Source organism: Carya illinoinensis, chromosome 6 (assembly GCF_018687715.1).
Source record: "Carya illinoinensis cultivar Pawnee chromosome 6, C.illinoinensisPawnee_v1, whole genome shotgun sequence".
Classification (NCBI taxonomy): domain Eukaryota; kingdom Viridiplantae; phylum Streptophyta; class Magnoliopsida; order Fagales; family Juglandaceae; genus Carya; species Carya illinoinensis.
The window spans coordinates 14,942,183-15,014,271 of NC_056757.1; the positions used below are offsets into that span (position 1 = coordinate 14,942,183).

The following is a 72,089-nucleotide window of genomic DNA, read 5'->3' on the forward strand; positions in this document are numbered from 1 at the left end:
GTACACTTAATTAAAATTCTAAAACAACAAAGCATTGAAGCCAAAAGGAAAAACAAAAACTCCGAACACAAGAAAGACTCAATTATTTAAAGAACATAACAAAGCACAAAGTTGTTCTTGTAAGTTCTCCCCCCTCTCTTTCCTTCGGATTGCACCCCTTTTATAGCCGAACAACTCCACTAGTTGCCTCTCACATTCACACTTCAATCTTGCATTCACACTTCACTTTTGCATTCACACTTCAATCTTGCATTCAAACTTCACTTTTGCATTCACACTTCAATCTTGCATTCACACTTCACTTTTGCATTCACACTTCACTTTAAGAATAATTCCAGCCGACTCTTGCTTTATACAAGTCAAGCATGGCTCTCTTTCCTCTAATCATGCATCGACTTTGCTCTTCACTCCTTTTTCTCAATTAATTCCAGCACAACACTCACATGCACCAAATTTGCTTTCTTTCTTTTTTAATTTTTCAGTTTCAGCACAACACATTAAGTACCCACCGACTTCTCTCAATTAATTCCAGCACATCACTCACATGCACCGAATTTGCTTTCTTTCCTTTTTTTATTTTTCAGTTTCAGCACAACACTCACCCACCGACTGCACATGTTTTCTCTATTCTCTTCTCATTGCCGTAAACATTTACCAAGCTTGCATGTGTCTTTCTTTTTCATGCTTTCCATGTGATGCTTTGTTCTTTTAAAATTCAAAGCAATACGTACAACCATGATGCCATGCTTCCACTGTGTCCCTCCATGTGCTGAAACCGAATTAATCAATTTATTTTCCAGCTATCTTTCTTCTCCAACAGCTCTTGTCCAATTCGGTGGAAAGGCAACAGCCTTTGATGACTTTTTGCAATGTCAAATTTGGTGGAGACAATTCGGTGGACAGCAGCCTACTTCTTCAATATATAATTTCGGTGGAAAGCAACCTACTTCTTCAATATATAATTTTGGTGGACAGCAGCTCAAATAGACCATATTTTTCTTCATTTAATAACCGGACCACTTTCTAGCTTTTCACATGTTTATGTAGCTCAAATGCACCGGTTCTCTTCACTTTAATGGGATCATGTTTCAGCCAACAACTTCCCTTTAATCGTGCCGATTTCTCAGCTTCCAACCTTGCACATGTTTCAGCCAATTCATATGCACCAACTTCCTCTTCACTTGGATCACCATGCACATCACAATCGGAGCACTTCCTTCCTTTTCTTCTGTGGGATCCAGCTTGCCATGTGAATGGATTAAATCCATGTGATATGTAGCCACTTGGAAGACAATTTCTTTCCAAAAGAGGTGCTTTTTTTTATGGGCCATTGGAAGGGAATCGGTGGATTTATTTGAGTGGAGTAAGTGGGAGTGTGAATGGAAGAGGTGGTGGGTGAAATGCATATGACACTCTTCAATCTAGAGGTGGTCAACAATTCAATATATCTTTCCATGCCATGTGTATAGGACCTAGAAGCCAAAATTCATTGTTTTGAGTCATGCATGCGTTAATGACTTCCAATCTATTCAAAAAGTGTAAAATATGGATCACATACAAAATTTATCTCATACCAAGCTTTCTAAATAAGATAAAATATGCATATGAATAAACATTATCCAATTAAATCTCAAGTTATTAAATTAAGCATAAACTCATGCTATTAATCAATTTAAATCACAAGTTGCATTTATTCTTATTAACCATTTTTCCATTTAAAACCAATAATAATGTCATGATGAATTTAAAATACATTGGTTTTAAATAGCTAAAATATGCAATATTTCAGCTCAATCAGGGTTCAAAGGATTCTCTTCCCACTGGTTCATATCATTTGGTATTCAGAGCAAGGTTTCTATTCTGGTCTAATTATATATTTTGTTTATTGTATCTCTAATTCTAGAGCTTCATTGTTCTACGGTTCAAAACAAAAGTGTAGAAATTCATTTTTCCTAGGGCTGCAAAAATTTGCACTATTTAGGGTTGAAATTTCTATGGTTTCATTGATTCCCATATATTTCCTTATCAATTTTTATGTGTTTGAATTCAATAGTTTGATTATCCCAATTGAATATTTCTGTTTGTGGCTGAATTGTTGAGAAAAGAAAAGAAAAGGAAAGAAAAGAAAGGAAAGGAAAGGAAAAGAAAAGAAAAGAAAAGAAAGGAAAAGAAAAGAAAAGAAAAGAAAAGAAAAGAAAAGAAAGGAAAAGAAAAAAAAAATCGTCCAAAAAAAAAGTGTAGAAAAATCCAAAAAAATTTTCTTGAGCCTTTCATCATAGGGGTTGTGCATCCTTCATTATATTTGGTATCTTGTGTTACAGTCACTCTTTCATTCGTATAATTTCTGTGATTCTCATGTCGTTTCTTTCCTTCTGTGTTTCTCTTGTTCTTATTTCTTGGATCTAATTGCTAGTTGGAATTAAACAAGGTTGCTTTGTCTTGATTGATTTCAATTAGTTCTGAAAGAACTTGAGTAGGAAAACTCGAGGTAAAAGGCAAGAGAGTGTGAGATTATTATTGGAAAAAAAAAGCCAATTCCGAGTGAAACACGAGTGGAGTGCCATCATTTGAGTGTAAACACGTAAGGGAGCGTGTGAGGTCCTTTCTTTTTCTGCACATTACAATGTCTCACCGCAATGGCTCATCACCCAAGGGGATAGCAGATAACTCATTTGTGTTGCAAGCCATGCAACAACAGTTTGAGCGGATGAACATGCTATTGGGACAAATGGAGGATAGGATAAATCAACAACAAGCAGAGATTAGAAATTTGCAAGGTCGGAGAAATCAAAGGCAACGTGAGCCTAGGGTTGAAAATGCATATGAGAATGAAGGAGATGATGAGGATGAGGAAGACCTAACATCTGAAATTGGGTTGGGTAGACATAGAGGAGTTAGGCGTGAAAGAGGATTTGAGGGGAACCTAAGGGGTCGGGATGGTGTCGATAGAGACTTGGGGAGCATCAAAATGACAATACCATCTTTCCAAGGTAGAACTAACCCAGAGGTTTATCTAGAGTGGGAGAAAAAAATAGATTTGGTATTATTTGGTAGGATCAATTAGTGACCACTAGGAGGAGGAATCGTGAGAGGCCTATAGAGACATGGGGAGAGTTGAAAGCTCTCATAAGGTAGAGATTTTTACCTAGTCACTACCATAGGGACCTTTATCAAAAGCTCCAAAATCTTACACAGGGGTTTAGGAGTGTGGAGGATTACCATAAGGAGATGGAGGTGGCTATGATTTGAGCTAATGTAGAGGAGGACCGGGAGGCCACCATGGCTAGATTTTTGAGTGGTTTGAATAGAGATATAGCCAATGTGGTTGAATTGTAACATTATGTGGAGATAGAGGACATGGTGCACATGGCTATGAAGGTGGAGAGGCAATTTAAAGAGAAAAGGGATAGCAAGGTACACTTCGGTTTCTAGCACTACTTGGAAATCAAAGTGGGATAGAAATGATCCTATTGAAGCAAAGAGAAAGATCGAACCACCTAAGGGCAAAGATGAGGGACCTAGCAGCAAAGCCAAGGTAGAATCTCAACCTTCAAGGAATAGAGATATTAAATGTTTTAAGTGTTTGGGTTCAGGGCACATTGCTTCTCGATGTCCAAATAGGCGAGTGAAGATTATGCGTGACAATGGGGAGGTGATGACTGAGAGTGAGGATGATCGTGATGGAGTGCCCAAGTTGGTTGATGCTAGTGATGACAAAAGAGTGATATACGCTATGAGTGAGTCTCTTGTTGCTAGGCGTGCTCTCAACACACACATTAAGGTGGATGATGCCGAGCAACAGAGAGAGAACATTTTCCATACTAGATGCCCCTTCAACAGCAAAGTATGTAGTATGATCATTGATGGAGGGAGTTGTACTAATGTGGCTAGCACCACTTTGGTTGAGAAATTGAATTTACCAACCTTAAAACACTCTAGACCATACAAATTGCAGTGGTTGAATGATTGTAGGGAAGTTATGGTGGATAGACAAGTGTTAGTTCCTTTTTCAATTGGGATGTATCAGGATGAGGTGCTTTGTGATGTTGTGCCTATGCATGTTGTCCATATTTTGTTAGGGAGGCCGTGGCAGTATGATAGGAGGGTCACACGTGATGGGTTCAAAAACATATATAGCTTTGTAAAGGAGGGCAAAACAATCAAGCTTGCTCCTTTAACTCCAAGCCAAGTCTATGAAGACCAACTGAAACTGAAAAGTGAGGTTGCTCAGAAAAGAAAGAGTGAAAATGAGAGTGATCAAAAAAGAATGAGTGAAAAAGAGATTGAGCAGAAAAGAAAGAGTGATAGTGAAAATGAGCACAACAAAAAGAGTGAAAAAGAAAGTAGAGATGTGGCTGAGAGTAGAGAAAAAAGAGTAGAGCCACGAGAGAAAAAAGAAAGAGAGTCTGTAGAGAGGAAAGGAAAGACAAAAGTGAGTTTCTATGCTAGAGAGAGTGAGGTTAAGAGGGCTTTCTTCGCAAATCGCCCTATGATTTTTCTTGTCTATAAAGAGTCTTATCTTACTCTTGATGACACTCACCAGTCTCTTCCTAGTTTGGCTATTTCCTTGTTGCAGGATTTTGATGATGTATTCCCAGAGGAGATGTCTAATGAGTTGCCACCCATTAGAGGCATTGAGCATCAGATTTATTTTGTACCTAGAACTGCTATTCCAAACCAACCAGCCTATAGGAGTAATCCAGAGGAGACAAAGGAGCTTCAGAGGCAAGTCGAGGAATTGATGAGCAAGGGGTACGTGAGCATGAGCCCATGTGCAGTACCAGTGCTATTAGTGCCAAAGAAGGATGGGACGTGGAGAATGTGTGTTGATTGCAGGGTGGTCAACAATATTATGGTAAAGTATCGGCATCCCATTCCTAGATTAGATGATATGCTTGATGAATTGCATGGCTCTTGTATTTTTAGTAAAATTGATCTTAAAAGTGGGTACCATCAAATTAGAATGAAAGAGGGTGATGAATAGAAAACTGCTTTTAAGACCAAGTATGGCCTTTATGAATAGTTGGTTATGCCATTTGGACTTACAAATGTGCCCAGTACTTTCATGAGATTGATGAACCATGTCCTACGTGCATTCATTGGCAAGTTTGTGGTTGTGTATTTTGATGATATCCTAGTGTACAGCAAGGACTTAAATGAGCATATTGAGCATTTGAGATGTGTGTTTAATGTGTTGAGATGTGAAAAGTTATATTCTAATTTCAAGAAATGTACCTTTTGCATGGAAAGAGTTGTTTTTCTTGGATATGTTGTTAGTAAAAAGGGTATTGAGGTGGATGAAGAGAAAGTCAAGGCCATCAAGGAGTGGCCAACACCAAAGAGTATCACTGAGGTAAGAAGCTTTCATGGCTTAGCTAGCTTTTATCGGCGTTTTATTAAAGACTTTAGCACCATTGCTGCACCACTCACTGAAGTCATTAAAAAGAATGTTGGGTTTCATTGGGGGGCTACTCAAGAGAATGCTTTTGCCACCATTAAAGAAAGGTTGTGCTCTGCACCTGTGCTAGCATTACGTGATTTTAACAAAGCTTTTGAGATTGAATGTGATGCCTCAGGCATAGGGATTGGAGCTGTTTTGATGCAGGATAGGCGGCCCATAGCCTTCTTCAGTGAAAAGTTAAGTGGGGCCTCACTCAAGTACCCTACTTATGACAAAGAGCTTTATGCTCTTGTTCGTGTATTGGAGACTTGGCAGCACTACTTATGGCCTAGGAAATTTGTGATTCACACCGATCATGAATCATTGAAGCATCTCAAGGGTCAAGGTAAGTTGAATAAAAGGCATGCTCGTTGGATGGAATACATTGAGACATTTCCATATGTCATCTGTTACAAGCAAGGTAAGGAGAACATTGTTGCTGATGCTTTATCTCGAAGGTATGTACTTCTTACTTCTATGAGTGCTAAGATGCTTGGGTTTGATTGTGTGAAAGACCTATATGTCGATGACGTTGACTTCTCTAATGTGCACATGGCATGTGATAAGGCGGCATTTGGTAAGTTTTACAAGCATGAGGGTTACTTGTTTAAAGAAAACAAACTTTATGTGCCAAGTTGTTCTATGCGTGAATTACTAGTGTGTGAGGCACATGGTGGGGGATTAATGGGACACTTTGGTGTCAAAAAGACTTTGGATATTTTGCATGAACATTTCTTTTGGCCTAAGATGAAGAGAGATGTCACTCGCATTTGTGGCAGATGCTTTACATGTAGGAAGGCCAAATCTAAAGTGTTGCCACATGGGTTGTATACACCCTTACCCGTTCCTAGTGAACCATGGGTCGACATATCTATGGACTTTGTTTTGGGGCTACCTAGGACAAAAAGGGGTAGAGATTTTATTTTTGTGGTTGTGGATAGATTTAGTAAGATGGCACATTTCATTCCATGCCATAAAACAGATGATGCCACAAACATAGCTGACTTGTTTTTCAGGGAGATAGTGCGACTCCATGGTGTTCCCAGGAGTATTGTTTCTGATAGGGATGTTAAATTCCTTAGCTACTTTTGGAAGGTGTTGTGGGGGAAATTGGGTACCAAGCTCTTATTTTCCACTACTTGTCATCCGTAGACTGAAGTAGTTAATAGGACCTTAACTCAGCTTTTACGCATTGTTGTTCATAAGAATTTAAAAACTTGGGAGGATTGTTTGCCATTCATAGAGTTTGCATATAATAGGACCATGCATACTACTACTTCATATTCTCCTTTCGAAATTGTTTATAGATTCAATCCGCTTACCCCTTTAGATTTGATGCCTTTACCGGTTGATGGCAGGAGTAACTTGGATGGACAAAAGAAGGCGGAGTTGGTGAAGTCACTCCATGAGAGGGTACGGCTTCAAATTGCGCAAAAGAATGAAAGGGTTGCTTCCCAAGCCAATAAAGGGCGAAAGCGTGTCATTGGTTTCCCTCAAGCCCAAGACGTCCTGTACTCACCTCATCTTGCCTTGGTTAAGCTTGTAACCAGAGTTAAGGTCAATTAATCAACTTACAAGTGATTAGTTGATGGGAACCAAGGCAGGCCTACTCTTAACGATCCTTTGCAAGTTCCAGATGGACCAATTACAAGATCAAGAGCCAAGCAGATCGAGGAAGCAATGCAAGGATTAGTACAAACCACTTGGGAAGAAGCTAGCAAGAGCCCAACACTCAAGATGGGCATGAAAGAAGAAGAACCAGCTTTGATCCACTTGATCCAAGCTGTGGAAGACTAGACTTAGAAATCTGGCCTTTAGATATTAAGGTTTTCAATTTGTTTAAAGGATTTTTATTATTAGTTTTGAATAAGTGGTCTTGAGGATGCTTAACCCACATATGTCTTACTTATTTGAACTAGGGTTTAGAAGTACTATAGCATGACACTGTTCACGCTACAGTACTGTGGCTACTGTTCACTAAGGGCATTTTTTAGAGAAAGGGTCTCAAATTTTAGTCTAGGGTTTTATCACCTTTTGGAGAGGGTATTTAAAGGATGTAACTAGGCATTTCAAGGCAGACATTATTTTATTTCGAATTTTAATTGTGAGTGAGTTTTCTCCTTTTGTTCTTAATTGACCTCTTGAACTTATCAAAAGTAAATCACAACCTTTGTGGCGTTCCTCCTCGTAATTTGGGTTCTTGAGACGGGATTTCAACGGGTCTAGATTTTGATATAATCTAGGTTCTTGAAACGAGTTCTCAACGGGTCTAAATTCTCCATCCATAGACTTGAGTTTGGCATTCTTGGGTAAGTTTTCAAATTGATTGTGAGTTCAAGGGATTCTCTTCCCGCGGGTTCATATGATTAGTCATCTCTAAACCATGTTTCAAGATTAATTTCCTTTTTAATTCTTTCTCACCATTTTTATATGGACATTAATACTTTTCGTGTTGTTTTCCATCATTCTTAGAGTGGAATAGAAGATTAGACTTGATCCACCACATTTCAAAACAAGGAAAGTCATTCCAACTCTCGAGTCACTGCCAATCACCACCTAGGTGCATCTCCATGTGCGTTGCAACTAATCGAACCCTACCTATGCCGTTTCCACCAATTTCTCAAGGGAAATCTCTCATCAAATGCATCACACCTTAACCGTCTAGCTCAGTTCCAGCATGGGACGAACTGACATGAAGAAACCTGTCTTTTCTATCGTTCTTCCAATTGTAGCCCTACATGTGCCTTATCGAGCCTTGGTAAAACTTGTAACCGGTGTTAAGGACATTAATCAACTTACATGCGATTACTCATGTCTAAACCATGTTTCAAGCTTAATTTTCATTTTAATTCTTTGTCACCATCTTTATATGGACATTAATACTTTGTTTGTTGTTCCCCATCATTCTCAGAGTGAATTAGAAGATTAGACTTGATTCACCACCTTTCAATACAAGGAATGTCATTCTAATGCCAAAGTCATCGCCAGTTGTCCTGTAGGTGCACCTCCATGTGCATTGCAGCTAATCGGACTCTTGCCTATGCTATTTACACTATTTTCTAAAGAGAAATCTCATCAAATACATCACACCTTAACTGCCGTAACTTAATTCTAGCATTAGACGAATTGACTCAAAGAAACCCATCTTTTCTTTCAATCTTCCAATTGTAACCCCCATATGCCATACCATTATGTTCCCTCAAGCTCAAGACCATAAGCCCCTTATCTTGCCTTTGTTAAGCTTGTAACCAGAGTTAAGGGCATTAATCAACTTACAAGTGATTAATCATGTCTGAACCATTTTTCAAACTTAATTTCATTTTTAATTCTTTTTCTCCATTTTTATATGGACATTAATACTTTTATTTTTGTGTCCCATCATTCATTGAGTAAATTAGAAAATTAGACTTGATCCACCACATTTAAATACAAGGAAAGTCATTCAAACTCCCAAGTCACTGCCAATCACCACCTAGGTGCATCTCCATGTGCGCTGCAACTATTCAGACCCTAGCCTATGCCGTTTACACCAATTTCTCAAGGGAAATCTTATCAAATGCATCCCACCTTAACCGTCAAGCTCAGTTCTAACATGGGATGAACTGACACGAAGAAACCTCTTTTCTTTTTTTTTTTTTTTTGAAAGGAAGGTATTCATTCATTAGAGCAAATGCTGAATACAAGGAGGATAATCCTCAATAAGAATACATTCTTTTGAGCAAGACAGGCCATACTTAGCCAAGTGATGAGCTAAAACATTGGCTTCCCTAGGGATAAACTGGATTGACCAGCGGCTAGACCTGGTGAGCATGAGCTTGACATCTCGGATGACAACTCCACTAGAGCTCCAACTGTCTTCACTATGTTGGACTGCTTGAACCACTGCTTGGGAATCCCCTTCAAGGATGAAGTCAGTCAGTCCCAGTTCAATACAAAAGGAGGTAGCTCTCCGGGCTGCTACTGCCTCACCCAAGAGTGGATCAGGGACCAGATCCATGGAGGAGCAAAGGGTCGCCACAAACAAGCCCTCTGAGTCCCTAACAGCCACTCCAATACCCAGCTTTGAGTTAACTCTATCAATGGCTGCATCCCAATTGACCTTGAACACATTTGGTGGAGGTGCACTCCACTTGCTGCTGAGTCGACTGGAGGTCTTTGACTGTTTAGGTTCAGCCTCCAACCATGTCCTTATAGAGTACATCTGGTGATCAATCTGCTTAGAGACCTGGGAAGGGGAGTGGAACTGCTGTTCAAATAGCCAAGCATTTCTTCTCTGCCAGATAGCTTTTGCTGTAGTAGCCACTTCACTGATCTCCAATGGAAGAAACTGGGCTAGGATAGGCCCTAGTATTTCCTTGACTGGACCTGCATGAATACTCAGTTTTTGAATTCTTTTAGACCTCATCGACCACACATCTTGAGCTGCACTACAGGACCATATTGCATGGGAGATTGACTCAGGCTCGAGGGAACATATTGGGCAGAGGGGGGACTCAATCATTTTCCTTGTAAACAAGTTGAGGTTTGTGGCAAGGGACTCGGTTGCTGCTCTCCAGAGAAAGTTTCTTGTAGCTTGAGATGCCTTGATTCCCCACAGCCTGTTCCAAAAGCTTGAAAGTGAGGTTTGGTCTGAGGATTGTCCCATTCTATTCTCTCTAATTGAGCCTTGTAGGTGATAGGCACTCCTCACAGTAAATTTACCATTGGCTGAGCATCTCCAGGTCAACAGGTCACTGCTTCTGCAAGGACTAATGGGGATTTTGCTAATGAGAGCTGCCTCAGACTTCGAGAAGATTGCATTAATAAGAGGAAGATCCCACTGCATAGAGTCGGGGCTAATAAGTTCAGAGACCACATCTTCTGCTCTCAGGATGTTGACTGGTGACTGCACCTGATAGGACGAGGGAAATGGAATCCATTTGTCCTTCCAAACTTTAATCTTGCTACCATCTCCAACTTTCCAAAAAAGACCTTCTTCAAGAACTGGTCTAGCAGAAATGAAGCTTTTCCATAGATAGGAGTCACTGGGTCTACACTTTGCTGATAGGAAATCTGAGTTAGGAAAATATTTAGCTTTGAGGACCTGAGCAGCAACGGATAAGGGACTTTGGATCACCCTCCAACCCTGTTTAGCTAGGAGTGCTAAGTTGAAGAATTCAAAATCCCTGAATCCTAGACCTCCACATTGTTTGGATTTCCCCAGTGTTTGCCAGTTCAACCAGTGAGTTTTGGATCTATTACCCTTTCTACCCCACCAGAAGGATTGTTAAAGCTGGTTAACCTTCATAAGGATGGTTTTTGGGAATTTGAAAATACCCATACTATAGGAAGGGATGGACTGCAAGACTGCTTTTAATAAAGTTTCTTTCCCAGCCTGAGACAGTACATTGATTTTCCAATTGGCCATTTTTGCTTTGATTCTGTCCAGTACTGAGTTGAAAGCTTTGACTTTACTTCTTCCCACATAAGATGGCAGGCCCAGATATTTCTCAAAGGTGCCTGAAGCTTTAATCCCTGCAAGCTGCAAGATGGCACGTTGGGTTTCTACCTTGGTGTTACTGCTGAAGAGGATAGATGATTTATCAAGATTAAGTCTCTGTCCCGATGCTTGTTCATAGCTGCTTAGGACTTGTTGCACTATACTCCATTCTGTTGGATTGGATTTGCAAAAGACTAAGTTGTCATCTGCAAAAAAGAGATGGTTTACATGGATAGCCCCTCGAGCAGCTGGGATCCCTGATATTAGACTTTGCATTTCAGCTTGGTTGAGGCTATGACTAAGGAATTCAGAGCAAATAATGAACAAGTAGGGGGATAGGGGATCCCCCTGTTTGATTCCTCTAGAAGGGGAGAAGAAAGCTTGGGGAGCACCATTGACTAGAAGGGAATAGCTAACAGTGGTAACACACTGCATTACCAAGTCCACCCATATGCTATCAAACCCCATTTTAAGCATCACTTTATGCAGAAACTCCCACTCGACTCGATCATAGGTTTTGCTCATATCAAGCTTTAAAGCCATGTAGCCATTATGCTTTCCTTTCAATCTGTTTTGCATAGAGTGCAATAGCTCATAGGCAACAATCACATTGTCTGAAATCAGCCTGCCAGGGACAAATGCACTCTGAGTGGGGGAGATGAGCTTAGGCAGTATGAGTTTGAGTCGATTGGCTATCACTTTAGAAATGATTTTATAGAAAACGTTGCAGAGACTAATTGGTCTGAAATCTGTTACCATCTGAGGACACTTCTTCTTCAGAATCAGAGAAATGAAAGTTTGGTTGATCTCATTAAAACCCTTTCTGGTGTTAAGTGCTTCAAGAACTGCTGCTGTAACTTCCTTTCCAATGCTGGTCCAGTGTTGGTGATAAAAAACTGCTGAGAAGCCATCTGGGCCAGGTGATCCGAGGGGGTTCATGCCTTTGATAGCTACTTCCACTTCCTGAGCAGAATAAGGCCTAGTCAGGGAGCAATTCATCTCAATTGTGACTGAGGGTGGCAGAGAGGAGAGAGCAGCCTCTATACCTCTCGGGTTAGATGATGAGAATAGATTATGGTAGAAGTCCTGGAAGGTTTTGGCTATCTCCTCTATATTAGAGGCTAGAGTTCCATCCTCACTTTTAACTTGCTTGACAGTATTCACTTTTTTCCTTTGAGAGGCACTCTTGTGAAAGAAGCTGGTATTCATGTCTCCCTCCTGAAGCCACCTCTGCTTGGCTCTTTGTCTCCATTTCAGGTCTTCTTCTTCCAGGTAACCATCCACTTCTTTCTGTAGTGAGCTAATTTGACTATTTAGCTGACCAGTATTAGCTAATTGTAGGGCTTTAATCTTTTCAATCTGTTGTTTGAGTAGCTTCCTCTGGTTTCTGTAAGCTTCTTTGCTCCATACCCTCAGTTTGTCCCTACAAGTTTTTAGGCCTTCTCGAGTAGATTCTAGCTTAGACCTTCGAGGATAACACAGTTTCCATGCAGCTTTTATGACTTCAGTGCAACCCTCTCTTGTCCCCCAAGCAGCCTCGTATCTAAAAGGCTTCTGTTTGGGGCCTAACAAGTGAGCTGGGTTCAAGCTTTGGATAAACAACGGATTATGGTCTGAGCAAAGTCCTGGTAGGACATAAACCTGGTTTACTTCAAAGAGGTTTAGCCATGCATCATTAACCAAGGCCCTGTCCAGTCGACACTTAGTGAAATCAGATCCTGCCCTTTTATTGCACCAGGTGAACTTTGATCCTATGAAACCAATATCCATAAGTCCAGTATCCACCAAAGCCAATCTAAATTCCTCCATCTGCTTGAAAGGACGTATCGTAGCACCAAATTGTTCATCCTGAAGCAGGATTTCATTAAAGTCACCCATGCAAAGCCATGGGTAATGAATCTTGGACTGAATAAGTCTAAGCAAGTCCCAGCTACCATTTCTTTTAGAGGTCACTGGCTGTCCATAGAAGCCTGTTAGAGTGCACTTTTTGTTACAGTTATCCAAGGTTATGGTAATTGAGATATGGTGAGTAGAGTAAGTATCCAACACAACATCGATTCCATCCTTCCACATGAAGGCCAAACCTCCACTTCTTCCAGTACTGTCCACTGAGAAGCAGTGGTCAAAATGCAGCTTATCCCGAGTATACTCAATCCTTCTCCTTCCACACTTGGTTTCACATAGGAATACTACTTCCGGGCTCTTTTCCTTCACCATTAGATGAAGTTCACGAACTGTCCGAGGGTTCCCAAGCCCTCGGTAGTTCCAGGCTAAGTGTTTCATGGGGACTGGCAGGGCTGGGCCCCAGCCACTGCCAACTTAGCTTGCTTGGTTCTTCTTCTGGTCATGATAGGCTCTATATGTTCTTCACCAAGCCTTTTCTTTTGTTTTGAGACGTAAGGATCACTCATAAAAGAGTCTGTTGGGCCAGAGATATGAGGGCCCAGACCTCTTGCCCTCCTCTTCCAAGTAGGCCCTTTAGTAGTACCAGTAATGGGTTGTTTCAATGGGGAGTTATGGGAAGGCGAACTAACCTGGACCGTGTCTCGGTGAGGACTAGAGTTTCTGCTATCAGTAGGGGCCATAGAAGGACTAAGGTTGGACAGGATCCCTTTAGAGGTCAGAGGATCCGTTGATAGTACATGAGTCAGAAAGGGGGTTCGAGGCTATCAGAACTTACCTGAAGAGCTTGTCCATTGTGATCCTTAGAGCTGCTCATTTTTCCTTTTCCGAGTAAAGGTCCCCTCAGCTGATAGTTGTCAGAACTTCCAATGTCAGCTTGCTCGTCATCTACATTGTTAGTCCCAGAGGTATTCTGTCCCATCCCACCTTCTTCAACCCTACTGTCCCCAGGTTTGTTTTGGCGCCAACTACTTGAATTTTCGAAGACACCCTCCTTCTTACTGAATGTTGGGAAATTTCTCAGCTGTGTGTTAGCTCTAAGCCAAGAACCGTACTGAGGTGCTGTTTCTTCAAGCGGCTTGCTTCTCAAGGGTGATGCTGGGCAGGAGAATCCCGAGTGTTTGATGGCACCACAGTGGAAACAGAACATGGGGAGTCTTTCGTATTTGAAGGGTATCCAAAAGCGTTTCTCTCCCATAGTGATAAACCTACCATGCGTGAGAGGTTTCAGTATATTAACCAGTACTTTAACCCTGAGGAAACTGCCCCAGGCCATTCCATTGGCATCTACATCCACCGATAGCACAGTGCCTGCAGCAGCACCTAGCTTTTCTCCCATGGTTTTGTTCATGCCAGCGAAAGGCAAGTCATGTAGTTGCAGCCAAAAGGGTTCTTCGTTGAAAGCTATGTCCTTAGGAGCCAAGCAGCCTTCACAGTTAAAGAGACAGACCAAGGATCTGTCAAACGACCAGGGCCTAGCCGCCATTATCCTTTCTTTGTCCTTAGAGTTTTGAAACTCAATTAAAAACCTGTTGGAACCAAGATTCTTAAAGGAGGTCTGACCCTCCACTTTCCAAGCCTTGATCATAGTAGCCTGAAAGGCTCCCCTATTGACTTCTTTTCCTACGATAACGTGGGCAGCCAAGCACTTCTTGCTTTTTTCAAAGGAAACTTGAACTTCCTCTGATGGTATGGAAATTTCTTGTTTCTCCTCCTCTGTGAGGCATAGGCCCTCGTAAAGACTAGACAACTCGTCCGCCATACACGATACTAAGAGAACTAACAGTCAGGAAGAAAGAAACTGAACTAACCTCTTCAACCTAAGTTCAAGAGGGAGACCTCTACGTTCAAGTGAACAGTAGAGAGAGAAACCCACCTTTCGCAAGAGGGGAGGAGTCAATATACTGTTATCAAAGAAACCTCTTTTCTATCGTTCTTCAAATTGTAGCCCTAGATGTGCCTTATCTAGCCTTGGTGAAACTTGTAATCGGTGTTAAGGGCATTAATCAACTTACAACCGATTACTCATGTCTAAACCATGTTTCAAGCCTAATTTCCTTTTTAATTCTTTGTCACAATTTTTATGTGGACATTACTACTTTTCTTGTTGTTTCCCATCATTCTCAGAGTGAATTAGAAGATTAGACTTGATTCACCACCTTTCAAAACAAGGAAAGCCATTCCAACGCCCAATTCACCGCCAATCGCCACCTACGTGCACCTCCATGTGCATTGCAACTAATCAGACTCTACCCTTTGCTGTTTACACCATTTTCTCAAGGGAAATCTCAGCAAATGTATCCCCCCCTTAACCATCGAAACTCAGTTGTAGCATTGGACGAATTGACTCAGACAAACCCATCTTTTCCTTTAATCTTCCAATTGTAACCCACAGATGCCATGCCATTGGTTTCCCTCAAGCCCAAGACGTGCCGTACACACCTTATCCTGCCTTGCTCAAGCTTGTAACCGGAGTTAAGGTCAATTAATCATCTTACAAGTGATTACTCATCTCTAAACCATGTTTCAAGATTAATTTCCTTTTTAATTCTTTCTCACCATTATTATATGGACACTAATACTTTTATCGTTGGTTCCCATCATTCTTAGAGTGGACTAGAAGATTAGACTTGATACACCACATTTCAAAACAAGCAAAGTCATTCCAACTCCCAAGTCACTGCCAATCACCACCTAGGTGCATCTCCATGTGCGTTGCAACGAATCGGGCCCTAGCCTATGCCGTTTACACCAATTTCTCATGGAAAATCTCATCAAATGCATCTCACCTAAACCGTCTAGCTCAGTTCTAACATGGGATGAACTGACACGAAGAAACCTGTCTTTTATATCGTTCTTCCAATTGTAGCCTTAGATGTGCGGTATCTCGCCTTGATGAAACTAGAAACCGAACTTAAGGGCATTAATCAACTTACAAGCGATTACTCATGTCTAAACCATATTTCAAGCTTAATTTCCTTTTTAATTCTTTGTCACCATTTTTATATGGATATTAATACTGTTATTGTTGTTTCCCATCATTCTCAGAGTGACTTAGAAGATTACACTTGATTCACCATCTTTCAATACAAGGAAAGTCATTCTAATGCCAAAGTCATCGCCAGTTGTCCTGTAGGTGCACGTCCAAGTGCATTGCAGCTAATCAGACTCTTGCTTATGCTGTTTACTCTATTTTCTAAAGAGAATCTCATCAAACACAGCACACCTTAACCGTCGTAACTTAATTATAGCATTGGACGAATTGACTTAAAGAAACCCATCTTTTCTTTAAATCTTCCAATTGTAACCCCATATGCCATACCATTATGTTCTTCCCTCAAGCTCAAGATGTGCCATAAGCCCCTTATCTTGCCTTTTGTTAAGCTTGTAACCGGAGTTAAGGGCATTGATCAACTTACAAGCGATTAATAATGTCTAAACCATATTTCAAACTTAATTTCATTTTTAATTATTTTTCTCCATTTTTATATGGAAATTAATACTTTTATTTTTGTTTCCCATCATTCTTAGAGTGAATTAGCAAATTAGACTTGATCCACCACATTTCAATACAAGGAAAGTCATTCCAACTCCCAAGTCACCGCCAATCACCACCTAGGTGCATCTCCATGTGCGTTGCAACCAATCGGACTCTAGCCTATCCCGTTTTACACCAATTTCTCGTGGGAAATGTCATCAAATGCATCTCAACTTAACTGTCTAGCTCAGTTCTAGCATGGGATGAACTAACACGAAGAAACCTATCTTTTATATCGTTGTTCCAATTGTAGCCTTAGATGTGCGGTATCTCACCTTGATGAAACTAGTAACCGGACTTAAGGGCATTAATCAACTTACAAGCGATTACTCATGTCTAAACCATGTTTCAAGCTTAATTTCCTTTTTAATTCTTTGTCACCATTTTTATATGGATATAAATACTGTTATTGTTGTTTCCCATCATTCTCAGAGTGACTTAGAAGATTAGACTTGATTCACCATCTTTCAATACAAGGAAAGTCATTCTAATGCCAAAGTCATCGCCAGTTGTCCTGTAGGTGCACGTCCAAGTGCATTACAGCTAATCAGACTCTTGCCTATGCTGTTTACACTATTTTCTAAAAAGAATCTCATCAAACACAGCACACCTGAACCGTCGTAACCTAATTCTAGCATTGGACGAATTGACTCAAAGAAACCCATCTTTTCTTTAAATCTTCCAATTGTAACCCCCATATGCCATACCATTATGTTCTTCCCTCAAGCTCAAGATGTGCCATAAGCCCCTTATCTTGCCTTTTGTTAAGCTTGTAACCGGAGTTAAGGGCATTAATCAACTTACAAGCGATTAATAATGTCTAAACCATGTTTCAAACTTAATTTCATTTTTAATTATTTTTCTCCATTTTTATATGGACATTAATACTTTTATTTTTGTTTCCCATCATTCTTAGAGTGAATTAACAAATTAGACTTGATCCACCACATTTCAATACAAGGAAAGTCATTCCAACTCCCAAGTCACCGCCAATCACCACCTAGGTGCATCTCCATGTGCGTTGCAACCAATCGGACTCTAGCCTATCCCGTTTTACACCAATTTCTCATGGGAAATCTCATCAAATGCATCTCAACTTAACCGTCTAGCTCAGTTCTAGCATGGGATGAACTGACACGAAGAAACCTGTCTTTTATATCGTTCTTCCAATTGTAGCCTTAGATGTGCGGTATCTCGCCTTGATGAAACTAGTAACCAGACTTAAGGGCATTAATCAACTTACAAGCGATTACTCATGTCTAAACCATATTTCAAGCTTAATTTCCTTTTTAATTCTTTGTCACCATTTTTATATGGATATTAATACTGTTATTGTTGTTTCCCATCATTCTCAGAGTGACTTAGAAGATTACACTTGATTCACCATCTTTCAATACAAGGAAAGTCATTCTAATGCCAAAGTCATCGCCAGTTGTCCTGTAGGTGCACGTCCAAGTGCATTGCAGCTAATCAGACTCTTGCTTATGCTGTTTACTCTATTTTCTAAAGAGAATCTCATCAAACACAGCACACCTTAACCGTCGTAACTTAATTATAGCATTGGACGAATTGACTTAAAGAAACCCATCTTTTCTTTAAATCTTCCAATTGTAACCCCATATGCCATACCATTATGTTCTTCCCTCAAGCTCAAGATGTGCCATAAGCCCCTTATCTTGCCTTTTGTTAAGCTTGTAACCGGAGTTAAGGGCATTGATCAACTTACAAGCGATTAATAATGTCTAAACCATATTTCAAACTTAATTTCATTTTTAATTATTTTTCTCCATTTTTATATGGAAATTAATACTTTTATTTTTGTTTCCCATCATTCTTAGAGTGAATTAGCAAATTAGACTTGATCCACCACATTTCAATACAAGGAAAGTCATTCCAACTCCCAAGTCACCGCCAATCACCACCTAGGTGCATCTCCATGTGCATTGCAACCAATCGGACTCTAGCCTATCCCGTTTTACACCAATTTCTCGTGGGAAATGTCATCAAATGCATCTCAACTTAACTGTCTAGCTCAGTTCTAGCATGGGATGAACTAACACGAAGAAACCTATCTTTTATATCGTTGTTCCAATTGTAGCCTTAGATGTGCGGTATCTCACCTTGATGAAACTAGTAACCGGACTTAAGGGCATTAATCAACTTACAAGCGATTACTCATGTCTAAACCATGTTTCAAGCTTAATTTCCTTTTTAATTCTTTGTCACCATTTTTATATGGATATAAATACTGTTATTGTTGTTTCCCATCATTCTCAGAGTGACTTAGAAGATTAGACTTGATTCACCATCTTTCAATACAAGGAAAGTCATTCTAATGCCAAAGTCATCGCCAGTTGTCCTGTAGGTGCACGTCCAAGTGCATTACAGCTAATCAGACTCTTGCCTATGCTGTTTACACTATTTTCTAAAAAGAATCTCATCAAACACAGCACACCTGAACCGTCGTAACCTAATTCTAGCATTGGACGAATTGACTCAAAGAAACCCATCTTTTCTTTAAATCTTCCAATTGTAACCCCCATATGCCATACCATTATGTTCTTCCCTCAAGCTCAAGATGTGCCATAAGCCCCTTATCTTGCCTTTTGTTAAGCTTGTAACCGGAGTTAAGGGCATTAATCAACTTACAAGCGATTAATAATGTCTAAACCATGTTTCAAACTTAATTTCATTTTTAATTATTTTTCTCCATTTTTATATGGACATTAATACTTTTATTTTTGTTTCCCATCATTCTTAGAGTGAATTAACAAATTAGACTTGATCCACCACATTTCAATACAAGGAAAGTCATTCCAACTCCCAAGTCACCGCCAATCACCACCTAGGTGCATCTCCATGTGCGTTGCAACCAATCGGACTCTAGCCTATCCCGTTTTACACCAATTTCTCATGGGAAATCTCATCAAATGCATCTCAACTTAACCGTCTAGCTCAGTTCTAGCATGGGATGAACTGACACGAAGAAACCTGTCTTTTATATCGTTCTTCCAATTGTAGCCTTAGATGTGCGGTATCTCGCCTTGATGAAACTAGTAACCAGACTTAAGGGCATTAATCAACTTACAAGCGATTACTCATGTCTAAACCATATTTCAAGCTTAATTTCCTTTTTAATTCTTTGTCACCATTTTTATATGGATATTAATACTGTTATTGTTGTTTCCCATCATTCTCAGAGTGACTTAGAAGATTACACTTGATTCACCATCTTTCAATACAAGGAAAGTCATTCTAATGCCAAAGTCATCGCCAGTTGTCCTGTAGGTGCACGTCCAAGTGCATTGCAGCTAATCAGACTCTTGCTTATGCTGTTTACTCTATTTTCTAAAGAGAATCTCATCAAACACAGCACACCTTAACCGTCGTAACTTAATTATAGCATTGGACGAATTGACTTAAAGAAACCCATCTTTTCTTTAAATCTTCCAATTGTAACCCCATATGCCATACCATTATGTTCTTCCCTCAAGCTCAAGATGTGCCATAAGCCCCTTATCTTGCCTTTTGTTAAGCTTGTAACCGGAGTTAAGGGCATTGATCAACTTACAAGCGATTAATAATGTCTAAACCATATTTCAAACTTAATTTCATTTTTAATTATTTTTCTCCATTTTTATATGGAAATTAATACTTTTATTTTTGTTTCCCATCATTCTTAGAGTGAATTAGCAAATTAGACTTGATCCACCACATTTCAATACAAGGAAAGTCATTCCAACTCCCAAGTCACCGCCAATCACCACCTAGGTGCATCTCCATGTGCGTTGCAACCAATCGGACTCTAGCCTATCCCGTTTTACACCAATATCTCGTGGGAAATGTCATCAAATGCATCTCAACTTAACCGTCTAGCTCAGTTCTAGCATGGGATGAACTAACACGAAGAAACCTGTCTTTTATATCGTTCTTCCAATTGTAGCCTTAGATGTGCGGTATCTCACCTTGATGAAACTAGTAATCGGACTTAAGGGCATTAATCAACTTACAAGCGATTAGTCATGTCTAAACCATGTTTCAAGCTTAATTTCCTTTTTAATTCTTTGTCACCATTTTTATATGGATATAAATACTGTTATTGTTGTTTCCCATCATTCTCAGAGTGACTTAGAAGATTAGACTTGATTCACCATCTTTCAATACAAGGAAAGTCATTCTAATGCCAAAGTCATCGCCAGTTGTCCTGTAGGTGCACGTTCAAGTGCATTACAGCTAATCAGACTCTTGCCTATGCTGTTTACACTATTTTCTAAAAAGAATCTCATCAAACACAGCACACCTGAACCGTCGTAACCTAATTCTAGCATTGGACGAATTGACTCAAAGAAACCCATCTTTTCTTTAAATCTTCCAATTGTAACCCCCATATGCCATACCATTATGTTCTTCCCTCAAGCTCAAGATGTGCCATAAGCCCCTTATCTTGCCTTTTGTTAAGCTTGTAACCGGAGTTAAGGGCATTAATCAACTTACAAGCGATTAATAATGTCTAAACCATGTTTCAAACTTAATTTCATTTTTAATTATTTTTCTCCATTTTTATATGGACATTAATACTTTTATTTTTGTTTCCCATCATTCTTAGAGTGAATTAACAAATTAGACTTGATCCACCACATTTCAATACAAGGAAAGTCATTCCAACTCCCAAGTCACCGCCAATCACCACCTAGGTGCATCTCCATGTGCGTTGCAACCAATCGGACTCTAGCCTATCCCGTTTTACACCAATTTCTCATGGGAAATCTCATCAAATGCATCTCAACTTAACCGTCTAGCTCAGTTCTAGCATGGGATGAACTGACACGAAGAAACCTGTCTTTTATATTGTTCTTCCAATTGTAGCCTTAGATGTGCGGTATCTCGCCTTGATGAAACTAGTAACCGGACTTAAGGGCATTAATCAACTTACAAGCGATTACTCATGTCTAAACCATGTTCCAATCTTAATTTCCTGTTTAATTCTTTGTCACCATTTTTATATGGATATTAATACTGTTATTGTTGTTTCCCATCATTCTCAGAGTGACTTAGAAGATTACACTTGATTCGCCATCTTTCAATACAAGGAAAGTCATTCTAATGCCAAAGTCATTGCCAGCTGTCCTGTAGGTGCACGTCCAAGTGGGTTGCAGCTAATCAGACTCTTGCCTGCCTATGCTGTTTACACTATTTTCTAAAGAGAATCTCATCAAACACAGCACACCTTAACCGTCGTAACTTAATTCTAGCATTAGACTAATTGACTCAAAGAAACCCATCTTTTCTTTAAATCTTCCAATTGTAACCCCCATATGCCATACCATTATGTTCTTCCCTCAAGCTCAAGATGTGCCATAAGCCCCTTATATTGCCTTTTGTTAAGCTTGTAACCGGAGTTAAGGGCATTAATCAACTTACAAGCGATTAATAATGTCTAAACCATGTTTCAAACTTAATTTCATTTTTAATTCTTTTTCTCCATTTTTATATGGACGTTAATACTTTTATTTTTGTTTCCCATCATTCTTAGAGTGAATTAGCAAATTAGACTTGATCCACCACATTTGAATACAAGGAAAGTCATTCCAACTCCCAAGTCACCGCCAATCACCACCTAGTTGCACGTCCATGTGCATTGCAGCTAATCGGACTCTTGCCTATGCTGTTTAAACTATTTTCTAAAGAGAATCTAATCAAATACATCATACCTTAACCGTCGTAACTTAATTCTAGTATTGGACGAATTGACTCAAAGAAACCCATCTTTTCTTTCAATCTTCCAATTGTAACCCCCATATGCCATACCATTATGTTCCCTCAAGATCAAAATGTGCCATAAGCCCCCTATCTTGCCTTTCTTAAGCTTCTAACTGGAGTTAAGGGCATTAATCAACTTACAAGTGATTAATCATGCCTAAACCATGTTTCAAACTTAATTTCATTTTTAATTCTTTTTCTCAATTTTAATATGGACATTAACACTTTTATTCTTGTGTCCCATCATTCTTACAGTGAATTAGAGAAATAGACTTGATCCACCACATTTCAATACGAGGAAAGTCATTCCAACTCCCAAGTCATTGCCAATCACCATCTAGGTGCATCTCCTTGTGCGCTGCAACTAATCGGACCCTAGTCTATGCCGTTTACACCAATTTCTCAAGGGAAATCTCATCAAATGTATCCCACCTTAACCGTCATGCTCAGTTCTTTAATGGGACGAACTGACACGAAGAAACCTGTCTTTTCTATCGTTCTTCCAATTGTAGCCCTAGATGTGCCTTATCTAGCCTTTCTGAAACTTGTAACCGGTGTTAAGGGCATTAATAAACTAACAAGCGATTACTCATGTCTAAACCATGTTTCAAGCTTAATTTCCTACTAAATTCTTTGTCACAGTTTTTATGTGGACATTAATACTCTTATTGTTGTTTCCCGTCATTCTCATAGTGAATTAGAATATTAAACTTGATTCACCACCTTTCAATGCAAGGAAAGTCATTCTAATGCCAAAGTCATCACCAATTGTCCTGTAGGTGCACCTCCGTATGCATTGCAGCCGATCGGACTCTTGCCTATGCTGTTTACACTATTTTCTAAAGGAAAATCTCATCAAATACATCACACCTTAACCGTCATAACTTAATTCTAGCATTGGACAAATTGACTCGAAGAAACCCATCTTTTCTTTAAATCTTCCAATTGTAACCCCATATGCCATACCATTATGTTCCCTCAAGCTCAAGATGTGTCGAAAGCCCCTTATCTTGCCTTTTGTTAAGCTTGTAACCGGAGTTAAGAGCATTAATCAATTTACAAGTGATTAATCATGTCTAAACCATGTTTCAAACTTAATTTCATTTTTAATTCTTTTTCTCCATTTTTATATGGACATTAATACTTTTATTTATGTGTCCCATCATTCTTAGAGTGAATTAGAGAATTAGACTTGATCCACCACATTTCAATACGAGGAAAGTCATTCCAACTCCCAAGTCACCGCCAATAACCACCTAGGTGCATCTCCATGTGAGATGCAACTAATCCGACCCTAGCCTACGCCGTTTACACTAATTTCTCAAGGGAAATCTCACCAAATGCATCCCACCTTAACCTTCAATCTCAGTTCTAGCATGGGACGAACTGACACGGAGAAACCTGTCTTTTCTATCGTTCTTCCAATTGTAGCCTAGATGTGCCCTATCTAGCCTTGGTGAAACTTGTAATCGCTGTTAAGGGCATTAATCAACTTACAACCGATTACTCATGTCCAAACTGTGTTTCAAGCTTAATTTCCTTTTTAATTCTTTGTCACCATTTTTAAGGCTAAACCATACTTTTATTGTTGTTTTCCATCATTCTCTGAGTGAATTAGATGATTAGACATGAGTCACCACCTTTCAAAACAAGGAAAGCCATTCCAATGCCCAAGTCACCTCCAATCGCCACCTAGGTGTGGGTCCATGTGCATTGCAACTAACCATACTCTACCCTATGCCGTTTACACCATTTTTTTCAAGGAAAATCTCAGCAAAAGCATTCCCCCTTAACCGTCGAAACTCAGTTCTAGCATTGGACGAATTTACACAAACAAACTCATCTTTTCCTTCAATCTTCCAATTGTAACCAGCAGATGACTTGCCAATGGTTTCCCTCAAGCCCAAGACGTGTCGTACTCACCTGATCTGGCCTTGGTTAAGCTTGTAACCAGAGTTAAGGTCAATTAATCAACTTACAAGTGATTAGTCGTCTCTAAACCATGTTTCAAGATTAATTTCCTTTTTAATTCTTTCTCACCATTTTTATACGGACATTATTACTTTTATTGGTGTTTCCCATCATTGTTAGAGCGGAATAGAAGATTAGACTTGATCCACCACATTTCAAAACAACGAAAGTCATTCCAACTCCCAAGTCACGGCCAATCACCACTTAGGTGCATCTCCATGTGCGTTGCAACTAACCGGACCCTAGCCTATGCCATTTACACCAATTTCTCAAGGGAAATCTCATCAAATGCATCCCACCTTAACCATCTAGCTCAGTTCGAGCATGGGATGAACTGACACGAAGAAACCTGTCTTTTGTATCGTTCTTCCAATTGTAGCCCTAGATGTGCCTTATCTAACCTTGGTGAAACTTGTAACCAGTATTAAGGGCATTAATCAACTTACAACCGATTACTCATGACGAAACCATGTTTCAAGCTTAATTTCCTTTTTAATTCTTTGTCACAATTTTTATATGGATATTAATACTTTTATTGTTGTTTCCCGTCATTCTCAGAGTGAATTAGAATATTAGACTTGATTCACCACCTTTCAATACAAGAAAAGTCATTCTAATGCCAAAGTCATCACCAGCTGTCCTGTAGGTGCACCGCCATATGGATTGCAGCCTATCGGACTCTTGCTTATGCTGTTTACACTATTTTCTAAAGAAAAATCTCATCAAATACATCACACCTTAACCGTCATAACTTAATTTTAGCATTGGACAAATTGACTCGAAGTAACCCATATTTTCTTTAAATCTTCCAATTGTAACGCCCATATGCCATACCATTATGTTCCCTCAAGTTCAAAATGTGCCATAAGCCCCTTATCTTGCCTTTGTTAAGCTTGTAACCGATGTTAAGGTCATTAATCAACTCACAAGTGATTAATCATGTCTAAACCATGTTTCAAACTTAATTTCATATTTAATTCTTTTTCTCAATTTTTATATGGACATTAATACTTTTATTTTTGTGTCCCATCATTCTTAGAGTGAATTAGAGAATTAGACTTGAGCCACCACATTTCAATACGAGGAAAGTCATTCCAACTCCCAAGTCACCGCCAATCACCACCTAGGTGCATCTCCATGTGTGCTGCAACTAATCCGACCCTAGCCTACGCCGTTTACACAAATTTCTCAAGGGAAATCTCATTAAATGCATCCCACCTTAATCGTCAAGCTCAGTTCTAGCATGGGACGAACTAACACGGAGAAACCTGTCTTTTCTATCGTTCTTCCAATTGTAGCCTAGATATGCCTCATCTAGTCTTGGTGAAACTTATAATCGGTGTTATGGGCATTAATCAACTTACAACCGATTACTCATGTCTAAACCATCTTTCAAGCTTAATTTCCTTTTTAATTCTTTGTCACCTTTTTTATATGAACATTAATACTTTTATTGATTTTTTCCATCATTCTCAGAGTGAATTAGAAGATTAGACTTGAGTCACCACCTTCCAAAACAAGGAAAGCCATTCCAATGCCCAAGTCATTGCCAATCGCCACCTAAGTGCACCTCCATGTGCATTGCAACTAATCGGACGCTACCCTATGCCGTTTATAGCATTTTCTCAAGGAAAATCTCAGCAAATGCATCACCCCTTAACCGTCGAAACTCAGTTCTAGCATTGGACGAATTGACACAAACAAACCCATCTTTTCCTTCAATCTTCCAATTGTAACCCGCAGATGACATGCTGATGGACCCCAAGCGGACCAAGTCTTAAGGATCAATTACAAGATTAAGTGCCACGAAGATCAAGGGAGCTATACAAGAATTGGTGCAATCCAACTGGGATCAAGCTAGCAAGAGCCCAACACTCATGATGGGCTTGAAAGAAGGAGAACTAGTTTTGATCCTCTTTATCCAAGCTATAGAAGACACGACTTGGGCTTATTGTTATTGAACGCCATGGACTTATTGATTTCATTAAAAGGGCTTATTTTATTAGTCAAATGAATTAATCAAGAATAATTGGGCTTGGGGGATGTCCAGCCCATACGTCTTATTTCTAATGAACTAGGGTTTGGGGAAGGCCTTGTATTTTGGTGAAGGATTTATTTGGAAAGTTATAATTTTATGTCTTTCTAGGGTTTCAGAAGTTACTGTAGCGCGGCGTATGGCACTGTTCACGCTACAGTACCCGACGCATTGTTTACTTAGGGTTTTTGGGGATTGTCTATTTAAACCAATTGTAACCTCATTTGAGAGGCAGACTATATCGAATTGTGATTGAGAGTTGAGTTATCTCCTCTTGTTCTTCTTGAACTTCTGAACTTATCAAAGGTAAATCCAAACCTTTGTGGCGTTCTTCCTTTGTAATCTAGGTTCTTGAGACGGGTTCTTCAATAGGTCTAGATTTTGATATAATCTAGGTTCTTTGAATGAGTTCTCATCGGGTCTAGATTCTCCATCCATATACCTGAGTTTGACTTTCTTGGGGTTGTTTTTTCCAGTATTTTTGTTGGGTCTCAAAGCAAGTCTATTGGGGTTCACATCATTTGGTAATCAGAGCAAGGTTTCCAATCAGGTGTAATTCTATCTTTTATCTATTGCATCTTTAATTCTAGGGTTTCATTGTTCTAGGGTTGCAAAAAAAAAAAAGGTGCAGAAATTCATTTTTTCCTAGGGCTGGCAGATTACTCTATCATTTTGGTTTCATGTTTATCAACATTGGTTGGCTACGTTGCTTGTTTGAGGGCTGCCAAAATTTACACCATGTATAGGTTGGAAATTTCTGGAGTTTCTTGCATCTTTAAGTTTGTCAATTCCTTGGAGTGTCGTTTCATTGATTCTCTTCTATTTCCTTGCCAATTTTTATGTGTTTGAATTCAGTTGTTTGATTGTTACAATTGAATATTGTTGTTTTTGATTGAAATAGTGAGAAAAGAAAGAAAAGAAAATAAAGGAAAAGAAAAGAAAAGAAAGGAAAGGAAAAAAGAAAAAGAAAAAAAAAATCGAAAAGAAAAAAAATTTTGAATTTTTATTTTATTTCAAAGGGTCTGTATATATCATTATAGTTGGTATATTGTCTTGTGATTACTCTTTCCCTTATATCATTTCCTTGAGTTTTGTGTCATTTTATTTTTTCAGTGTTTTCTCTTGTTCTTGTTTCTTGGACCTAATTACTAGTTGGAATAAGACAAGGTTATATTGTCTTGATTTAGTTCAATTAGTTTTGAAAGGACTTGAGTGGAAAAACTCTTGAGGTAAAAGGCAAGAGAGTGTGAGATCATGATTACGCCCAAAGAATAATGCGGTAGTTGTAGCACAGCTTTGGAGTGTCGATTCCACAGGGAGACAAATTAAAAGAATAGCAAGAGGAACAAAGAAACTAAAGAAAAATATTAAATAAGTAATAGAGAACGTAAATTAAAGTGAAGCAAAGTGATTAACAGAAAAAGTACTCAAATTTGACAAACAGTAGAGCGTTGGGAATCCCTTGCACAAATCTGGTATTTTAATTATTCTTAATTCATTGGATAACTCAATTAGGAACTCAATTCCCGCAATTCCTAATCAGAAGGTATAGATTTATAAACTAGACTTAAATTAAATGTAACCCTTTGAAAAAACATTCACCACTTTTAAAAAAACGTGAATTACTACCCCTATTGATAAAATCCAATGACGACAATACACTCAGGAAGCGATATTGCAGCAAAAAACTAAATCAATATAGATAAATAATTGATCCAAACATAATCAAATAACTAATCCATTCAATAGAAAAAGCATGATTGAATCCATAAACACAATAAATTCTATGATTATTCGGACAAGAAAACATCAACGATGAATTGAGAATGATAAAACAAAAGAGTTTTAGCAATTGAAAATCAAATACATGAATTAACAATAAATTAGAAATACCATCTAATGTGCAAGTTCATCCCTAACCCTACTTGAGAATTTAGTTACCCATAAATATAATGGACAACAAAAATCTCCAGAGAAAACTGAAGCGAACGGTGGCCATGGAAGTGATTTTCTCCTCTCTTCAGATCTACCTCTTGTGCCTCTTCCTCCTCTCCATTTCGTGCTAATGATATGCTTATATAGGGTAAGAAAGAAACCCTAATGTCCTCTTGATTTCCGCATAAAAAAATTGCCTAAATTTTAAGACTTATCTTGGCAGCCACGTACAGCCTTCAGGAGTTCGAATTTGGAAATCCTTATTAGAGACAAAGTTATAGCCCTTTAAGATATATTTCCAATGCATCAAGAATAGCATCAATCCGATATATGAGTAAAAAGATATAGTCAAAAGACTAAAGTATGTTCAGACTGTCTCCTAGCGAATTTCGGACTTGGACTTCTTGTGGTTTCATTTTGTGATTTTTTTCTTTTTCTTTTCTTCCAAATTGCTCTCAAAACCCCATGAATGTCCTCCTTTGAAATTGACTAGGCTTGACTTGCTCTTTTATAAACTCTGAAATTAGACATAAAAAAACTGCTTAGGAGTATCCCAACGTAAATAGAAATTCAATTTAAGAATACACATTAATTCCTATGATTTCTATTCACATTTTAGCATTTTAGTCCAATAATAGGATATATAGAGTGCACTTTCGCACACTCATCACACCCCCCAACTTACTCCTTGCTAGTCCCTAGCAATTTTCATGTCAAAACAACGAAAGAGACCAAAGAAAATCACACATAAAGGCCATCAAATCACACTTTCCAGATTCAGATATCAAAACAATTTAAGGAATCCAATAACCCATCAAGGTCAATCCACCTATAGCAATCCAGAGAGTGTGTGTGTGTTCTCCAAGCCATAACCATCGTACCACTAACCTTGACACATGAAACATCAAGAACATCTTAAGCAAAAGGTTCAATTCCATAACTCAAGGGTATAATAGTGTTTCGTGTAAAGGCTCTCTCTATGGAGTTGACAATGGGTGTATACACACTCTCATGGAAAATTAGGCAATTATGTACAAGCAACAAGCAAACATTGATCTTATGATAGGAATACTAACAAATGAGACTTCCATCAATCTTTCCAACAGCTTACTTAGGATCAGAATGGTCAACAAAAAAGGTTGTAATGTGGCTTGGTTTTGGGGTTATATAAAAAAAAAAGGATGAATGGGATTCAAAAACTTCCAAGTATATACAAAGGAAATTTTATTAAATATCTCAATAGACCACACTTCTCACTTGATATACTATCAAACTTTTCAGATCATCAAATAATAATGCTTTTCCTTCTTCTTCCTCTTCTTTTTTTTTTTCAACAATTTGATGGACAAACACATGCCACTTTTGTATTCTTTCCATCTCTACCAACTTTTTTTTTTTTGGAGCTCAATCAATTGAACACTTTGCAACTTGTACTCTTCTCTTTTTTCTATCGTCTTCTTCTTCTTCTTAATTGAAAATGATAAAATTAAAGAAAGAAAATACAAATTTCACACCTAGTATACACTTGGAAGTAAAAAGGGTAAGAAAATCTGTGTATAAGTTATACTCCAATGTGGAGAGGCATGGATGATATGGGCATATGAAAAGAAAAACTTACACGTGTTTATTGGCTCAAAGTTGGCTACTAGGGGTCTATGATGGAAAGGATAGCTTGAAAGGCTCAAACGTTAATCCTAAGTTGACCTTCGTCATATCCCAAGTATAACTTACACGTGTACCGCAAAGCATGTAATGATATTCTCAAAAGAAGTGCCCAATTCATCAGATCAATGAATGCTTATCACAATTTACTGCATTTGTAAGCTCTCAATCCTCTCCAAACTCACATGAAAACTTAAGCAAAAGAGTTCTCTAGCTACATGTGTCAAACCACCATCTTACCACAAAACTTGGATAAGTGCATTAAGGATTCTGTGAATGTCTCAGCAAAAAATAATCTGGTGGGTTTGGTGAATTCATGAAGATGGCTCTGAATGAGAATGAGTACACATGTGAAAATGATGCACGTGTGATGCAAATTAAAAAAAATTGACACATGAAAATATGCCACAGAGTTCCAACAAGCATTTTAAAAACTGAATTTGCACCACCACCCCCCAACTTAAATGAAACATTGTCCTCAATGTTTAAGAATCAAAATTGAATGGGGAGTAACTGAAAATGGTAGAATACACCTGATGGGTGACTTGGGTAGCTCCCTAAATACCAAAGATGGTAATCTGAAATGACGAAATGAAACTATCCTGCAATCAAAAACAAAGAAAACAACAGCAAACAAAAAGGAAAAGAAAGAAAATAAGAAAAAACAAAAACAAAACAAAGCAAAACAAAATAAATAAAGAAACACATACCTTGGTGGTGTGGTCAAGGTTGATAGACTAGATCCACAAGTGGAATGTCTTCCACTTCCGGAACTTGCCTATCAATTAATATTTTAAGGCATTGACCATTTACTTTAAAGATCCGACCATCCTTAGGATCTTCTATTTCTACCGCCCCATTTACAAAAATATTTTTCACTAGAAATGGGTCAATCCACCTAAATCGAAGTTTTCCTTTGTGCTTGTGAGATCCAAAATCATATAAGCATATTCGGTCATTAGGTTTAAACCTCTTCCTAAGAATATTTTTATCATGAAACGCTTTCATTTTAACCTTATAGACTTTAGACTTAGGCAAAGATTTCAATTTAATTCTTGGTGCTTTCATACTTACAGGAATCTGTTTTCCACATTTTTTAGGCAACTCCTCAAATTTCTATTGCCAAACCTGTGTGCCATAATCCTAAGTTTCATCAAAAACAGTACAAATATCAATAACATCAGATGAATCACTAACAGATGTATTAAACTCAGAATTCATAAGGGAATATTCAAGGGGATCAAAATCATGAGTTGTGTGAACTCCCTTGTCTATGAGTGCATCAATCATATATGTTTGGTGGCACTCGTCATCTGTTGGCTGCTTCTCAATATGGAAAATGTTGACGTCCATGGTCATGTTTCCAAAAGATAACTTCATCAACCTATTCCTGCAATTTATAAGTGCATTAGCTGTAGCAAGGAAAGGTCTACCTAATATGAGAGGAACTTTAGAGTTAGACTCAACAACTGATTGAGTGTCCAAAATTAAGAAATCAACAGGATAATAAAACTTGTCAATTTGGATCAAAACATCCTCAACTATCCCTCTCGGTTTCTTAATTGAACGATCAGCCAACTGAAGCACGACAGAAGTAGGCTTAATTTCACCCAAACCAAGCTGCAAATAAATGGAATAAGGCATCAAATTAACACTAGCTCCTAGATCTAGCAAGGCTTGCCCAAACTCATGATTCCCAATATTACATGCAATGGTTGGACAACCAGGATCCTTGTACTTAGGAGGAATTCACTGCTCAATTAGAGCACTAACTTGCTCTGTCAGAAATGCTGTCTTCTTAACATGGTGCTTCCTCTTAACTGTACATAAATCTTTAAGAACTTTTGCATAAGTGGGAACTTGTTTAATAACATGCAAAAGAGGAAGGTTAATCTTTACCTGCCTGAGGTTCTCCAAGATTTCATTACTAGGATACAAAGTTCGCATACCAGATTTTAAAGCTTGAGGAAATGGTACCTTAACTGGACTCTTGATTACCTCGGCATCCTTGGGGAACTCGATGCTATCATTGCTTTGTTCCTCTTCAACATCCTCTTGCTTATCAGTTGTTGGAATGTGTAAAGACTTACCACTTCTTGTCATAATGGCATTGACTTCTTTTAAATTTTTTTGTGCCATATGCTGACCTTGGGGTGTGGATTGAGCTTGAGAAGGAAACTTGCCACGCTCATTCACACTCAAGGAGCTCATTATCTTGGATATATGACTCTTTATCTCTTTGTTTTCTTCAACAACCTGCATAATCAAAGATTCAAACTTTTGATTAGTTTTACTCTGTGCCTCAATACAAGCATGCAAAGTGTATTCTAAAGGACTCCTAGAAGATGAAGGTGCATGATATGGTGCAGGATATGATCTAGGGGGTTGTGCAGGCGGCTGGTTTTCAGACTTCCAGCTAAAATTGGGGTGATTACGCCACCCAGGATTGTAGGTATCAGAGAAAGGTGCAATAGGCTTCATGTAAATACCTAAGGCATTACATTGTTCCTCATACATCCCTCTCATCTCAGCAAATGTGGGACACTCTTGGGCAAGGTGATCTGCCCCACCATACACAAAACATGGTCTAAAAGACTCTGCATGATTAGCCACTTGTGTTGGCTTTAAGTCTTTATTCTTCAACACCTCTAGCTCCCTAGTGAGCATCTCAACCTTAGCCTTTAGGTTATCTTCTTCCCTGAGATGGTAAATTCCACCACCATTTAGGTTTCCTGCAGGTCGTGACCTATTTGTGCTCTCAGTAGCACTAGGTCCAGTCCATGTGTGAGCTTTTTCAGCAAGCTCATTGAGGTATTCTATGGCCTCATCAGGATCTTTCTGTAAGAACTCACCATTACACATCATCTCCGCAAATTGACGCTCTCTAGGTGTAAGTCCCTCATAAAAATAGCTCACTAAGCGCCAATTCTCATACCTATGGTGAGGACACATACTCAATAGCTCCTTAAATCTCTCCCAAGACTGATACAAAGTCTCACTGTCCTTTTGTACAAAGGTGGAGATTTGCCTTTTTAAAGCATTGGTCTTATGTTGGGGAAAGTATTTATTAAAGAAGACCTGAGTCATCTCATTCCATGACCCAATAGATCGTGGTCTCAATGAATATAGCCAACTCTTAGCTCTATCCTTCAAAGAGAAAGGAAAGAACTTAAGTCTCACAATGTCATCAGTTGCATTTTGACTATGAAAAGTCGCAACTACTTCCTCAAACTCCCTAATGTGCACATATGGCTTTTCATTTTCCAAGCCATAAAAAGTAGGGAATAATTGTATCATCCCTGTTTTAAAATCCAATTGGCGAGTATTAGCTGGAAACATGATGCATGATAGTGTGGCTGTGCGTGTAGGGTGGAGGTAATCCCGAAGGGTCCTAGTGGGTTGATCTTCATGTTCACTCATTTTCTCAGAATTAGAAGAATTTTCAAACAAATGATCAGAAAAATTACACTCAGACACTAACATAGGTCTACAAGCAAACTGACCAAAGGCGTCTCTATACCTGTGCATGCAAGGTAGAGAAAAATGCAACACTAAAAGAAACTACAAAAAGAAAAAGAAAATAAAAAAAAGATGCAGCAAGCTAAAAGAGGGAATGAAGTTACCGCCTTTACAAACTGTTGAAAAGAAAACCTATCTCACAATTCTTCTACCGCCTCCCCGGCAACGGCGCCAAAATTTGATTACGCCCAAAGAATAACGCGGTAGTTGTAACACAGCTTTCGGGTGTCGATTCCACAGGGAGACAAATTAAAAGAATAGCAAGAGGAACAAAGAAACTAAAGAAAAATATTAAATAAGTAATAGAGAACAAAGATTAATTTTAAATGTAAATTAAAGTGAAGCAAAGTGATTAACAGAAAAAGTACTCAAATTTGACAAACAGTAGAGCGTCGAGAATCCCTTGCACAAATCTAGTATTTTAATTATTCTTAATTCATTGGATAACTCAATTAGGAACTCAATTCCCGCAATTCCTAATCGGAAGGTATAGATTTATAAACCAGACTTAAATCAAATGTAACCCTTTGAAAAAACATTCACAACTTTTAAAAAAACGTGAATTACTACCCCTATTGATAAAATCCAATGACGACAATACACTCAGGAAGCGATATTGCAGCAAAAAACTAAATCAATATAGATAAATAATTGATCCAAACATAATCAAATAACTAATCCATTCAATAGAAAAAGCATGACTGAATCCATAAACACAATAAATTCTATGATTATTCGGAGAAGAAAACATCAACGATGAATTGAGAATGATAAAACAAAAGAATTTTAGCAATTGAAAATCAAATACATGAATTAACAATAAATTAGAAATATCATCTAATGTGCAAGTTCATCCCTAACCCTACTTGAGAATTTAGTTACCCATAAATATAATGGACAACAAAAATCTCCAGAGAAAACTGAAGCGAACGGTGGCCATAGAAGTGATTTTCTCCTCTCTTCAGATCTGCCTCTTGTGCCTCTTCCTCCTCTCCATTTTGTGCTAATGATATGCTTATATAGGGTAAGAAAGAAACCCTAACGTTCTCTTGATTTCCGCATAAAAAAATCGCCTAAATTTTAGGACTTATTTTGGCAGCCACGTACAGCCTTCAGGAGTTTGAATTTGGAAATCCTTATTAGAGACAAAGTTATAGCCCTTTAAGATAGCTTTCCAATGCATCAAGATTTGTATCAATCCAATATATGAGTAAAAAGATAAAGTCAAAAGACTAAAGTATGTTCAGACTGTCTCCTAGCGAATTTCGGACTTGGACTTCTTGTGGTTTCATTTTGTGATTTTTTTCTTTTTCTTTTCTTCCAAATTGCTCTCAAACCCCATGAATGTCCTCCTTTGAATTTGACTGGGCTTGACTTGCTCTTTTATAAACTCTGAAATTAGACATAAAAAAACTGCTTAGGAGTATCCCAGCATAAATAGAAATTCAATTTAAGAATACACATTAATTCCTATGATTTCTATTCACATTTTAGCATTTTAGTCCAATAATAGGGTATATAGAGTGCACTTTTGCATACTCATCAGATCATTATCGGAAAAAAGCCAATTAAGTGTGAAACACGAGTGAAGTGCCATTATTTGAGTGTAAACACGTAAGATAGAGAGCGTGAGGTCTTTTACACTAACATTCTTTTTTGTGCAGCACATACAATGACTCATTAAAGTGACTCATAACCAAAGAGGATGTCAAATAATTCATTTGTGCTGCAAGCCATGCAACAACAATTTGAGCGGTTGAACATGGTGTTGGGAGAAGTAAGGGATATGATGGATCAACGAGGTGCAGTGATTAGAAATCTACAAAGTGGAAAAGATAGGAGGAGACATGAGCCTAGTATTGAGAATAGGTACGATAAAAATGAAGAGTATGGCACATCAACAATAAGGTATGTAGTATGATAATTGATGGGGAAAGTTGTACTAATGTTGCTAGCACTAATTTAGTTGAGAAATTGAATTTACCTACCTTGAAACACCCTAGACCATACAAGTTGCAGTGGTTGAATGATTGTGCGGAGATTAGAGTAAATAAGCAAGTGCTAGTTTCTTTTTCAATTGGGAAGTACAAGGATGAGGTGCTTTGTGATGTAGTGCCTATGCATGCTGGCCATATTTTGTTGGGGAGGCCGTGGCAGTGTGATAGGAGAGTGATCCATGATGGGTTTAGGAACATGTACAGTTTTGAAAATGATGGAAAAACAATCAAACTTGCTCCTTTAACTCCAATACAGGTCCATGAGGACCAACTCAAGTTGAAAAGTGAGGTTGATCAAAAAAGAAAGAGTAAAAGTGAGGTTGGGGAAGAAAGAAATAGTGAAACCTCAAGAAAAAGAGAGAATGAGTTGAAAAACAATTATGAGGCTGAGAGTTCAAAAAAAGATGTCGAAAAAGGGATTGAAAGAAAGGAGAGTGTAAAGGAAAAAGAGAGTGAAAGAAATGAGGGTGATGTTAAAACCACAAGAAAAAAAGAGAGTGAAAAGAAAGATGAGAGCGAAGAAAGTGAGAGAAAATCAAAGAAAGAAGTGAGCTTTTATGCTAAGCCAAATTTTAATACTAACGGACTTAACAAATCTTTGCCTAGTGTTGTTATCTCTTTGTTGCAGGGAAATGAGGTCATGATTCCTAGCGGTGTGTTTAGTGGATTGCCACCTATTAGAGAGATAGAGCAATACATTGATCTTGTGCCAGGTGTGATAATCCCTAACCGACCTTTATTTGAAGAGCATAAGTCCTTGACGCACTTGAAGGGACAAGTTAAGTTGGATAGAATGCATGCCAAGTGGGTTTAATTCATTGAGACCTTTCCTTATGTGATTCAGTACACATATGGTAAGAGAAATCTTGTATTTGAAGCATTATCAAGAAGGTATGTCCTTGTCTTCATTTTGGATGCAAAGTTATTGAGATTTCAATATGATAGGAAGTTGTTTGTTAATGATGATGGCTTGGCTAGTGTGTATGGAGTACGTGAGAAAGCATCGTTTTCTCATTTATATAGACTAGATTGGTGCTTGTTTAGAGAGAAAAGACTTTGTGTGCCTACTAGTCTTATGCGTGAGTTGCTTGTGCATGGATGTGGTCTGTTGAGAAATTTTGATATAAAGAGGACTTTAGACGTGTTGCATGACCATTGGTGGGAGTACTACTTGCCATTCATTGAGTTTGCATATAGTTGGAGTGGTCACTTTGGTGTAAAGAAGAGTTCACGTGTATTACATGAAAACTTTTGGGAGTATGGTTTGCCATTAATTGAGATCCCATATTGGAATGGTCATTTTGGTGTAAGGAAGACTTTAGATGTGTTTCATGAACGTTTGTGGGAGTATCATTTTCCATTTATTGAATTGTTACATGAACATTTGTGGGAGTATCATTTTCCAATTATTGAATTGTTACATGAACGTTTGTGAGAGTATCATTTGTCATTTATAGAGTTTGCATATAATAGGATTATGCATACTGATACTTCATATTGTCATTTTGAAATTATTTACGATTTTAATCCATTTATTTCTTTTGATTTAATGCATTTACCTGTTGATGACAGAAGTAGCTTGGATGGACATTTCTAAATTGTTGATAAAGTTAATGATACTTCATATCTAGTGGATCTTCCAGGTAAGTATCATGTGTTTGCTATTTTCAATGTTACTGATTTTTTTCCCTATGATCCAGGTCGAGATTCGAGGTCGAATCCTTATGAAGAGAGGGGGAATGACGGGCCCCAAGCGGACCAAGTCTTAAGGATCAATTACAAGATTAAGAGCCACGAAGATCAAGGGAGCAATACAAGAATTGGTGCAATCCAATTGGGATCAAGCTAGCAACACTCATGATGGGCTTGAAAGAAGGAGAACCAGTTTTGATCCACTTGATCCAAGCTATGGAAGACACGACTTGGGCTTATTGTTATTGAACGCCATGGACTTATTGATTTCATTAAAATGGCTTATTTTATTAGTCAAATGAATTAATCAAGAATAATTGGGCTTGGGGAATGTCCAGCCCACACGTCTTATTTCTAATGAACTAGGGTTTGGGGAAGGCCTTGTATTTTAGTCAAGGGTTTATTTGGAAAGTTATAATTTTCTGTCTTACTAGGGTTTCAAAAGCACTGTAGCGCGGCGTATGGTACTGTTCACGCTACAGTACCCGAGGCATTATTTACTTAGGGTTTTTGGGGATTGTCTATTTAAACCAATTGTAACCTCATTTGAGAGGCAGACTATATGGAATTGTGATTGAGAGTTGAGTTATCTCCTCTTGTTCTTCTTGAACTTCTGAACTTATCAAAGGTAAATCAAAACCTTTGTGGCGTTCTTCCTTTGTAATCTAGGTTCTTGAGACGGGTTCTTCAATGGGTCTAGATTTTGATATAATCTAGGTTCTTTGAACGAGTTCTCGTCGGGTCTAGATTCTCCATCCATATACCTGAGTTTGGCTTTCTTAGGGTTGTTTTTTCCAGTATTTTTGTTGGGTCTCAAAGCAAGTCTATTGAGGTTCACATCACATGCCATTGGTTTCCCTCAAGCCCAAGACGTGCCGTACTCACCTTATCTTGCCTTGGTTAAGCTTGTAACCGGAGTTAAGGTCAATTAATCAACTTACAAGTGATTAGTCATGTCTAAACCATGTTTCAAACTTAATTTCATTTTTAATTCTTTTTCTCCATTTTTATATGGACATTAATACTTTTATTTTTGTTTCCCACCATTCTTAGAGTGAATTAGCAAATTAGACTTGATCCACCACATTTCAATACAAGGAAAGTCATTCAAACTCCCAACTCACTGCCAATCACCACCTAGGTGCATCTCCATGTGCGCTGCAACTAATCGGACCCTAGCCTATCCCGTTTACACCAATTCCTCGAGGGAAATCTCATCAAATGCATCCCACCTTAACCGTCAAGCTCAGTTCTAGCATGGGACAAATTGACACGGAGAAACCTATCTTTTCTATCGTTCTTCCAATTGTAGCCCTAGATATGCCTTATCTAGCATTGGGGAAACTTGTAATCGTTGTTAAGGGCATTAATCAACTTACAACCGATTACTCATGTCTAAACCATGTTTCAAACTTAATTTCATTTTTAATTCTTTGTCACCATCTTTATATATGGACATTAATACTTTTATTGTTGTTTTCTATGATTCTCAGAGTGAATTAGAAGGTTAGACTTGATTCACCATCTTTCAATACAAGGAAAGTCATTCTAATGCCAAAGTCATCGCCAATTGTCTTGTAGGTGCACGTCCATGTGCATTGCAGCTAATCGAACTCTTGCCTATGCTGTGTACACTATTTTCCAAAGAGAATCTCATCAAATACATCATACCATAACCGTCGTAACATAATTCTAGCATTGGACGAATTGACTCAAACAAACCCATCTTTTCTTTTAATCTTCCAATTGTAACCCCCATATGTCATACCATTATGTTCCCTCAAGCTCAAAATGTGCCATAAGCCCCTTATCTTGCCTTTGTTAAGTTTGTAACCGGAGTTAAGGGCATTAATCAACTTACAAGTGATTAATCATGTCTAAACCATGTTTCAAACTTAATTTCATTTTTAATTCTTTTTCTGCATTTTTATATGGACATTAATACTTTTATTTTGGTGTCCCATCATTCTTTGAGTGAATCGGAAAATTAGACTTGATCCACCACAATTCAATACGAGGAAAGTCATCCCAACTCCCAAGTCACCGCCAATCACCACCTAGGTGCATCTCCCTGTGCGTTGCAACTAATCAAACCCTAGCCTATGCCATTTACACGAATTTCTAAAGGGAAATCTCATCAAATGCATCCCACCTTAACCGTCAAACTCAATTCTAGCATGGGACGAACTGACACGAAGAAACCTATCTTTTCTATCGTTCTTCCAATTTTAGCCCTAGATGTGGCCTATCTAGCCTTGGTGAAACTTGTAACCGGTGTTAAGGGCATTAATCAACTAACAAGCGATTACTCATGTCTAAACCATGTTTCAAGCTTAATTTCCTATTTAATTCCTTGCCACCATTTTTATGTGGACATTAATACTTTTATTGTTGTTTCCCGTCATTCTCAGAGTGAATTAGAATATTAGACTTGATTCACCACCTTTCAACGCAAGGAAAGTCATTCTAATGCCAAAGTCATCGCCAGTTGTCCTGTAGGTGCACCTCCATATGCATTGCAGCCAATCGGACTCTTGCCTATGCTGTTTACACTATCTTCTAAAGAGAAATCTCATCAAATACATCACACCTTAACCCTCGTAACTTAATTCTAGCATTGGATGAATTGACTCAAAGAAACGCATCTATTCTTTCAATATTCCAATTGTAACCCCCATATGCCATACCATTATGTTCCCTCAAGCTCAAAATGTGCCATAAGCCCTTTATCTTGCCTTTGTTAAGCTTGTAACCGGAGTTAAGGGCATTAATCAACTTACAAGGGATTGATCATGTCTAAACCATGTTTCAAACTTAATTTCATTTTTAATTCTTTTTCTCAATTTTTATATGGACATTAATACTTTTATTTTTGTGTCCCATCATTCTTAGAGTGAATTAGAGAATTAGACTTGATCCACCACATTTCAATGCGAGGAAAGTCATTCGAACTCCCAAGTCACCGCCAATCACCACCTAGGTGCATCTCCATGTGCACTGCAACTAATCCGACCCTAGCCTACGCCGTTTACACCAATTTCTCAAGAGAAATCCCATTAAATGCATCCCACCTTAACCGTCAAGCTCAGTTCTAGCATGGGACGAACTGACACAGAGGAACCTGTCTTTTCTATCATTCTTCCAATTGTAGCCTAGATGTGCATCATCTAGCCGTGGTGAAAATTGTAATCGGTGTTAAGGGCATTAATCAACTTACAACCGATTACTCAAGTCTAAGCCATGTTTCAAGCTTAATTTCCTTTTTAATTCTTTGTCACCATTTTTATATGAACATTCATACTTTTATTGTTGTTTTCCATCATTCTCAGAGTGAATTAGAAGATTAAATTTGAGTCACCATTTTTCAAAACAAGGAAAGGCATTCCAATGCCCAAGTCACCTCCAATCGCCACCTAGGTGTCCCTCCATGTGCGTTGCAACCAATCGGACCCTAGCCTATGCCATTTACACCAATTGCTCTTGGGAAATCTCATCAGATGCATCCCACCTTAACCGTCTAGCTCAGTTCTAGCATGGGATGAACTGACACGAAAAAACCTATCTTTTATATCGTTCTTCCAATTGCAGCCCTAGATGTGCCTTATCTAGCCTTGGTGACACTTGTAACCGGACTTAAGGGCATTAATCAACATACAACCGATTACTCATGTCTAAACCATGTTCCAAGCTTAATTTCCTTTTTAATTCTTTGTCACCATTTTTAAATGGATATTAATACTGTTATTGTTGTTTCCCATCATTCTCAGAGTGAATTAGAAGATTAGACTTGATTCACCATCTTTCAATACAAGGAAAGTCATTCGAATGCCAAAGTCATCGCCAGTTTTCCTGTAGGTGCACGTCCATGTGCATTGCAGCTAATCGGACTCTTGCCTATGGTGTTTAAACTATTTTCTAAAGAGAATCTCATCAAATACATCATACCTTAACCGTCGTAACTTAATTCTAGCATTCGATGAATTGACTCAAAGAAACCCATCTTTTCTTTCAATCTCCCAATTGTAACCCCCATATGCCATACCTTTATGTTCCCTCAAGCTCAAAATGTGCCATAAGCCCCTTATCTTCCCTTTGTTAAGCTTGTAACTGGAGTTAAGGGCATTAAATAACTTAAAAGTGATTAATCATGTCTAAACCATGTTTCAATTTTAATTTCATTTTTAATTCTTTTTCTCAATTTTAATATGGACATTAACACTTTTATTTTTGTGTCCCATCATTCTTAGAGTGAATTAGAGAATTAGACTAGATCCACCACATTTCAATACGAGGAAAGTCATTCCAACTCCCAAGTCACTGCCAATAACCACCTAGGCGCATCTCCATGTTAGCTGCAACTAATCCGACCCTAGCCTACGCCGTTTATGCCAATTTCTCATGGGAAATCTCATCAAATGCATCCCACCTTAACCGTCAAGCTCAGTTTTAGCATGGGACGAGCTGACATGGAGAAACCTGTCTTTTCTATCGTTATTCCAATTGTAGCCAAGAAGTGCCTTATCTAGCCTTGGAGAATCTTGTAATCGGTGTTAAGGGCATTAATCAACTTACAACTGATTAGTCATGTCCAAACCGTGTTTCAAGCTTAATTTCCTTTTTAATTCTTTGTCACCATTTTTAAGTCTAAACCATACTTTTATTGTTGTTTTCCATCATTCTCAGAGTGAATTAGAAGATTAGACATGAGTCACCACCTTTCAAAACAAGGAAAGCCATTCCAATGCCCAAGTCACCGCCAATCGCCACCTAGGTGCACCTCCATGTGCATTGCAACTAATCGGACTCTACCCTATGCCGTTTACACCATTTTTTCAAGAAAAATCTCAGCAAATGCATCCCCCCTTAACCTCGAAACTCAGTTCTAGCATTGGACAAATTGACACAAACAAACCCATCTTTTCCTTCAATCTTCCAATTGTAACCCGCAGATGACATGCCAATGGTTTCCCTCAAGCCCAAGACGTGCCGTAGTCACCTGATCTGGCCTTGGTTAAGCTTGTAACCAGAGTTAAGGTCAATTAATCAACTTACAAGTGATTAGTCGTCTCTAAACCTTGTTTCAAGATTAATTTCCTTTTTAATTCTTTCACACCATTTTTATATGGACATTAATACTTTTATTGGTGTTTCCCAACATTCTTAGAGCGGAATAGAAGATTAGACTTGATCCACCACATTTCAAAACAAGGAAAGTCATTCAAACTCCCACGTCACTACCAATCACCACTTAGGTGCATCTCCATATGCGTTGCAACTAACCGGACCCTAGCCTATGCCGTTTACACCTATTTCTCAAGGGAAATCTCATCAAATGCATCTCACCTTAACCGTCAAGCTCAGTTCTTTAATGGGACGAACTGACACAAAGAAACCTGTCTTTTGTATCGTTCTTCCAATTGTAGCCCTAGATGTGCCTTATCTAACCTTGGTGAAACTCGTAACCGGTATTAAGGGCATGAATCAACTTACAACCGATTACTCATGTCTAAACTATATTTCGAGCTTAATTACCTTTTTAATTCTTTGTCACCATTTTTATATGGATATTAATACTTTTATTGTTGTTTCCTCTCATTCTCAGAGTGAATTAGAATATTAGACTTGATTCACCACCTTTCAATACAAGAAAAGTCATTCTAATGCCAAAGTCATCACCAGTTGTTCTATAGGTGCACCGCCATATGCATTGCAGCCAATCGGACTCTTGCCTATGTTGTTTACACTATTTTCTAAAGCGAAATCTCATCAAATACATCACACCTTAACCGTCGTAACTTAATTCTAGCATTAGACGAATTGACCCAAAGAAACCCGTCTTTTCTTTCAATCTCCCAATTGTAACCCCCATAGGCCATACCATTATGTTCCCTCAAGCTCAAAATGTGCCATAAGCCCCTTATCTTGCCTTTGTAAAGCTTGTAACTGGTGTTATGGGCATTAATCAACTTACAAGTGATTAATCATGTCTAAACCATGTTTCAAACTTAATTTCATTTTTAATTCTTTTTCTCAATTTTTATATGAATATTAATACTTTTATTTTTGTATCCCATCATTCTTAGAGTGAAATAGAGAATTAGACTTGATCCACCACATTTCAATAGGAGGAAAGTCATTCCAACTCCCAAGTCACCGCCAATCACCACCTAGGTGCATCTCCATGTGCGCTGCAACTAATCTGACCCTAGCCTATTCCGTTTACACAAATTTCTCAAGGGAAATTTCATTAAATGCATCGCACCTTAACCGTCAAGCTCAGTTCTAGCATGGGACGAACTGACACGGAGAATCCTGTCTTTTCTATCGTTCTTCCAATTGTAGCCTAGATGTGCCTCATCTAGCCTTGGTGAAACTTGTAATCGGTGTTAACGGCATTAATCAACTTACAACCGTTTACTCATGTCTAAACCATGTTTCAAGCTTAATTTCCTTTTTAATTCTTAGTCACCATTTTTATTTGAACAATAATACTTTTATTGTTGTTTTCCATCATTCTCAGAGTGAATTAGAAGATTAGACTTGAGTCACCACCTTTCAAAACAAGGAAAGCCATTCCAATGCCCAAGTCACCGCCAATCGCCACCTAGGTGCACCTCCATGTGCATTGCAACTAATCGGACTCTACCCTATTCCAATTACACCATTTTCTCAAGAAAAATCTCAGCAAATGCATCCCCCCTTAACTGTCGAAACTCAGTTCTAACATTGGACGAATTGACACAAACAAACCCATCTTTTCCTTCAATCTTCTAATTGTAACCCACAGATGACATGCCATTGGTTTCCCTCAAGCCCAAGACGTGCCGTACTCACCTTATCTTGCCGTGGTTAAGCTTGTAACTGGAGTTAAGGTCAATTAATCAACTTATAAGTGATTAGTCATGTCTAAACCATGTTTCAAACTTAATTTCATTTTTAATTCTTTTTCTCCATTTTTATATGGACATTAATACTTTTATTTTTGTTTCCCACCATTCTTAGAGTCAATTAGCAAATCAGACTTGATCCACCACATTTCAATACAAGGAAAGTCATTCAAACTCCCAACTCACCGCCAATAACCACCTAGGTGCATCTCCATGTGCACTGCAACTAATCGGACCCTAGCCTATCCCGTTTACACCAATTCCTTGAGGGAAATCTTATCAAATGCATCCCACCTTAACCGTCAAGCTCAGTTCTAGCATGGGACGAACTGACACGGAGAAACCTGTCTTTTCTATCGTTCTTTCAATTGTAGCCCTAGATATGCCTTATCTAGCCTTGGGGAAACTTGTAATCGTTGTTAAGGGCAGTAATCAACTTACAACTGATTACTCATGCCTAAACCATGTTTCAAGCTTAATTTCCTATTTAATTCTTTGTCACCATTTTTATATGGATATTAATACTCTTATTGTTGTTTCCCGTCATTCTCAAAGTGAGTTAGAATATTAGACTTGATTCACCACCTTTCAATACAAGAAAAGTTATTCTAATGCCAGAGTCATCGGCAGTTGTCCTGTAGGTGCACCGCCATATGCATTGCAGCTAATCGGACTCTTGCCTATGTTGTATACACTATTTTCTAGAGAGAAATCTCATCAAGTACATCACACCTTAACCGTCGTAACTTAATTCTAGCATTGGACGACTTGACTGAAAGAAACCCATCTTTTCTTGAAATCTTCCAATTTTAACCCCCATATGACTTACCATTATGTTCCCTCAAGCTCAAAATGTGCCATAAGCCCCTTATCTTGCCTTTGTTAAGCTTGTAACCGGAGTTAAGGGCATTAATCAACTTACAAGTGATTAATCAGGTCTAAACCATGTTTCAAACTTAATTTCATTTTTAATTCTTTTTCTCCATTTTTATATGGACATTAATACTTTTATTTTGGTGTCCCATCATTCTTTGAGTGAATTAGAAAATTAGACTTGATCCACCACATTTCAATACGAGGAAAGTCATTCCAACTCCCATGTCACCGCCAATCACCACTTAGGTGCATCTTCCTGTGCGCTGCAACTAATTGGACCCTAGCCTATGCCATTTACACTAATTTCTCAAGGAAAATCTCATCAAATTCATCCCACCTTAACTGTCAAGCTCAATTCTAGCATGGGACAAACCGACACGAAGAAACCTGTCTTTTCTATCATTCTTCCAATTGTAGCCCTAGATGTGCTTTATCTAGCCTTGGTGAAACTTGTAACCGGTATTAAGGGCATTAATCAACTTACAAGAGATTACTCATGTCTAAACCATGTTTCAAGCTTAATTTCCTATTTAAATCTTTGTCACCATTTTTATATGGATATTAATACTCTTATTGTTGTTTCCTGTCATTCTCAGAGTGAATTAGAATATTAGACTTGATTCACCACCTTTCAATACAAGAAAAGTTATTCTAATGCCAAAGTCATCGCCAGTTGTCCTGTAGGTGCACCGCCATATGCATTGCAGCCAACCGGACTCTTGCCTATGTTGTTTACACTATTTTCTAAAGAGAAATCTCATCAAATACATCACACCTTAACCGTCGTAAGTTAATTGTAGCATTGGACGAATTGACTGAAAGAAACTCATCTTTTCTTGAAATCTTTCAGTTGTAACCCCCATATGCCATGCCATTATGTTCCCTCAAGCTCAAGATGTGCCATAAGCCCCTTATCTTGCCTTTTGTTAAGCTTGTGACCCGAGTTAAGGGCATTAATCAACTTACAAGTGATTAATCATGTCTAAACCAAGTTTCAAACTTAATTTCATTTTTAATTCTTTTTCTCCATTTTTATATGGACATTAATACTTTTATTTTTGGTTCCCATCATTCTTAGAGTGAATTAGCAAATTAGGCTTGATCCACCACATTTCAATACAAGGAAAGTCATTCCAACTCCCAAGTCACCGCCAATCACCACTTAGGTGCATCTCCATGTGTGCGGCAACTAATCGGACCCTAGCCTATCCCGTTTACACCAATTTCTCAAGGGAAATCTCATCAAATGCATCTCACCTTAACCGTCAAGCTCAGTTCTAGCATGGGATGAACTGACACGAAGAAACCTGTCTTTTATATCGTTCTTCCAATTGTAGCCCTAGATGTGCCTTATGTAGCCTTGGTGAAACTTGTAACCGGACTTAAAGGCATTAATCAACTTACAACCGATTACTCATGTCTAAACCATCTTTCAAGCTTAATTTCCTTTTTAATTCTTTGTCACCATTTTTATATGGACATCAATACTTTTATTGTTGTTTCCCATTATTCTTAGGGCGGAATAGAAGATTAGACTTGATCCACCACATTTCAAAACAAGGAAAGTCATTCCAACTCCCAAGTCACCGCCATTCACCACCTAGGTGCATCTCCATGTGCGTTGCAACCAATCGGACCCTAGCCTATGCCGTTTACACCAATTTCTCATGGGAAATCTCATCAAATGCATCCTACCTTAACCGTCTAGCTCAGTTCTAGCATGGGATGAACTGACACGAAGAAACCTGTCTTTTATATCATTCTTCCAATTGTAGCCCATGATGTGCCTTATCTAGCCTTTGTCAAACTTGTAACCGGACTTAAGGGCATTAATCAACTTACAAGCGATTACTCATGTCTAAACCATGTTTCAAGCTTAATTTCCTTTGTAATTCTCTGTCACCATTTTTATATGGATATTAAAACTATTATTGTTGTTTCCGATTGATGAGTGTGCGAAAGTGCACTCTATATACCCTATTATTGGACTAAAATGCTAAAATGTGAATAGAAATCATCGGAATTAATGTGTATTCTTAAATTGAATTTCTATTTACGTTGGCATACTCCTAAGTAGTTTTTTTATGTCTAATTTCAGAGTTTATAAAAGAGCAAGTCAAGCCCAGTCAAATTCAAATGAGGACATTCATGGGGTTTGAGAGCAATTTGGAAGAAAAGAAAAAGAGAAAAATCACAAAATGAAACCACAAGAAGTCCAAGTCGGAAATTCGACAGGAGATAGTCTGGACATACTTTAGTCTTTTGACTGTATCTTTTTAGTCATATATCAGATTGATGCGATTCTTGATTTATTGGAAAGCTATCTTAAAGGGCTATAACTTTGTCTCTAATAAGGATTTCCAAATTCGAACTTCTGAAGGCTGTACATAGCTGCCAAGATAAGTCCTAAAATTTAGGCGATTTTTTTATGCGGGAATTAAGAGGACATTAGGGTTTCTTTCCTACCCTATATAAGCATATCATTAGGACGAAATGAAGGGAGAGGAAGAGGCACAAGAGGCAGATCTGAAGAGAGGAGAAAATCACTTCCATGGCCACCGTTCGCTTCAGTTTTCTCTGGAGATTTTTGTTGTCCAGTATATTTATGGGTAACTAAATTCTCTAGTAGGGTTAGGGATGAACTTGCACATTAGATGGTATTTCTAATTTATTCTTAATTCATGTATTTGATTTTCAATTGCTAAAACTCTTTTATTTTATCATTCTCAATTTATCGTTGATGTTTTCTTCTCCGAATAATCATAGAATTTATTGTGTTTATGGATTCAGTCATGCTTTTTCTATTGAATGGATTAGTTATTTGATTATGTTTGGATCAATTATTTATCTATATTGATTTAGTTTTTTGCTGCAATATCACTTCCTGAGTATATTGTTGTCATTAGATTTTATCTATAGGGGTAGTAATTCACGTTTTTTTGAAAGTGGTGAATGTTTTTTCAAAGGGTTACATTTTATTTAAGTCTGGTTTATAAATCTATACCTTCCGATTGGGAATTGCGGGAATTGAGTTCCTAATTGAGTTATCCAATGAATTAAGAATAATTAAAATACCAGATTTGTGCAAGGGATTCCCGACGCTCTACTATTTGTCAAATTTGAGTACTTTTTCTGTTAATCACTTTGCTTCACTTGAATTTACATTTAAAATTAATCTTTGTTCTCTATTACTTATTTAATATTTTTCTTTAGTTTCTTTGTTCCTCTTACTATTCTTTTAATTTATCTCCCTGTGGAATCGGCACCACAAAGCTGTGCTACAACTACTGCATTATTCTTTGGGCGTAATCACTGATCAATCTCAGAGTGAATTAGAAGATTAGACTTGATTCACCATCTTTCAATACAAGGAAAGTCATTCTAATGCCAAAGTGATCGCCAGTTTTATTGTACGTGCACGTCCATGTGTATTGCAGCTAATCGGACTCCTGCCTATGCTGTTTAAACTATTTTCTAAAGAGAATCTCATCAAATACATCATATCTTAACCGTCGTAACTTAATTCCAGCATTGGACGAATTGACTCAAAGAAACCCATCTTTTCTTTCAATCATCCAATTGTAACCCCCATATGCCATAACATTATGTTCCCTCAAGCTCAAAATGTGCCATAAGCCCCTTATCTTGCCTTTGTTAAGCTTGTAATTAGAGTTAAGGGCATTAATCAACTTACAAGTGATTAATCATGTCTAAACCATGTTTCAAACTTAATTTCATTTTTAATTCTTTTTCTCAATTTTTATATGGACATTAATACTTTTATTTTTGTGTGCCATCATTCCTAGAGTGAATTAGAGAATTAGACTTGATCCACCACATTTCAATACGAGGAAAGTCATTCCAACTCCCAAGTCACTGCCAATCACCACCTAGGAGCATCTCCAAGCTCAGTTCTAGCATGGGACGAACTGACACGGAGAAACCTGTCTTTTCTATCGTTCTTCCAATTATAGCCTAGACGTGACTTATCTAGCCTTGGTGAAACTTGTAATCGGTGTTAAGGGCATTAATCGACTTACAACCGATTACTCATGTTTAAACCATGTTTCAAGCTTAATTTCCTTTTTAATTCTTTGTCACCATTTTTATATGAACATTAATACTTTTATTGTTGTTTTCCATCATTCTCACAGTGAATTAGAAGATTAGACTTGAGTCACCACCTTTCAAAACAAGGAAAGCCATTCCAATGCCCAAGTCACCGCCAATAGCCACCTAGGTACACCTCCAAGTGCATTGCAACTAATCGGACTCTACCCTATGCCGTTTACACCATTGTTTCATGGAAAATCTCAGCAAATGCATCCCCCCTTAACCGTCGAAACTCAGTTCTAGCATTGGACGAATTGACACAAACAAACCCATCTTTTCCTTCAATCTTCCAATTGTAACCCGCAGATGACATGCCATTGGTTTCCCTCAGGCCCAAGACGTGCCGTACTCACCTGATCTTGCCTTGGTTAAGCTTGTAACCGGAGTTAAGGTCAATTAATCAACTTACAAGTGATTAGTCGTCTCTAAACCATGTTTCAAGATTAATTTCCTTTTTAATTCTTTCTCACCATTTTTATATGGACATTAATACTTTTATTGGTGTTTCCCATCATTCTTAGAGCGGAATAGAAGATTAGACTTGATCCACGACATTTCAAAACAAGGAAAGTCATTCCAACTCCCAAGTGACTGCCAATCACCACTTAGGTGCATCTCCATGTGCGTTGCAACTAACCGGACCCTAGCCTATGCCGTTTACACCAATTTCTCAAGAGAAATCTCATCAAATGCATCCCACCTTAACCGTCTAGCTCAGTTCGAGCATGGGATGAACTGACATGAGGAAATGATATGAACCCGCGGGAAGAGAATCCCTTGAACCCACAATCAATTTGAAAACTTACCCAAGAATGCCAAACTCAAGTCTATGGATGGAGAATTTAGACCCGTTGAGAACTCGTTTCAAGAACCTAGATTATATCAAAATCTAGACCCGTTGAAATCCCGTCTCAAGAACCCAAATTACGAGAAGGAACGCGACAATGGTTGTGATTTACCTTTGATAAGTTCAAGAGTTCAATTAAGAACAAGAGAAGAAAACTCACTCACAATTAAAATTCGAAATAAAATAATGTCTGCCTTGAAATGGCTGATTACATCCTTTAAATACCCTCCCCAAAGCATGATAAAACCCTAGACTAAAATTTGAGACCCTTTTTCTCAAAAATGCCCTTAGTAAACAGTAGCATGTGGGTTAAGCATATGTAAACCCTAGTTCAAATAAGTAAGACATATGTGGGTTAAGCATCCTCAAACTCACTTATTCAAAACTAATAATAAAAATCCTTTAAACAAATTGAAAACCTTAATATCTAAAGGCCATATTCCTAAGTCAAGTCTTCCACAACTTGGATCAAATGGATCAAAGCTGGTTCTTCTTCTTTCAAGCCCATCTTGAGTGTTCGGCTCTTGCTAGCTTCTTCCCAAGTGGTTTGTACTAATCCTTGCATTGCTTCCTTGATCTTCTTGGCTCTCGATCTTGTAATTGGCCCATCTGGAACTTGCAAAGGATCTTTAAGAGTAGGCCTACCTTGGTTCCCATCATTCCCCCTCTCCTCAAAAGGATTCGACCTCGAATCTTCACCTACATCAAAAGGAGAAAGATCAGAAACATTGAAGGTAGCAGACACATTATACTCACCTGGGAGATCCACTTTATAGGCATTGTCATTAATTTTCTCAAGGATTTGGGAAGGTCCATCTCCTCAAGGATGCAACTTAGTCCTCTGATGAGCTGGGAATCTTTCTTTGCGCATGTGAACCCAAACCCAATCTCCAGGTTCAAAGATGACACGCCTTCGCCCTTTATTGGCTTGGGAAGTAACCCTTTCATTCTTTTGCGCAATTTAAAGTCGTACCCTCTCATGGAGTGACTTCACCAACTCCGCCATCTTTTGTCCATCCAAACTACTCCTGCCATCAACCGGTAAAGGCATCAAATCTAAAGGGGTAAGCAGATTGAATCCATAAACAATTTCAAAAGGAGAATATGAAGTAGTAGTATGCATGGTCCTATAATATGCAAAATCTATGAATGACAAACAATCCTCCCAAGTTTTTAAATTCTTATGAACAACAATGCGTAAAAGCTGAGTTAAGGTCCTATTAACTACTTCAGTCTGACCATCAGTCTGTGGATGACAAGTAGTGGAAAATAAGAGCTTGGTACCCAATTTCCCCCATAACACCTTCCAAAAGTAGCTAAGGATTTAACATCCCTATCAGAAACAATACTCCTGGGAACACCATGGAGTCGCACTATCTCCCTGAAAAACAAGTCAGCTATGTTTGTGGCATCATCTGTTTTATGGCATGGAATGAAATGTGCCATCTTACTAAATCTATCCACAACCAAAAAAATAGAATCTCTACCCCTTTTTGTCCTAGGTAACCCCAAAACAAAGTCCATAGATATGTCGACCCATGGTTCACTTGGAACGGGTAAGGGTGTATACAACCCGTGTGGCAACACTTTAGATTTGGCCTTCCTACATGTAATGCATCTGCCACAAATACGAGTGACATCTCTCTTCATCTTAGGCCAAAAGAAATGTTCATGCAAAATATCCAAAGTCTTCTTGACACCAAAGTGTCCCATTAATCCCCCACCATGTGCCTCACGCACTAGTAATTCACGCATAGAACAACTTGGCACACAAAGTTTGTTTTCTTTAAACAAATAACCCTCATGCTTGTAAAACTTACCAAATGCTGCCTTATCACATGCCATGTACACATTAGAGAAGTCAGCGTCATCGGCATATAGGACTTTCACATATTCAAACTCAAGCATCTTAGCACTCATAGAAGTAAGAAGTACATACCTTCGAGATAAAGCATCAACAACAATGTTCTCCTTACCTTGTTTGTAACAGATGACATATGGAAATGTCTCAATGTATTCCATCCAACGAGCATGCCTTTTATTCAACTTACCTTGACCCTTGAGATGCTTCAATGATTCATGATCGGTGTGGATCACAAATTCCCTAGGCCATAGGTAGTGCTGCCAAGTCTCCAATGCACGAACAAGAGCATAAAGCTCTTTGTCATAAGTAGGGTACTTGAGTGAGGCCCCACTTAACTTTTCACTGAAGAAGGCTATGGGCCGCCTATCCTGCATAAAAACAGCTCCAATCCCTATACCTGAGGCATCACATTCAATCTCAAAAGCTTTGTTAAACTCAGGTAATGCTAGCACAGGTGCAGAGCACAGCCTTTCTTTAATGGTGGCAAAAGCATTCTCTTGAGTAGCCCCCCAATGAAACCCAACATTCTTTTTAATGACTTCAGTGAGTGGTGCAGCAATGGTGCTAAAGTCTTTAACAAACCGCCGATAAAAGCTAGCCAAGCCATGAAAGCTTCTTACCTCAGTGATGCTCTTTGGTGTTGGCCACTCCTTGATGGCCTTGACTTTCTCTTCATCGACCTCAATACCCTTTGTACTAACAACATATCCAAGAAAAATAACTCTTTCCATGCAAAAGGTACATTTCTTGAAATTAGCATACAACTTTTCACATCTCAACACATCAAACACACATCTCAAATGCTCAATATGCTCATTTAAGTCCTTGCTGTACACTAGGATATCATCAAAATATACAACCACAAACTTGCCAATGAATGCACGTAGGACATGGTTCATCAATCTCATGAAAGTACTGGGCGCATTTGTAAGTTCAAATGGCATAACCAACCATTCATAAAGGCCATACTTGGTCTTAAAAGCAGTTTTCCATTCATCACCCTCTTTCATTCTAATTTGATGGTACCCACTTTTAAGATCAATTTTACTAAAAATACAAGAGCCATGCAATTCATCAAGCATATCATCTAATCTAGGAATGGGATGCCGATACTTTACCGTAATATTGTTGACCGCGCTACAATCAACAGACATTCTCCACGTCCCATCCTTCTTTAGCACTAATAGCACTGGTACTGCACATGGGCTCATGCTCTCCCTCATGTACCCCTTTGCTCATCAAGTCCTCAACTTGCCTCTGAAGCTCCTTTGTCTCCTCTGAATTACTCCTATAGGTTGGTCGGTTTGGAATAGCAGCTCCAGGTACAAAATCAATCTGATGCTCAATGCCTCTAATGGGTGGCAACTCATTAGGCATCTCCTCTGGGAATACATCATCAAACTCCTGCAACAAGGAAATAGCCAAACTAGGAAGAGACTGGTGAGTGTCATCAAGAGTGAGATAAGACTCTTTATAGACAAGAAAAATCATAGGGCGATCTGCGAAGAAAGCCCTCTTAACCTCACTCTCTCTAGCATAGAAACTCACTTTTGTCTTTCCTTTCCTCTCTGCAGACTCTCTTTCTTTTTTCTCTCGTGGCTCTACTCTTTTTTCACTACTCTCAGCCACATCTCTACTTTCTTTTTCACTCTTTTTGCTGTGCTCAATTTCACTATCACTCTTTCTTTTTTGCACAATCTCTTTTTCACTCATTCTTTTTTTATCACTCTCATTTTCACTCTTTCTTTTCTGAGCAACCTCACTTTTCAGTTTCAGTTGGTCTTCATAGACCTGGCTTGGAGTTAAAGGAGCAAGCTTGATTGTTTTGCCCTCCTTTACAAAGTTGTACATGTTTTTGAACCCATCATGTGTCACCCTCCTATCATACTGCCACGGCCTCCCCAACAAAATATGGCCAGCATGCATAGGCACAACATCACAAAGCACCTCATCCTGATACCTCCCAATTGAAAAATGAACTAACACTTGTCTATCCACCCTAACTTCCCCACAATCATTCAACCACTGCAATTTGTATGGTCTAGAGTGTTTTAAGGTTGGTAAATTCAATTTCTCAACCAAAGTAGTGCTAGCCACATTAGTACAACTCCCTCCATCAATGATCATACTACATACTTTGCTGTTGATGTGACATCTAGTATGGAAAATGTTCTCACTCTGTTGCTTGACATCATCCACCTTAATGTGTGTGTTAAGAGCACGCCTAGCAACAAGAGACTCACTCACAGCGTATATCACTCCTTCGTCATCACTAGCATCAACCAACTCGGGCACTCCATCACGATCATCCTCACTCTCAATCATCACCTCCCCATTGTCACGCATAATCATCACTGGCCTATTTGGACATTGAGAAGCAATGTGCCCTAAACCCAAACACTTAGAACATTTAATATCTCTATTCCTTGAAGGTTGAGATTCTACCTTGGCTTTGCTGCTAGGTCCCTCATCTTTGCCCTTAGGTGGTTCGATCTTTTTCTTTGCTTCAGCAAGATCATTCCTATCCCACTTTGATTTCCAAGTAGTGCTAGAAACCGAAGTGTACCTTGCTGTCCCTTTTCTCTTTAATTGCCTCTCCACCTTCATAGCCATGTGCACCATGTCCTCTATCTCCATATAATGTTGCAATTCAACCACATTGGCTATATCTCTATTCAAACCACTCAAAAATCTAGCCATGGTGGCCTCCCTGTCCTCCTCTACATTAGCCTGAATCATAGCCACCTCCATCTCCTTATGGTAATCCTCCACACTCCTAGACCCTTGTGTAAGATTTTGGAGCTTTTGATAAAGGACCCTATAGTAGTGACTAGGTACAAATCTCCGCCTCATGAGAGCTTTCAACTCTTCCCATGTCTCTATTGGCCTCTCATGATTCCTCCTCCTAGTGGTCACTAATTGATCCCACCAACTAATAGCATAATCAATGAATTCAATTACTGCCAACTTTACTTTCTTCTCCTCAGAGTAATTATGACAATCAAATACCAAATCTATTTTTTTCTCCCACTCTAGATAAACCTCTGGGCCAGTTCTACCTTAGAAAGATGGTATTGTCATTTTGATGCTCCCGAAGTCTCTATCGACACCATCCCGACCCCTTAGGTTCCCCTCAAATCCTCTTTCACGCCTAACTTCTCTATGTCTACCCAACCCAATTTCAGATGTTAGGTCTTCCTCATCCTCATCATCTCCTTCATTCTCATATGCATTTTCAACCCTACGCTCACGTCGCCTCCGATTTCTCCCACCTTGCAGATTTCTAATCTCTGCTTGTTGTTGATTCATCCTATCCTCCATTTGCCCCAATAGCATGTTCATCCGCTCAAACTGTTGTTGCATGGCTTGCAACACAAATGAGTTATCTGCTATCCCCTTGGGTGATGAGCCACTGCGGTGAGACATTGTAATGTGCAGCAAAAAGAAAATGTTAGTAGAAAAAGAAAGGACCTCACACGCTCCCTTACGTGTTTACACTCAAATGATGGCACTCCACTCATGTTTCACTCTGAATTGGCTTTTTTTTCGATAATAATCTCACACTCTCTTGCCTTTTACCTCGAGTTTTCCCACCCAAGTTCTTTCAGAACTAATTGAACTCAATCAAGACAAAGCAACCTTGTTTAATCCCAACTAGCAATTAGATCCAAGAAACAAGAACAAGAGAAACACGGAAGGAAAGAAACAACGCGAGAATCACAGAAATTATACGAACGGAAGAGTGACTGTAACACAAGATACCAACTATAATAAAGGATGCACAACCCCTATGATGAAAGGCTCAAGAAAAAAAAAATTGGATTTTTCCACACCTTTTTTTTTTTTTTTCTGGACGATTTTTTTTTCTTTTCCTTTCTTCTCTTTTCTTTTCTTTTCCTTTTTTTTTTTCTTTTCCTTTCCTTTCTTTTCTTTTCTTTTCTTTTCTTTTCTTTTCTCAACAATTCATCCACAAACAGAAATATTCAATTGGGATAATCAAACAATTGAATTCAAACACATAAAAATTGACAAGGAAATAGATGGGAATTAAAGAAACCATAAAAATTTCAACTCTAAATGGTGCAAATTTTCGCAGCCATAGGAAAAACGAATTTCTGCACTTTTTTTTTTTTTTGAACCGTATAACAATGAAGCTCTAGAATTAAAGATGCAATAAACAAAAGATAGAATTAGACCTGAATGGAAACCTTGCTCTGAATACCAAATGATATGAACCCGCAGGAAGAGAATCCCTTGAACCCACAATCAATTTAAAAACTTACCCAAGAACGCCAAACTCAAGTCTATAGATGGAGAATTTAGACCCGTTGAGAACTCGTTTCAAGAACCTAGATTATATCAAAATCTAGACCCGTTGAAATCCCGTCTCAAGAACCCAAATTACAAGGAGGAACACCACAACGGTTATGATTTACCTTTGATAAGTTCAAGAGTTCAATTAAGAACAAGAGGAGAAAACTCACTCACAATTAAAATTCGAAATAAAATAATGTCTGTCTTGAAATGGCTAATTACATCCTTTAAATACCCTCCCAAAACATGATAAAACCCTAGACTAAAATTTGAGACCCTTTTTCTCAAAAATGCCCTTAGTGAACAGTAGCCGTGGTACTGTAGCGTGAACAGTGTCATGCTACAATACTTCTAAACCCTAGTTCAAATAAGTAAGACATATGTGGGTTAAGCATCCTCAAACCCACTTATTCAAAACTAATAATAAAAATCCTTTAAACAAATTGAAAACCTTAATATCTAAAGGCCATATTCCTAAGTCAAGTCTTCCACAACTTGGATCAAATGGATCAAAGCTGGTTCTTCTTCTTTCAAGCCCATCTTGAGTGTTTGGCTCTTGCTAGCTTCTTCCCAAGTGGTTTGTACTAATCCTTGCACTGCTTCCTTGATCTTCTTGGCTCTCGATCTTGTAATTGGCCCATCTAGAACTTGCAAAGGATCTTTAAGAGTAGGCCTGCCTTGGTTCCCATCAAGAAACCTGTCTTTTGTATCGTTCTTCCGATTGTAGCCCTAGATGTGCGTTCTCTAACCTTGGTGAAACTTGTAACCGGTATTAAGGGCATTAATCAACTTACAACCAATTACTCATGTCTAAACCATGTTTCAAGCTTAATTTCCTTTTTAATTCTTTGTCACCATTTTTATATGGATATTAATACTTTATTGTTGTTTCTCGTCATTCTCAGAGTGAATTGGAATATTAGACTTGATTCACCACCTTTCAAAACAAGAAAAGTCCTTCTAATGCCAAAGTCATCGCCAGTTGTCCTGTAGGTGCACCGCCATATGCATTCCAGCCAATCGGACTCTTGCCTATGCTGTTTACACTATTTTCTAAAGAGAAATCTCATCAAATACATCACACCTTAACCGTCGTAACTTAATTCTAGCATTGGATGAATTGACTCAAAGAAACCCATCTTTTATTTCAATCTTCCAATTGTAACCCCCATATGCCATACCCTTATGTTCCCTCAAGCTCAAAATGTGCCATAAGCCCCTTATCTTGCCTTTGTTAAGCTTGTAACCGGAGTTAAGCGCATTAATCAACTTACAAGTGATTAATCATATCTAAACCATGTTTCAAACTTAATTTCATTTTTAATTCTTTTTCTCAATTTTTATATGGGCATTAATACTTTTATTTTTGTGTGCCATCATTCATAGAGTGAATTAGAGAATTAGACTTGATCCACCACATTTCAATACGAGGAAAGTCATTCGAACTCCCAAGTCACCGCCAATCACCACCTAGGTGCATCTCCATGTGCACTGCAACTAATCCGACCCTAGCCTACGCCGTTTACACCAATTTCTCAAGGGAAATCTCATTAAATGCATCCCACCTTAACCGTCAAGCTCAGTTCTAGCATGGGACGAACTGACACGGAGAAACCTGTCTTTTCTATAGTTCTTCCAATTGTAGCCTAGATGTGCCTCATCTAGCCTTGGTGAAACTTGTAATTGGTGTTAAGGGCATTACTCAACTTACAACCGATTACTCATGTCTAAACCTTGTTTCAAGCATAATTTCCTTTTTAATTCTTTGTCAGCATTTTTATATGAACATTAATACTTTTATTGTCATTTTCCATCATTCTCAGAGTGAATTAGAAGATTAGACTTGAGTCACCACCTTCCAAAACAAGGAAAGCCATTCCAATGCCCAAGTCACCACCAATCGCCACCTAGGTGTACCTCCATGTGCATTGCAACTAATCGGACTCTACCCTATGCCGTTTACACCATTTTCTCAAGGAAAATCTCAGCAAATGCATCCCCCCTTAACCGTCGAAACTCAGTTCTAGCATTGGACGAATTGACACAAACAAACCCATCTTTTCCTTCAATCTTGCAATTGTAACCCGCATATGACATGCCATTGGTTTCCCTCAAGCCCAAGACGTGCCGTACTGACCTTATCTTGCCTTGGTTAAGCTTGTAACCGGAGTTAAGGTCAATTAATCAACTTACAAGTGATTAGTCATGTCTAAACCATGTTTCAAACTTAATTTCATTTTTAATTCTTTTTCTCCATTTTTATATGGACATTAAGACTTTTATTTTTGTTTCCCACCATTCTTAGAGTTGAGTAGCAAATTAGACTTGATCCACCATATTTCAATACAAGGAAAGTCATTCCAACTCCCAACTCACCGCCAATGACCACATAGGTGCATCTCCATGTGCACTGCAACTAATCGAACCCTAGCCTATCCCGTTTACACCAATTTCTTGAGGGAAATCTCATCAAATGCATCAGACCTCAACCATCAAGCTCAGTTTTAGCATGGGACGAATTGACACGGAGAAACTTGTCTTTCCTATCGTTCTTCCAATTGTAGCCCTAGATATGCCTTATCTAACCTTGGTGAAACTTGTAACCGGTATTAAGGGCATTAATCAACTTACAACCAATTACTCATGACTAAACCATGTTCCAAGCTTAATTTCCTTTTTAATTCTTTGTCACCATTTTTATATGGATATTAATACTCTTATTGTTGTTTCCCATCATTCTCAAAGTGAATTAGAACATTAGACTTGATTCACCATCTTTCAATACAAGGAAAGTCATTCTAATGCCAAAGTCATCGCAATTGTCCTGTCGGTGCACCGCCATATGCATTGTAGCCAATCGGACTCTTGCCTATGCTGTTTACATTATTTTCTAAAGAGAAATCTCATCAAATACATCACACCTTAACCGTCGTAACTTAATTCTAGCGTTCGACGAATTGACTTAAAGAAACCCATCTTTTCTTTCAATCTTCCAACTGTAACCCCCATATGCAATACCATTATGTTCCCTCAAGCTCAAAATGTGCCATAAGCCCCTTATCTTGCCTTTGTTAAGCTTGTAACCGGTGTTAAGGGCATTAATCAACTTACAAGTGATTAATCATGTCTAAACCATGTTTCAAACTTAATTTCATTTTTAATTCTTTTTCTCAATTTTTATATGGACATTAATACTTTTATTTTTGTGTCCCATCATTCTTAGAGTGAATTAGAGAATTAGAGTTGATCCACCACATTTCAATACGAGGAAAGTCATTCGAACTCCCAAGTCACCGCCAATCTCCACCTAGGTGCATCTCCATGTTGCAACTAATCCGACTCTAGCCTACGCCGTTTACACAAATTTCTCAAGGGAAATCTCATTAAATGCATCCTACCTTAACCGTCAAGCTCAGTTCTAGCATGGGACGAACTGACACGGAGAAACCTGTCTTTTCTAACGTTCTTCCAATTATCGCCTAGATGTTCCTCATCTAGCCTTGGTACAACTTGTCATCGGTGTTAAGGGCATTAATCAACTTACAGCTGATTACTCATGTCTAAACCATGTTTCAAGCTTAATTTCCTTTTTAATTCTTTGTCACCATTTTTATATGAAAATTAATACTTTTATTGTTCTTTTCCATCATTCTCAGAGTGAATTAGAAGATTAGACTTGAGTCACCACCTTCCAAAACAAGGAAAGCCATTCCAATGCCCAAGTCACCGCCAATCGCCACCTAGGTGTACCTCCATGTGCATTGCAACTAATCGGACTCGACCCTATGCCGTTTACTCCATTTTCTCAAGAAAAATCTCAGAAAATGCATCCCCCCTTAACCGTCAAAACTCAGTTCTAGCATTGGATGAATTGACACAAACCCACCCATCTTTTCCTTCAATATTCCAATTGTAACCCGCAGATGACATGCCATTGGTTTTCCTCAAGCCCAAGACGTGCTGTACTCAGCTTATCTTGCCTTGGTTAAGCTTGTAACCGGAGTTAAGGTCAATTAATCAACTTACAAGTGATTAGTCATATCTAAACCATGTTTCAACTTAATTTCATTTTTAATTATTTTTCTCCATTTTTATATGGACATTAATACTTTTATTTTTGTTTCCCACCATTCTTAGAGTGAATTAGTAAATTAGACTTGATCCACCACATTTCAATATAAGGAAAGTCATTCAAACTCCCAACTCACCGCCAATCACCACCGAGGTGCATCTCCATGTGCACTGCAACTAATCGGACCCTAGCCTATCCCGTTTTCACCAATTCCTCGAGGGAAATCTCATCAAATGGATCCCACCTTAACCGTCAAGCTCAGTTCTAGCGTGGGACGAACTGACCCGGAGAAACCTGTCTTTTCTATCGTTCTTCCAATTGTAGCCCTAGATATGCCTTATCTAGCCTTGGGGAAACTTTTAATCGTTGTTAGGGGCATTAATCAACTTACAACCGATTACTCATGTCTAAACCATGTTTCAAGCTTAATTTCCTTTTTAATTCTTTGTCACCATCTTTATATATGGACATTAATACTTTTATTGTTGTTTTCCATCATTCTCAGAGTGAATTAGAAGATAAGACTTGATTCACTATCTTTCAATACAAGGAAAGTCATTCTAATGCCAAAGTCATCGCCAGTTGTCTTGTAGGTGCACGTCCATGTGTATTGTAGCTAATCAAACTCTTGCCTATGCTGTGTACACTATTTTCTAAAGAGAATCTCATCAATTACATCATTAAGTTACTGCATGATTAAGCACTAAAACTGCATGATTAAGTTACATCATTGCATGTTGTGATGAAGCGCTAAAACTGCATGATTAAGTTACTTAAGTGAATAAATTGTTTAATAAAAAAATGATTTAAGTACTTAATTATGCAATAGATCACAATATTGAGTCAATTGATAATTCTGATATTCTTAGTGCTTTTGAAGATTTATAATGCAATTATTTCACATGAAAATAAATATTTCAATTTTATTCATCTTATAACAGGAAAGGTTTGGAAGAGAAATGGAAGAATCGAGAAAAACCCAAAGAGTGAGGTGTGGAAGAATGTGAGAAGAAGAGTAGATGAATTTTGAGACAAAACATTTCTTCAATATCGGGCTTGATGGGCTTGCTAGTAGCTAGACAGGAACCTTTGCTGGGAGTGCTGGGCTTCGAGAGATTGAGAGAGAGATCATCTGGGTTTCTTTTGTTATTTTTCTATTTTTCTTTCTTTTGGCTGTTGAGGTGCAGACCGTAGGAGGCCCTCTCTTCAGTTATTTTATTTTATTGTTTTTTCCTTAGTTTGAGCTGAGTGGTAGTTGGCGTGAGGTTGAAAGCAAAACTGAAGCTCACACATGCATCAAAACAACAACTCACACCCAGCCACTCACACGCAGAAAACGTGGGACCAGCAACTCACACATGCAGAAAACTTGGGACCACAGCAGCTCACACATGCAGAAAACTTGGGAGCATCATCACTCATGGATGGAAAGCAACAAAACTAAGCACATGGCTGAGCGACAACTTGATTCTCTCTTTACTTTGCTGAACATGGCCTGAACATGGTAGGATGCTAGAACTCACAGATGGAAGGGAAACAAATCAACAAACACAGTCGGACAGCAGCACACCACACGTGCGTCACCATTGCAGGATAAATAGAACATGGATGCAGAAAACATGTTGCTGGAAGACAAGCGGTTCACTTCACCTTTCTTGTTTCTGCACATGGAAGTTGAACGTGCAACAACGGAGCTTTTTATTTCTCTTTCTTTTTGGATAGCTGGACGGGAAGCAGCAGCAGGAGATTAGCTATTTATTTAACTGGAAGTAGCAGCGGATAGATATAGCTTTTGCTTTTACTTTTCTTTCGTTTTAGACACTAAGGAGTAGAGTAGTGTAGAGTTTTTATTTCTTTTCTTTCTCCGTTTGAGAGGAGGCGGCTTGTTTTGTCTTTCACACATTAATTTTTCACTCTGTTTTCTGGAGAGACATTCGGGCAGCAGAGCAGTTATTTATCTCTTTTCTTTTTCGTGTAGCTGGAGGCAGCAATTTTATTTCATTTGAAGTCTTTCGATTCAGACTTTAGGCAGCCGGTTTCATTTACTTGTTTTTAGTTTTATATTTTCTGGATTTATTGGGTGGTGGAGTCAGCGTGGTGCTGCTTGTCGACATTGGATTATTTTTCTGCAGTTTACATTTTCGTTTGGCAGTTCGATGTCTTTGTTCTTCTTCTTTACGTTTTTCTTTCGTCTAGCAATCTGGAGGTCGCTTTCTTCTTGGTTAATTTTTGGCTTTCGGCTTATTTTTATTTTAGATTTCTTTTGCTTTCAGATTTTGTCATGACTCATCTTAGACTTATTTTTGTTGTTAGAATTATCATGTGTAGCTAATTTTTGAAACTTGGGTTGTGGGATGAGATTTAATTTATCTTAAGTTCTAGTTTAATGCAATATTTTGTGATTGAATGTTGATTTCACTATATTACTAGTCGGATTTAAATTGAAAATAGATTGTGGCTCTTGCTCTTGTTTTGTTGTTGACGTAAGGCACAACAAAAGCTTGAAAATTATCAAGACTTCTCTCGATTGGTTGTTAATGTGTATTTGGCTAGTAAAGTAGAGAATGCCTTAGAAAAAAAATATTGCAAAAACTTGAGCATAACTTTTTATCTTCCGTTTATCTTTTAACTTCAATTATCTTTTTGCATTGCATTTTAATTTTATTTTAATCTCTCATACTCGATTCATTTGTTACTCACAAATCTCTTATACGCTTTGATTACCCTTTGTCCCTGTGGAATACGATCCTGGACTTATCCTTGATACAACTTGACACTTCTACACTTGGAAGCACATTCGAAACCGAGTCAAGTTTTTGGCGCCGTTGCCGGGGACAACTGGTGCTTATTAGAGCATTCCTCTACTACTGAGAGGACGTTTGTGGAGCTGTGAACCTTTTCACAGCCTGGGTGACATCTAATCTTTTTCCCTTCTCTCTATTTATTTTTCATGGTCTACGATTATCTGCTCTTGTTTGTATGCCTGGTTGGACTAGAGACCATACATCTCGACTGTTTAGGACAGAATCATTGACATCTTTTAGCTTTGCACCATCTTCTGTTGAATCATCATCAGACACTGATAACATCATGGCTGAAAATGAGCGTCATGATAGGGAGAATCCAAACAGGACACTTAGAGAATATCTTCAGCCTGTTAGGACTAGCAATCCTTCTTGCATCATTTTAGCTCTTAAGGTCAATTAATCAACTTACAAGTGATTAGTAATATCTAAACCATGTTTCAAGATTAATTTCCTTTTTAATTCTTTCTCACCATTTTTATATGGACATTAATACTTTTATTTTTGTGTCCCATCATTCTTTGAGTGAATTGGAGAATTAGACTTGATCCACCACATTTCAATACGAGGAAAGTCATTCCAACTCCCAAGTCATCGCCAATCACCACCTAGGTGCATCTCCACATGCATTCCAACTAATCGGACCCTAGCCTATGCCGTTTACACCAATTTCTCAAGGAAAATCTCATCAAATGCATCCCACCTTAACCGTCTAGCTCAGTTCGAGCATGGGATGAACTGACACGAAGAAACCTGTCTTTTGTATCGTTCTTCAAATTGTTGCCCTAGATGTGCCTTATCTAGCCTTGGTGAAACTTGTAACCGGTATTAAGGGCATTAATCAACTTACAAGTGATTACTCATGTTTAAACCATGTTTCAAGCTTAATTTCCTTTTTAATTCTTTGTCACCATTTTTATATGGACATTAATACTTTTATTGTTGTTTTACATCATTCTCAGAGTGAATTAGAAGATTAGACTTGAGTCACCACATTCCAAAACAAGGAAAGCCATTTCAATGCCCAAGTCACCGCCAATCGCCACCCAGGTGCACCTCCATGTGTATTGCAACTAATCGGACACTACCCTATGTCGTTTACACCATTTTCTCAAGGAAAATCTCAGCAACTGCATCCCCCCTTAACCTTCGAAACTCAGTTCTAGCATTGGACGAATTGACACAAACAAACCCATCTTTTCCTTCAATCCTCCAATTGTAACCCGCAGATGACATGCCATTGGTTTCCCTCAAGCCCAAGACGTGCCGTACTCACCTGATCTTGCCTTGGTTAAGCTTGTAACCGGAGTTAAGGTCAATTAATCAACTTACAAGTGATTAGTCGTCTAAACCATGTTTCAAGATTAAATTCCTTTTTAATTGTTTCTCACCATTTTTATATGGACATTAAAACTTTTATTGGTGTTTCTCATCATTCTTAGAGCGAAATAGAGGATTAGACTTGATCCACCACATTTCAAAACAAGGAAAGTCATTCCAACTCCCAAGTCACTGCCAATCACCACTTAGGTGCATCTCCATGTGCGTTGCAACTAATCGGACCCTAGCCTATGCCGTTTACACCAATTTCTCAAGGGAAATCTCATCAAATGCATCCCACCTTAACCGTCTAGCTCAGTTCGAGCATGGGATGAATTGACATGAAGAAACCTGTTTTTTTTATCGTTCTTCCAATTGTAACCCTAGATGTGCGTTATCTAACCTTGGTGAAACTTGTAACTGGTATTAAGGGCATTAATCAACTTACAACCAATTACTCATGTCTAAACCATGTTTCAAGCTTAATTTCCTTTTTAATTCTTTCTCACCATTTTTATACGGATTTTAATACTTTTATTGTTGTTTCCCATCATTCTCAGAGTGAATTAAAATATTAGAATTGATTCACCACCTTTCAATACAAGAAAAGCCATTCTTATGCCAAAGTCATCGCCAGTTGTCCTCTAGGTGCACCGCCATATGCATTGCAGCCAATCGGACTCTTGCCTATGCTGTTTACACTATTTTCTAAAGAGAAATCTCATTAAATACATCACACCTTAACCATCGTAACTTAATTCTAGCATTGGGCGAATTGACTCAAAGAAACCCATCTTTTCTTTAAATCTTCCAGTTGTAACCCCCATATGCCATACCATTATGTTCCCTCAAGCTCAAGATGTGCCATAAGCCCCTTATCTTGCCTTTTCTTAAGCTTGTAACCCGAGTTAAGGGCATTAATCAACTGACAAGTGATTAATCATGTCTAAACCATGTTTCAAACTTAATTTCATTTTTAATTCTTTTTCTCCATTTTTATATGGACATTAATACTTTTATTTTTGTTTCCCATCATTCTTAGAGTGAATTAGCAAATTAGAATTGATCCACCATATTTCAATACAAGGAAAGTCATTCAAACTCCCAAGTCACCGCCAATCACCACCTAGGTGCATCTCCATGTGCGCTGCAACTAATCGAACCCTAGCCTATCCAATTTACACCAATTTCTCAAGGGAAATCTCATGAAATGTATCCCACCTTAACCGTCAAGCTTACTTCTAGCATGGGACGAACTGACATGGAGAAACCTGTCTTTTCTATCGTTCTTCCAATTGTAGCGCTAGATGTGCCTCATCTAGCCTTGGTGAAACTTGTAATCCGTGTTAAGGGCATTAATCAACTTACAACCGATTACTCATGTCTAAACCATGTTTCATGCTTAATTTCCTTTTTAATTCTTTGTCACCATTTTTATATGGACATTAATACTTTTATTGTTGTTTTCCATCATTCTCAGAGTGAATTAGAAGATTAGACTTGATTCACCACCTTTCAAAACAAGGAAAGCCATTCCAATGCCCAAGTCATCGCCAATCGTCACCTAGGTTTACCTGCATGTGCATTGGAACTAATCGGACTCTACCCTATGCCGTTTACACAATTTTTTCAAGCAAAATCTCAGCAAATGCATCCCCCCTTAACCGTCGAAACTCAGTTCTAGCATTGGACGAATTGACACAAACAAACCCATCTTTTCCTTCAATCTTCCAATTGTAACCCGCAGATGACATGCCATTGGTTTCCCTCAAGCCCAAGACATGCCGTAGTCACCTTATCTTGCCTTGGCTAAGCTTGTAACCGGAGTTAAGGTCTAAACCATGTTTCAAGATTAATTTCGTTTTTCATTCTTTCTCACAATTTTTATATGGACATTAATACTTTTATTGTTGTTTCCCATGATTCTTAAAACGGAATAGAAGATTAGACTTGAACCACCACATTTCAAAACAAAGAAAGTCATTCCAACTCCCAAGTCACCCCCAATCACCACCTAGGTGCATCTCCATGTGCATTGCAACTAATCAGACCCTAGCCTATGCCGTTTAGACCAATTTCTCAAGGGAAATCTCATCAATTGCATCCCACCTCAACCGTCTAGCTCAGTTTGAGCATGGGATGAACTGACACGAATAAACCTGTCTTTTCTATCATTCTTCCAATTGTTGCCCTAGTTGTGCCTTATCTAGCCTTGGTGAAACTTGTAATCGGTGTTAAGAGCATTAATCAACTTACAACCGATTACTCAGGTCTAAACCATGTTTCAAGGTTAATTTCCTTTTTAATTCTTTGTCACCATTTTTATATGGATATTAATAAGTTTATTGTTGTTTCCCATCATTCTCAGACTGAATTAGAAGATTAGACTTGATTCACCATCTTTCAATACAAGGAAAGTCATTCTAATGCCAAAGTCATCACCAGTTTTCCGATAGGTGCAAGTCCATGTGCATTGCAGCTAATCGGACTCTTGCCTATGCTGTTTAAACTATTTTCTAAAGAGAATCTCATCAAATACATCATACCTTAATTCTCGTAACTTAATTCTAGCATTGGACAAATTGACTCAAAGAAACCCATCTTTTCTTTCAATTTTCCTATTGTAACCCCCATATGCCATACCATTTATGTTTGCTCAAGCTCAAGATATGCCATAAGCCCCTTATCTTGCCTTTGTTAAGCTTGTAACCGGAGTTAAGGGCATTAATCGACTTACAAGTGATTAATTATGTCTAAACCATGTTTCAAACTTAATTTCATTTTTAATTCTTTTTCTCCATTTTTATATGGACATTAATACTTTTTTTTTTGTGTCCCATCTTCCTTTGAGTGACATAGAAAATTAGACTTGATCCACCACATTTCAATAAGAGGAAAGTCATTCCAACTCCCAAGTCACTGCCAATCACCACCTAGGTGCATCTCCATGTGCGCTGCAACTAATCGGACCCCAGCCTATCCTGTTTACGCCAATTTCTGAAGGGAAATCTCATCAAATGCATCCCACTTTAACCGTCAAGCTCAGTTCTAGCATGGGACGAACTGACACGGAGAAATCTGTCTTTTCTATCGTTCTTCCAATTGTAGCCCTAGATGTGCTTACCTAGCCTTGGTGAAACTTGTAATCGGTGCTAAGGGCATTAATCAACTTACAACTGATTACTCATGTCTAAACCATGTTTCAACCTTAATTTCCTTTTTAATTCTTTGTCACCATTTTTATTTGGATATTAATAATTTTATTGTTGTTTCCCAGCATTCTCAGACTGAATTAGAAGATTAGACTTGATTCACCATCTTTCAATACAAGGAAAGTCATTCTAATGCCAAAGTCATCGTCAGTTTTCCTGTAGGTGCACGTCCATGTGCATTGCAGCTAATCGGACTCTTGCCTATGCCATTTAAACTATTTTCTAAAGAGAATCTCATCAAATACATCATACCTTAATTCTCGTAACTTAATTCTAGCATTGGACAAATTGACTCAAAGAAACCCATCTTTTCTTTCAATTTTCCTATTGTAACCCCCATATGCCATACCATTTATGTTTGCTCAAGCTCAAGATATGCCATAAGCCCCTTATCTTGCCTTTGTTAAGCTTGTAACCGGAGTTTAGGGCATTAATCGACTTACAAGTGATTAATTATGTCTAAACCATGTTTCAAACTTAATTTCATTTTTAATTCTTTTTCTCCATTTTTATATGGACATTAATACTTTTTTTTTTGTGTCCCATCTTCCTTTGAGTGAATTAGAAAATTAGACTTGATCCACCACATTTCAATAAGAGGAAAGTCATTCCAACTCCCAAGTCACTGCCAATCACCACCTAGGTGCATCTCCATGTGCGCTGCAACTAATCGGACCCCAGCCTATCCAGTTTACGCCAATTTCTGAAGGGAAATCTCATCAAATGCATCCCACTTTAACCGTCAAGCTCAGTTCTAGCATGGGACGAACTGACACGGAGAAATCTGTCTTTTCTATCGTTCTTCCAATTGTAGCCCTAGATGTGCTTACCTAGCCTTGGTGAAACTTGTAATCGGTGCTAAGGGCATTAATCAACTTACAACTGATTACTCATGTCTAAACCATGTTTCAACCTTAATTTCCTTTTTAATTCTTTGTCACCATTTTTATTTGGATATTAATAATTTTATTGTTGTTTCCCAGCATTCTCAGACTGAATTAGAAGATTAGACTTGATTCACCATCTTTCAATACAAGGAAAGTCATTCTAATGCCAAAGTCATCGTCAGTTTTCCTGTAGGTGCACGTCCATGTGCATTGCAGCTAATCGGACTCTTGCCTATGCCATTTAAACTATTTTCTAAAGAGAATCTCATCAAATACATCATACCTTAATTCTCGTAACTTAATTCTAGCATTGGACAAATTGACTCAAAGAAACCCATCTTTTCTTTCAATTTTCCTATTGTAACCCCCATATGCCATACCATTTATGTTTGCTCAAGCTTAAGATATGCCATAAGCCTCTTATCTTGCCTTTGTTAAGCTTGTAACCAGAGTTAAGGGCATTAATCGACTTACAAGTGATTAATTATGCCTAAACCATGTTTCAAACTTAATTTCATTTTTAATTCTTTTTCTCCATTTTTATATGGACATTAATACTTTTTTTTTTGTGTCCCATCTTCCTTTGAGTGAATTAGAAAATTAGACTTGATCCACCACATTTCAATAAGAGGAAAGTCATTCCAACTCCCAAGTCACTGCCAATCACCACCTAGGTGCATCTCCATGTGCGCTGCAACTAATCGGACCCCAGCCTATCCAGTTTACGCCAATTTCTGAAGGGAAATCTCATCAAATGCATCCCACTTTAACCGTCAAGCTCAGTTCTAGCATGGGACGAACTGACACGGAGAAATCTATCTTTTCTATCGTTCTTCCAATTGTAGCCCTAGATGTGCTTACCTAGCCTTGGTGAAACTTGTAATCGGTGCTAAGCTTGTAACCGGAGTTAAGGGCATTAATCAACTTACAACTGATTACTCATGTCTAAACCATGTTTCAACATTAATTTCCTTTTTAATTCTTTGTCACCATTTTTATTTGGATATTAATAATTTTATTGTTGTTTCCCAGCATTCTCAGACTGAATTAGAAGATTAGACTTGATTCACCATCTTTCAATACAAGGAAAGTCATTCTAATGCCAAAGTCATCGTCAGTTTTCCTGTAGGTGCACGTCCATGTGCATTCCAGCTAATCGGACTCTTGCCTATGCTATTTAAACTATTTTCTAAAGATAATCTCATCAAATACATCATACCTTAACTATCGTAACTTAATTCTAGCATTGGATGAATTGACTCAAAGAAACCCATCTTTTCTTTCAATTTTCCAATTGTAACCCCCATATGCCATACCATTTATGTTCCCTCAACCTCAAGATGTGCCATAAGCCCCTTATCTTGCCTTTGTTAAGCTTGTAACCGGAGTTAAGGGCATTAATCAACTTACAAGTGATTAATCATGTCTAAACCATGTTTCAAACTTAATTTCATTTTTAATTCTTTTTCTCAATTTTTATATGGACATTAATACTTTTATTTTTGTGTCCCATCATTCTTAGAGTGAATTAGAAAATTTGACTTGATCCACCACATTTCAATACGAGGAAAGTCATTCCAACTCCCAAGTCACCGCCAATCACCACCTAGGTGCATCTCCATGTGCGCGGCAAGTAATCGGACCCTATGCCGTTTACACCAATTTCTCAAGGGAAATCTCATCAAATGCATCCCACCTTAACCGTCAAGCTCAGTTCTGGCATGGGACGAAGTGAGACGAAGAAACCTGTCTTTTCTATCATTCTTCCAATTCTAGCCCTAGATGTGGCTTATCTACCCTTGGTGAAACTTGTAATTGGTGTTAAGGGCATTAATAAACTTACAACCGATTACTCATCTCTAAACCATTAATAAACCCTTGGTGAAAACCGTTTACACCATTTTCTCAAGAAAAGTCTCTGCAAATGCATCCCCCCTTAACTGTCGAAACTCAGTTTTAGCATTGGGCGAATTGACACAAACAAACCCATCTTTTCCTTCAATCTTCCAATTGTAACCCGTAGATGACATGCCATTGGTTTCCCTCAAGCCCAAGACGTGCCATACTCACCATATCTTGCCTTGGCTTGTAACCGGAGTTAAGGTCAATTAATCGACTTACAAGTGATTAGTCATCTCTAAACCATGTTTCAAGATTAATTTCCTTTTTAATTCTTTCTCACCATTTTTATATGGACATTAATACTTTTATTGTTGTTTCCCATCATTCTTAAAGGAGAATAGAAGATTAGACTTGATCCACCACATTTCGAAACAAGGAAAGTCATTCCAACTCCCAAGTCACCGCCAATGACCACCTAGGTGCATCTCCATGTGCGTTGCAACAAATCGGACCCTAGCCTATGCCGTTTACACCAATTTCTCAAGGGAAATCTCATCAAATGCATCCCACCTTAACCGTCTAGCTCAGTTCGTGCTTGGGATGAACTGACACGAAGAAACTTGTCTTTTGTATCGTTCTTCCAATTGTAGCCCTAGATGTGCCTTATCTAGCCTTGGTGAAACTTGTAACCAAGATTAAGGGCACTAATCAACTTACAAGTGATTACTCATGTCTAAACCATGTTTCAAGCTTAGTTTCCTTTTTAATTCTTTGTCACCATTTTTATATCAATATTAATACTTTTATTGTTGTTTCCTATCATTCTAAGACTGAATTAGAAGATTAGACTTGATTCACCATCTTTCAATACAAGGAAAGTCATTCTAATGCCAACGTCATCGCTAGTTGTCCTGTAGGTGCAAGTCCATGTGCATTGCAGCTAATCGGAGTATTGCCTATGCTGTGTACACTATTTCGTAAAGAGAATCTCATCAAATACATTACACCATAACTGTCGTAACATAATTCTAACATTGGACGAATTGACTCAAAGAATCCCATCTTTTCTTTTAATCTTCCAATTGTAACCCGCAGATGACATGCCATTGGTTTCCCTCAGGACCAAGACGTGCCGTACTCACCTTATCTTGCCTTGGTTAAGCTTGTAACCGGAGTTAAGGTCAATTAATCAACTTACAAGTGATTAGTCATCTCTAAACCATGTTTCAAGATTAATTTCCTTTTTAATTCTTTCCCACCATTTTTATATGGACATTAATACTTTTATTGTTGTTTCCCATCATTCTTAGAGCGGAATAGAAGATTAGACTTGATCCACGACATTTCAAAACAAGGAAAGTAATTCCAACTCCCAAGTCAACGCCAACAACCACCTAGGTGCATCTCCATGTGTGTTGCAACAAATCGGACCCTAGCCTATACCGTTTACACCAATTTCTCAAGGGAAATCTCATCAAATGCATCCCTCCTTAACCGTCTAGCACGGTTCGAGCTTGCGTTGAACTGACACGAAGAAACTTGTCTTTTGTATCGTTCTTCCAATTGTAGCCCTAGATGTGCCTTATCTAGCCTTGGTGAAACTTGTAACCGGGATTAAGGGCACTAATCAACTTACAAGTGATTACTCATGTCTAAACCATGTTTCAAGCTTAATTTCCTTTTTAATTCTTTGTCACCATTTTTATATAGATATTAATACTTTTATTGTTGTTTCCTATCATTCTCAGAGTGAATTAGAGGATTAGACTTGATTCACCATCTTTCAGTACAAGGAAAGTCATTCTAATGCCAAAGTCATCGCCAGTTGTCCTGTAGGTGCACGTCCATGTGCATTGCAGCTAATCGGACTCTTGCCTATGCTGTGTACACTATTTTCTAAAGAGAATCTCATCAAATACATCATACCATAACCGTCGTAACAGAATTCTAACATTGGACGAATTGACTCAAAGAAACCCATCTTTTCTTTTAATCTTCCAATTGTTACCCCAACATGCCATACCATTATGTTCCCTCAAGCTCAAGATGCGCCATAAGCCCCTTATCTTGCCTTTGTTAAGCTTGTAACTGGAGTTAAGGTCAATTAATCAACTTACAAGT

General features: G+C 38.3%; 1 protein-coding gene and 1 non-coding gene across 2 annotated transcripts; one reads left to right on the forward strand and one right to left on the reverse strand.

Annotated features, from left to right (window-relative positions):
- Positions 1 to 13,198: 13,198 nt before the first annotated feature.
- LOC122312646 lies at positions 13,199 to 14,583 on the reverse strand. The gene is made up of 2 exons (XM_043127306.1): positions 13,600 to 14,583; positions 13,199 to 13,453 (listed from the first exon to the last, which is right to left on the reverse strand). The coding sequence occupies exons 1-2, from the start codon at positions 14,581 to 14,583 to the stop codon at positions 13,199 to 13,201; spliced, it is 1,239 nt and encodes a 412-aa protein (XP_042983240.1).
- An 18,071-nt stretch (positions 14,584 to 32,654) lies between these two features.
- Positions 32,655 to 32,762, forward strand: LOC122314560. Its single transcript, XR_006243780.1, has one exon. It is a non-coding gene; the product is annotated as a small nucleolar RNA R71 (small nucleolar RNA).
- The last annotated feature ends 39,327 nt before the right edge of the window (positions 32,763 to 72,089 follow it).

Bases quoted from the DNA above. Each gene is read 5' to 3' on its own strand.
- LOC122312646 (XM_043127306.1), bottom strand. From the start codon at position 14,583: ATGGCGGACGAGTTGTCTAGTCTTTACGAGGGCCTATGCCTCACAGAG. The intron at 13,454-13,599 runs GTAAGTTCTGAT...GACACGGTCCAG, and splicing joins ACAATGGACAAGCTCTTCAG to GTTAGTTCGCCTTCCCATAA.